At 38.4% G+C, this 72089-nt stretch overlaps 1 protein-coding gene across 2 annotated transcripts; it reads right to left on the bottom strand.

The window, feature by feature from the left end:
* Positions 1-23811: 23811 nt before the first annotated feature.
* FAM199X (family with sequence similarity 199, X-linked) lies at positions 23812-52015 on the bottom strand. 2 transcript variants are annotated; one of them, XM_032330823.1, is made up of 6 exons: positions 51516-52015; positions 41842-42061; positions 31449-31598; positions 31038-31199; positions 27959-28096; positions 23812-26524 (listed from the first exon to the last, which is right to left on the bottom strand). In XM_032330823.1, the coding sequence occupies exons 1-6, from the start codon at positions 51710-51712 to the stop codon at positions 26354-26356; spliced, it is 1038 nt and encodes a 345-aa protein (XP_032186714.1). In that variant the 5' UTR covers positions 51713-52015; the 3' UTR covers positions 23812-26353. The 2 variants fall into 2 exon arrangements, with proteins under 2 accessions (XP_032186714.1, XP_032186713.1); XM_032330822.1 differs by having other exon boundaries at positions 27830-28096; positions 51516-52014.
* Positions 52016-72089: the final 20074 nt, after the last annotated feature.

Below are 72089 nucleotides of genomic sequence, written 5' to 3'. Positions count from 1 at the left end.
GGGTGTGATGCATAAACAATGAATCTTAGAACACTGAAAAAATAAAATAAAGCTTAAAAAAATTAAAAGAATCTAAAATAAATAAATAAATGAATAAAAAAGAAAATCAATAAACTAAAAAAAAAAATTTTTCCCTGCTCAGTGGGGGAGTCTGCTTCTCTCTCTGCCCCTCACCCTGCTTATGCTCTCTCTCTCTCTCTCTCTCTCTCTCTCTCTCTTTCTCTCTTTCTATGTGTCAAATAAATAAATATTTTTTTAAAAAATAAAAAATAAGGGCGCCTGGGTGGCTCAGTGGGTTAAAGCCTCTGCCTTCGGCTCAGGTCGTGATCTCAGTGTCCTGGGATCGAGCCCCGCGTCGGGCTCTCTGCTCAGTGGGGAGCCTGCTTCCCCCTCTCTCTCTGCCTGCCTCTCTGCCTACTTGTGATCTCTCTGTCAAATAAAATAAATAAAAAAAATCTTTAAAAAAAAATAAAAAAAAATAAAAATAAAAAATAAAAATAAAATGGTTGCATGAAAATACCCTTTCACAAGCAGTGCATGGGAGTTCCTATTTCTCCACCTCCTTCACCAACACTTGGTTTTGTCAGTTATTTAATTTTACCTATTGGGAAGAGTACATAGTAGTCTCATCATTTTAATTTACATTTTCCTAATTACAGATGAGGTAGAGTACCTTTTCTTTTTTTTTTTTAATTTTTTTTTAAAGATTTTGTTTATTTATTTGACAGATTACATGTAGGCAGAGAGGCAGGCAGAGAGAGAGGAGGAAGCAGGCTCTCTGCTGAGCTGAAAGCCCGATGCGGGGCTCGATGCCAGGACCCTGAGATCATGACCTGAGCCGAAGGCAGAGGCTTAACCCACTCAGCCACCCAGGCGCCCCTAGAGTACCTTTTCATATGCTCATTGGCTATGTGAAGATTTTGTGAAGTACCTGTTCAAGTCTCTTGCTCGATTTCTAGTCTTTTTCCTAAATTCTGAATTTTGTCACTTATCTCCTGTAACATTAAGGATAGTTATTGTTTTTAAAGATTTTAAGTAATCTCTACACCCCAAGTGGGGTTTGAACTTACAACCCTGAGATCAAGAGCCACATGCTTCATCAACTGAGCCAGCCAGGTGCCCCAAGGATAGTTATTTTAAAGTCTGTGCCTGGTAATTCTATTATATGAAGTGTCTATGAGCCTGTTTCTATTATCTGTTGCTTTTCTTGTTTTTTTTTCCACAGTATTTTGTTTTCTCTTATACAAGGTTACTTTTGAATGAATGGTAAACATCATATGAACAATTACAAAAGATAATTTGAAACCTAGAATGAAGTTGCCCTGCAAGAAGAGAGCCTTCTTGGAAGTGGCTAGTCTCTAGCCATCTAGTATAATCCTAATCTAGTTTCAGGGACTGAGATTATTGAAAGTTAGGCTTCAAATCTTGCAAAGTTTGGTCTGTATCTAGTTTTCTGTTAGTCCTAGGATGTAGCCTTTTGAAGTGCCAACTAAGAGCTTTGGGTGGAGTTGCCAGGCCCTCTTCTCCTGGTGAGCCCTGGAATGCAGCTTTTGTACCCTCTTGTCCCTTGAAACTGTTAAAGCACTGCCTGGCTTCTCAGTCATTCAGCGGTATTTTCTGGAATGAACAGAAGCCTTATAGGAAAAATTGCCTCCAAATGCCAGACTTACCTCTCTGACTTATTGCATTTTCTGGGACCTTTAGATCTTGATTTCTGAAACTCTTCATTGCTTTGAAGCAAGAATATTTTATACACACACACACACACACACACACACACTTTTCATGATTTTCCTCAACAGGAGGATTGTTTTAGTTCATCATTGCCAGAATGGAAATCCTGCTTAAAAGTTTAAAAACAAAATATTACCTCAAATAGTCCCCACAATAATCCTGATGATTTTCTTGGGATCACATAGCTAAAAGTAGGAGGGACAACAATAGTAACCCAGTCTCTCTGATTCCAGGGTATAAATAACAAAACAAAGGGCAATGTAGCAGCCTGCATGGTGCATGATTAGAACTGACTAGTTTTATTAGTTTCATTCCATCTCTAAACATTTAGTGCTAATTCAAGTATCATAGGAAAAGACAAAAATCTAAGTGACTTATATATTTGAGAAAGAAATGCATCAAGATAAGTGTGGCTAATATATATAAATCTCTGAAGAAATAAGTCAAGATAAAAATTCTACACAATTGCACTACTGGGTATTTACCCTAAAGATACAAACGTAGTGATCCGAAGGGGCACGTGCACCCAAATGTTTATAGCAGCAATGTCCACAATAGCCAAACTATGGAAAGAACCTAGATGTCCATCAACAGATGAATGGATAAAGAAGATGTAGTATATATACACAATGGAATACTATGCAGCCATCAAAAGAAATGAAATCTTGCCATTTGCGACAACGTGGATGGAACTAGAGCGTATCATGCTCAGCAAAATAAGTCAAGCGGAGAAAGACAACTATCATATGATCTCCCTGAGATGAGGAAGTGGTGATGCAACATGGGGGCTTAAGTGGGTAAGAGAAGAATAAGTGAAACAAGATGGGATTGGGAGGGAGACAAACCATAAGTGACTCTTAATCTCACAAAACAAACTGAGGGTTGCTGGGGGGAGGGGGGTTGGGAGAAGGGGGGTGGGGTTATGGACATTGGGGAGGGTATGTGCTTTGGTGAGTGCTGTGAAGTATGTAAACCTGGCGATTCACAGACCTGTACCCCTGGGGATAAAAATATATGTTTATAAAAAATAAAAAATTTAAAAAAAAATTCTACACAATAGAGACTTTTCCTTTCTCATTACCATTACCCATTTCTCACACCCCTTTCCTTTCTCATTACCATTACCTTAGTTGAGACTGTAATTGTTGCCTATCTAGATCTCTCCCTGTGAGATCTACTCTGCAGCAGAAGATAAGGATGATTAGTCTTCCTAAACCACAAAGGGGTCACCACCCTGCTTAAAAACCTTCAAGCAGGCCCTAGTTATTTCCTTGGACCCCAAATCTCCTCCAACTAACTCCCATTTCTTCACTCCCTTTCATAGTAAAGGAACAAAACAGTTGTTTACATTGGCTATCTTTATTTCCTTACTTCCTATTCTCTCTTATACCCATTTCGTTCTAGCTTCATCTCCTGAGCATTAAAAAAAAAAACCTACCTACTTTTTAGGTCACCAGTGATCTCTATGTTTCCAAAGTCCATTGTCCATTTTCCTACCTCATCTTGGTCTCAGCAGCATTCCACATGGTCATCCACTGCCTGTTGGTAGAAACACTATACTAGACTACTCTCCTGACTTATCTTCCTCTCTTCAACATCTAAATGTTGGTGTCTCAAGCTTGGTTGTAAGAAACAGCTCTCTACATATACCCTGTCCCTATATGATTCCATCCAGTCCTAGCTTGGAATACTACCTAAATACCATTTCCCAAATTCTCATCATCAACCAGACCGTCTCTGAACTTTAGCTTCATTTATCCAACATTTTATTTGATATTTCCATTTAGATACCTCAAATTCAACATGTCAGAAGTAAAACTCTTTTTAAAAAAAATAGACACGATCATTTTTTAAAGGTTTTATTTATTTGACACACAGAAAGAGAGAGGACAAGCAGGGAGAACAGCAGAGGGAGAAAGAGAAACAGGCTCCCTGTTGAGCAGGGTGACTTGGGGCTCTATCCCAGGACCCTGGGATCACGACTTAAGTCAAAGACAGAACCCTAACCAACTGAGCCACACAGGTGCCCCAAAAGCAAAACTTTTGATTGTAAACACTACTCGATCCCTCCCCAGTTTTCATCTCAGGAAATGTCATCCTTCTCTTTCTATCACTATCATCCTAGCCCAAGCTACCATAATTTCTTGCCTAGACTACAACAGTTGATTCCTGGCAGGTATCCCTGCTTTTATCTTTATGTTTCAATAATACAGTCTGCAGGGGCGCCTGGGTGGCTCAGTGAGTTAAAGCCTCTGCCTTCAGCTCACATCATGATCTCAGGGTCCTGGGATCGAGTCCCGCATCTGGCTCTCTGCTCAGCGGGGAGCCTGCTTCCTTCTCTCTCTCTCTCTCTCTGCCTGCCTCTCTGCCTATATGTGATCTCTCTCTGTCAAATAAATTAAAAAAAAATACAGTCTGCATAGAGCAGCCAGAATAAACATTTAAAAGCTTAAATAACAACACAGAACTGCCCTTCTTAAATCCCTCCTTATTCTACACACCCAAAGAGTATACATGTAGTATGAAGAACAGAAATTGTAAGACATACCTAGCAAAAGTATTTGTGCATATGTCTTACTCTTCCTGAAAGATGGCCAACTTATAAAATTTCGAAGACTCCATTGTGCCTTGCATATTGCTAATTATATACCAAGTTAGGGGTCTGCAAATACTTTCTGTAAAGGGCAATTTGTTAGGATTTATAGGCAATATAGTCTTATCATAATTACCCATCTCTGCCATTGTAGTGCAAAAGCAGCCATGAACAAGAAATAAATGTGTGTGGTTAAGTTCTAATAAAACTTTATTTGCAAAAGCAGGTGGCAGACTCAATTTGGCCTATAGGTCCTGGCTTGCTGAGCCCTGTACTGCGTCCTAAGTCTCATCCTGATACCATCTAAGAAAATAGTACTGTGATAGACATGAAAGCACACTACTCAGTTCTCCTTTTCAGAGAGAATCCGTCCCAAGGAGTGTCATTATCTGAAAGGTCCCATTTACAGGCTCCTGTAGAGCCTGCTGTTTTTGAATTGAGGCCATGTGCTTCCCAGGCAGGATTCAGCCTATGACGGAGCATGATATGACCAGCACAAGATAATCTTTGCAGAACTCCATATTCAGCTGGCCAAGATTATTTCAAAGCTGCACTGCAATCTGAGACCCTTCTTCCCCAATCCTCCTTCCTTCATTCTTTGCTTTCACAGGTATAAGATCTGCCTCCTAGTTTAGACAAGTGATGTGACAGCAGCATGGACCTCAATAGTAGCAATGGTGGTGGTGAGACGTGGTCAGATTTGTCTGGACAAATTTTGCAGGTAGAGGCAACAAGGTTCACAGATAGATTGAGTTTAAGTTGTGAGTTAAAGAAAGGTTTCAGGGATGATGTCATAGATGATTCTATCTAGTATAGCTTTGTTTTCTAGTTCATCCATTTCTACTATTTTTATTATTCTTTGCAGTCTGTGGTCTTTTGTTTTATTCTGTTGTTGTGGCTCTGAATTTTTTTTTGTCTTTTTCTCCTTTTTATTGAAGTAAAATAATTGTACATTAGTTTCAGGTATACAATATAATGATTCAACAATTCTATACATTACTCACTGTTCATCAAGATTAAGTGTACTCTTGAACCCCTTTATCTATTTCGCCCATCCATCCCCTGCCCACCTCCCCAAAATCTTTTGCACATTGAAGGAAACCATCAACAAAACAAAAAGGCAACTACTGAATGGCAGAAGATATTTGCAAATGATATCTCCAATAAGGGGTTAGTACCCAAAATATATAAAGAATTTATACAATTTGACACCAAAATTAATCTAATTAGAAATGAGTAGAAAACCTGAATAAATGTTTCTCGAAAGAAGACATAACAGATGGCCTAAAGACACATGAAAGATGCTCAACATCAGTAACCATCAAGGAAATGCAAATCAAAACCACAATGAAATAATCACCTTAACACCTCTCAAAATGGCTAAAATCAAAAACAAGAAATAATAGGTGCTGGCAAGGGTGTTGAGAAAAAGGAACTCTTTTATTTAAAGATTTTATTTATTTATTTAACAGAGATCACAAGTAGGTAGAGAGGCAGGCAGAGAGTGAGAGGGAAGTAGGCTCCCTGCCGAGCAGAGAGCCTGATGCGGAACTCGATCCCAGGACCCTGAGATCACGACCCCAGCTGAAGGCAGCAGCTTAACACTCTGAGCCACCCCAGCTGAAGGCAGCAGCTTAACACTCTGAGCCACCCAGGCGCCGGAGAAAAAGGAACTCTTATACACTGTTGGTAGGAATGCAAATGGTGTAGCCACTGTGGAAAATAGTATGGCAGTTCCTCAAAAAATTAAAAATAGAATTACCATATGACCCAGTAATTCTGCTACTGGGTATTTACCCAAAGAAAACAAATGCACTAATTTCAAAAGATATATGCAGCCCTATGTTTACTGTAGCATTATTTACAATAACCAAGATATTGAAGTGACCCAAGCATCCACTGATAGATGAATGGATAAAGAAGAATTGGCATATATTTTATATATATATATATATACACACACACACACACACACACACACACATACATACATACACATACACACACACACACACACACACATATATATATATATATATATATATATATATATACCTATGTATACACACACAAACATACAGTGGAATGGAATATTATTCCATCATAAAAAGAATGAGATCTTGCCATTTACAACAACGTGGATGGACCTAGAGAGTATAATACTTAAGTCAGAGAAAGATAAATAACATATGATTTCACTCATATGTAGAATTTAAAAAACAAAGCAAACAATAAAAAAAGAGACAAAAAGATTCTGTCTCTGAATTCTTTTTTTTAAAGATTTTATTTATCTATTTGACTGAGAGAGAGAGAGAAAGCACAAGCAGGGGAAGCTGAGAAGGAGAGGGAGAAGCAGGTTCCCTGCCGAGCAGATAGCCCAATGCCATCCCCAAGAATTTGAAATTTTTTTTTTATTTTTTATAAACATATGTTTTTATCCCCAGGGGTACAGGTCTGTGAATCACCAGGTTTACACACTTCACAGCACTCACCAAAGCACATACCCTCCCCAGTGTCCATAATCCCACCCCCTTCTCCCAAACCCCCTCCCCCCAGCAACCCTCAGTTTGTTTTGTGAGATTAAGAGTCACTTATGGTTTGTCTCCCTCCCAATCCCATCTTGTTTCATTTATTCTTCTCCTACCCACTTAAGCCCCCATGTTGCATCACCACTTCCTCATATCAGGGAGATCATATGATAGTTGTCTTTCTCTGCTTGACTTATTTCGCTAAGCATGATACGCTCTAGTTCCATCCATGTTGTCTCAAATGGCAAGATTTCATTTCTTTTGATGGCTGCATAGTATTCCATTGTGGAAAACAGCATGGAGGTGCCTCAAAATGTTGAAAATAGAACTGCCCTATGACCCAGCAATTGCACTATTGGGTATTTACCCTAAAGATACAAACGTAGTGATCCAAAGGGGCACGTGCACCCGAATGTTTATAGCAGCAATGTCCACAATAGCCAAACTATGGAAAGAACCTAAATGTCCATCAACAGATGAATGGATCAAGAATTTGAAATTTTGGGGCGCCTGGGTGGCTCAGTGGGTTAAGCCGCTGCCTTCGGCTCAGGTCATGATCTCAGGGTCCTGGGATCGAGTCCCGCATCGGGCTCTCTGCTCAGCAGGGAGCCTGCTTCCTCCTCTCTCTCTCTCTGCCTGCCTCTCTGCCTACTTGTGATCTCTCTCTGTCAAATAAATAAATAAAATCTTTAAAAAAAAAAAAAAAAAAAAAAAAAAAGAATTTGAAATTTTTAACTGAAAAACATATTTCTTCCAAAAATTTGGGAAAAGTTAGGTGTCAAACTCCTTTGCTACAAACAATGATGTTTTAAATTTTATAATAATGTATTTGCTCAATTTGAATTATTTTGATAGGTTTTTAACTGGTCATACTCCCTGTAGAGATAAATCTTTTTAATAACAGTCTTACTTAGATATACTCATATTGCACTGATGATAAGGCAATATTCTGAATGTACATGAGATAAATGGAGTTAATACTACTAAGTAAACGACATTTTTCTTGTACTGTGATCATAGATGAGTCATCAAGTAAAATGATTAATGACAAATCAATGTTACTAGGTTCTCTGAGTGACTATTTTGCCCTTGCAAGGCAGTTAGAAGCTCTAAATTTATAAGTTAATGATTTTATTCTGGCTATAAGCAGACACAAGCATCTGAGTATTCAGAAAGTTGTGTGAAATCATCTAAAGCAACGACTACCTTATATTTTGGCTTTTTTTTTTTTTTTTACCACTCAGGGTATTGTACAAATATATAAAATGAAATAAACTACAGGTAAATTTTGGTTAATATAATACCAAGAGAACTAGTCATGAATCATCTTCATTTCATCAGCCTGCAAATGGCCTTGCTTTATTTTACAATGACTAGAAGTTGTAACTTTAATAAGTAGCACTATCACAATCTAAATCATTTTGAAAGGAACAGGGATTTACAAAGAAACAAACAGTATTTGATTTTTCAATAAATACTATTTTAAAACAAGAGAAAATAAAGAATAATGGGGCTTATTAGATTTTTAAAATAACTCAGTTTGAATGAAATCTCCATTAATCTCAGATTAACACAGCTATTACTAATATTAAATTAACAAAGTTCTTCGTACATGTGCAAAAAACCTTGGCGTTGTAAAATGAAAATGAGAACCAGTGGGGAAAACAAATAAACCTCCCTAGTTGTAAGGCAGAATAGCATACAAGCAAAATAAAGGTACAATAAGCATTTTAGTAGTGCTTAGAAAGAGTAATACAACCTATTTGAGAGGAATTCGGGTTGATGTAAAACGCACTAGAACTTGGACTTCAGAAATGCCTGAACGTGACCTATACTAGTTTATAATGAAGTTTTAATTGGTCTATAGCAAAATGACAATGTAGAAACGGTTCTTTAGATTATTTCGTTCCTATATTCTTGGCATTAAAAATAGCTTTCCTGGGGCGCCTGGGTGGCTCAGTGGGTTGGGGCCTCTGCCTTCGGCTCAGGTTGTGGTCCCAGGGTCCTGAGATCGAGTCCCACATCAGGCTCTCTGCTCAGTGGGGAGCCTGCTTCCTCCTCTCTCTCTGCCTGCCTCTCTGCCTACTTGTGATCTGTCTGTCAAATAAATAAATAAAAATCTTTAAAAAAAAAAAAAAAGAAAAGAAAATGGCTTTTCTTTAGGGTACCTGGGTGACTTAGTCAGTTAGGTGGCTGGCTCTTGATCTCAGCTCACATCTTTTATTTTTTATTTATTTTCAGCATAACAGTATTCATTATTTTTGCACCACACCCAGTGCTCCATGCAATCTGTGCCCTCTATAATACCCACCACCTGGTACCCTGACCTCCCACCCTCCGCCCCTTCAAAACCCTCAGATTGTTTTTCAGAGTCCATAGTCTCTCATGGTTCACCTTCCCTTCCAATTTCCCCCAACTCCCTTCTCCTATCTCCCCATGTCCTCCATGCTATTTGTTATGCTCCACAAATAAGTGAAACCATATGATAATTGACTCTCTCTGCTTGACTTAGTTCACTCAGCCTAATCTCTTCCAGTCCCATCCATGTTGCTACAAAAGTTGGGTATTCGTCCTTTCTGATGGAGGCATAATACTCCATAGTGTATATGGTCCACATCTTGATCTCAGGGTCATGGTCCAAGCCCTGTGTTAAGCTCCTGGCTGGGCCTGGCACCTACATTAAAAAAAAATAGCTTTTCTTTAATGAAATGCATCTTGGTCCCATAAAAAAGATTTTATGTATTTATTTGAGGCAGGGGAGAGAAAGAGAAAGCATGAGTTGCAGAGGGGCAGAGGGAGAAGAGCAGCAGTATCCCTGTTGAGCAAGGAACTTAGATGGGACTGGATCCCAGGACCCTGAGATCATGACCTGAGCCAAAGGCAGATTTTTACTGACTGAGCCACCCAGGCATCCCTTGGTTTCCTCTTCTATGAGAATTTGAAAATCAATGCAGAATGCACATGATGTAAGGTCAGATACTGTGCCTACTTATTTATCAATTATCCCCTAGTGTTTAACACAGTATCTAGCATATAGTAGGCATCCAGCAAATATTTTTGAATAAATAAATGAGGAACATCTGAGGCTGAGAAGGATGCAACAGGAAGTCATTTCACTGCACATTAAGTAATGTATTAGTTATCTATTGCTGCTTAACAAATTACCCCAAAATTTATTAGCTAAAAACAGCACATTTATTATCCCCCAATTACTGTGGGCAGGAATCTGGACATGGCTTAGCTGGATGCTTGAGCTCAGCCTTGGATCTAGCCTAAGACTGCAGTCATCTCAAGGCTCTACTGGGAAGGAACCACTTCCCAGCTCATTTACAATTGTTGGCAGAATTCAGTTCCTCGTGTACTGGCGTGGAGCCCGAGAATTTGCACCTCTTACAAGTTCTCAGGTGATGCGGATTTTGCTGGTGTGGGGTCCACACTTTATCCTATTGCTCTATACCAAAATCTCAAGGTGTTTTTCATGAAACACTGTGAAAAGTAGGAGCGTAGGAGCTTTGATAAAGCAGTGTGATATAGTGGAAAAATCACTAGTCTATACAGCTCAAGAGACTTGGATTCTAGTCCTTAATGTGTCATCATTCAGCTATAGGACCTGAATGAATCACTTCACTTCTCTTGGCCTCAAGCTTCTCACTTGGAAAATAAAGAGACTGGTTTAATGACCACTATATCAAAAAGTCTATACCTCTTTCAAGTTTTAAGATTACCATCTAGTTCTGTTATCTCAGATTTAATGAACAAGTCTGTGAAATCTAACCTGATATTCCTAAAACATTAGTGGAAGATATTTCTCTAGAATGCAAGTTATGATTATGAGAAAATGACTCCTTTAATCAATAAGCCAGAGCTAATACATCCAAATTAATACCACCCCCATTCCATGTCATCAACATACACCTAATCCAACCATTGCCCAAAATATTTCTAGGACTCTTTAATATACATCAAAGCCCTAGTTTTTAAGCCACATGAGAAAAACCAGTCCTTACTTTTTTTTTTTTTAAGATTTTTTTTTTCATTTGACACAGAGAGAGAGGGATGACAAGTAGGCAGAGAGGAAGGCAGAGAGACAGAGGGGAAAGCAGGCTCCCTGCTTCCGAGCAGAGAGCCCGATGCGGGACTCGATCCCAGGACCCCGAGATCATGACCTGATCCGAAGGCAGAGGCTCAACCCACTGAGCCACTCAGGCGTCCCCAGTCCTTACTTTTAAAGTCATACCTCATTGACCAATGTTGCAGTTTCCAGGTTTCTCACACACATAAACCTCCCAAATGATCCTTGGTTATTTCCAAAAACTAAAATTGCCTTAAAAGGACAGAATCTTAGCCATTAAGGGGAAGAAAACTCATTTGAGAACTTGATAAAAGATATGGAGCCCTCCTCAAAAAATACAATGACACGTAAAAAAGAATTGCCAGCAATTTTAATCCTGACACCAACTGAGAAACTCTTCATATAGGGAGATAAAGATTTACCAGTATCAAGAGAACCCAAATGTTCAGAAAAGACTTGGAAGGAAGCATTTGGAGGCAACTACTATGAAGCAAACAAAGCACAATGGAAAAGCACTGGACTTTTCCAGTGTGAATAAGGCATCTCAAGATTTGGATTCTGATTTGGCTATATCATTAACCAGTTTTGGGCAAAGAAGTCACTTTCCATTTAGTGTAAATTTCCTCATTTGCAAAAATAGAGGCAAGAGGAAAAGGGATTGAACTACATCAATGCTTCTCCGTGTGTTCACTGTACCAGCAGTACCAGCATCACCTAGGAACTCAATAAAAATGCAAATTCTCCGGCCCTACTTGAGACTTACTGAATCAGAAACTTGGGAATGGGGCCTGGCAATCTGTGTTTTAACAAGCCCTCCAGGGGATTTGGATGCACACTCAAGTTTAAGAGCCACCAAGCTAAATGATCTCCAAAGTCACTTCAAGCTCTGAAATTCTACAACTTGTAAAGCCTAAATTTTATTAAATTAAAATGGAAAACCAGAACCAATAGCCTGAATCATAGCTATTAAAAAAGATTTCCTGAAATTAATTTCTAAGGGGTAAAATAAGAATCTCTATTTTTCCTTATGCTCCCCAGAACATCATTGCAAAACTCTTTATAAATAGTGGGGGGGTGGGGCGCCTGGGTGGCTCAGTGGGTTAAGCCGCTGCCTCCGGCTCGGGTCATGGTCGCGGGGTCCTGGGATCGAGTCCCACATCGGGCTCTCTGCTCAGCGGGGAGCCTGCTTCCTCCTCTCTCTCTGCCTGCCTCTCTGCCTACTTGTGATCTCTCTCTGTCAAATAAATAAATGGAATCTTAAAAAAAAATTAAAAAAAAATAAATAAATGGGGGGGGTAGTGGAAGAGTAGGGGACTTAGTTTCATCTGGTCCTTTGAATTTAGCTAGGTATTTATCAAATCATTCTCAATAGCTGTGATTCCAACAGGAGATGTAAGAAAAGAATTACCAGAATTCTACAAATAGAAAAGTGGCCACTTTTTGCAAAGTAGGAGGTGTGGAGAAGTGAATCTAAGGGTATATACTGGAAGATAATGCAGGGGGGAGGGGGGAGCCTGCCTAAGTTGGCTAGCAGAAAGTGATATAGCCCCAGAGGGAAAAATTGGAACTTTTAGAAATATGGTCCAGTACGAGACGTCCATGCCTGAAAGGTGCTCAGGTGGCAAAGCAGGCAGAATCTTGGAACAGTGTGGTCTCAGGATCCCCAGGGTCACGGAAAGAATGGGGGTGCCTGAGCTGGCAGATTTCCCAAGCATTGGAAAGGGGGAACCAACTACAGTCAGCAAGCCAGGAGTGGGGTCTCAGCTCTGTTTGCCATAAACCATGAATCCTGGCACAATAGGTAACTGCTTTCTGTGTGGGGGCCCTTCAAAGGGCAGAAAGACTACAACCCTCCACCTTCCCCCAGGAGGGGCAGCGCAGGTGCACCCATGTTCAGGCAAGCCCACAACTGGGTGACCACTCTCCGTGTGGGGGTCCTGCAAGCAAAGACCCCTGATGACCTTCCTCCCTCCCCCGGGAGGGGTCTCTCAGGTGCACACCTCAGGAGTCTGCAGAGTTTGGCTCACATACTAGTGAAGACTGCTTTTCCCGGAGGGATGACTGAAGAGAGGGGGCCATGTTCTTTCAGCTCTGGGGCTGGAGATGGGGCTGGCACCATTTTTATTTTCATCCTCTAATGTGGTGCAGAAAGTCTTCAGGGAATGAAAAATCAACAAAAATAGATCAACACCCTGACATATAATAGTGAAGCTTGCAAATTCTGAGATAAATAGAAAATCCTGAAAGCAGCTCAAGAAGTCCTTAACCTAAAAGGGTAGAAACATTAGACTGGCAGAAGACCTATCCACAGAATCCTGGCAGGCCAGAAAGGGCTGACATGATATATTCAGGGTGCTAACAAGAAAAACATGCAGCCAAGAATATTTTATCCAGCAAGGCTGTCTTTCAGAATGGAAGGAGAGATAAAGAGATAGAAGGACAAACAGAAACTTGAGCAATTCGTGATCACTAAACCAGTCCTGCAAAAAATATTCAAGGGGACCCTGTAAGCTAAGAGAGAGCCCAAAAGTAACATAGACCAGAAAGGAACAGAGACAATATACAGAAACAGGGACATTACAGGTAATACAATGGCACTAAATTCATATCTTTCAATAGTTACTCTGAATGTAAATGGGCTAAATGCTCCAATTAAAAGACACAGGATATCAGACTGGATAAATCAGACTGGATAAAAAAGCAAGACCCATTCATATGCTTATACAAGAGACTCATTTTAGACCCAAAGACACCTCCAGCTTTAAAGTGAGGGGTGGAGAACCATGTATCATGCTAATGGACATCAAAAGAAAGCTGGGGTAGCAATCCTCATATCAGACAAATTAGATTTTAAACCAAGGACTCTAGTAAGAGATGAAGAGGAACATTATATCATACTTAAAGGGTTTATCCAACAAGAAGATCTAACAATTGTAAATATTTATGCTCCTAACTTGGAAGCATAAATAACAATAACAAATTAACAAAATAACAAACTTAAAGAGACACATTGATAATAATACAATAATAGCAGGGGACTTTAATACCCCACTCACATCAATGGACAGATCGTCTAAGCAGAGGATCAACAAGGAAACAAGGGCTTTCAATGACGCACTGGACCAGACAGACTTCACAGATATATACAGAGTATGCCATCAAAAACAACAGACTACACATACTTCTTGAGTGCACATGGAACATATTCATAACAGATCACTTACTGGGTCACAAATCAGGTCTCAACCAGTACCAAAAGACTTTTCAGACCACAATGCTTCGCAACTGGAACTCAATCACAAGAGGAAATTTGAAAGGAATTCAAATACTTGGAGGCTAAAGAGCATCCTACTAAAGAATGAATGGGTCAACCATGAAATTAAAGAATAAAAAACAAATTAATGGAAACAAATGAAAATGAAAACACAACTGTTCAAAACACTTGGGATGCAGCAGAGGTGGTCCTAAAAGGGAAGAACATAGAAATACAAGCTTTTCTCAAGAAACTAGAAGTCTCAAATACACAAGCTAACCTTACACCTAAAGGAGCTGGAAAAGGAGAGCAAATAGAGCCTAAACCAAACAGATGAGAAATAATAAAGATTAGGGCAGAAATCAATGAAATGGAAACCAAAAGAACAATAGAACAGATCAATGAAACTAGAAGCCGGTTCTTTGGAAGAATAAGATCGATAAACCCCTAGACAGGCTTATCAAAAAGAGAAAGGACCCAAATTAATAAAATCATGAATGAAAGAGATTATGACTGACACCAAAGAAATACAATTTTATGAACATATTATGAGCAACTATATGTCAACAAATTAAGCAACCTGGAAGAAATGAATGCATTCCTAGAACCTACCAAAACTTAAATAGGGAGAAATAGAAAATCTGAACAGACCAATAACCAGCAAGGAAATTGAAGCAGCAGTGAAAAATCTATCTCCCAACAAACAAGAGTCCAGGGCTGGATGGCTTCCCAGGAGCCTTCTACCAAACATTTAAAGAAGAGATAATACCTATTCTTCTGAAGCTGTTTCAAAAAATAGAAAGGGAAGGAAAACTTCCAAACTCGTTCTATGAGGCCACTATTACCTTGATCCCAAAACCAAAGACCCCACCAAAAAGGAGAACTATAGACCAATACTCCTGATGAACATGAATGCCAAAATTCTCACCAAGATACTAGCCAATATGACCCAACAGTACATTGAAAGGTTATTCACCACGACCAGGAGGGATTTATTCCTGGGCTGCATAGATGGTTCAACATCCACAAATCAATGTGATACATCACATTAACAAAAGAAAGAACAAGAACCATACGATCCTCTCAACTGAGGAAGAGAAAGCATTGACCAAGTACAGCATCCTTTCTTGATTTAAACTCTCTGCACTGTAGGGATAGAGGGAACATACCTCAATATCATAAAAGCCACATATGAAAAGCCCACAGCAAATATCATTCTCACTGGTGAAAAACTGAGAATTTTCCCCCTAAGGTCAGAAATACAACAGAATGTCCACTCTCACCACTGTTGTTCAACATAGTAATAGAAGGCCTAGCCTCAGCAATCAGACAACAAAAATAAATAAAAGGCATTCAAATTGGCAAAGAAGAAGTCAAACTCTCACTCTTCACAGATGACATGATACTCTATATGAAAAACCCAAAAGACTCCACCCTAAAATTGCTAGAACTCATATAAGAATTCAGCCACGTGGCAGGTTATAAAATCAATGCACAGAAATCAGTTGCATTTCTGTACACTAACAATGAGAAAGAAGAAAGAGAAATTAAGGAATTGATCCCTTTTACAACTGCACCAAAAAAAAAAAAAAAAAAAAACCAAGAAGATACCTAGGAATAAACCTAAACAAAGAGGTAAAGGATCTATACTCTAAAAACTACAGAACACTTACAAAAGAAATTGAGGAAGACACAAAGAAATGGAAAAACAGGGGCGCCTGGGTGGCTCAGTGGGTTAAAGCCTCTGACTTCAGCTCAGGTCATGATCCCAGAGTCCTGGGATCGAGCCCCACATCGGGCTCTCTGCTCTGCAGGGAAGACTGCTTCCTCCTCTCTCTCTCTCTCTCTGCCTGCCTCTCTGCCTACTTGGAGTCTCTGTCTGTCAAATAAATAAATAAAATCTTAAAAAAAAAGAAATGGAAAAACATTGCATGCTCATGGACTGGAAGAATAAATATTGTTAAAATGTCTATGCTACCCAGAGCAATCTACACATTCAATGCAATTTCTATCAAAATACCATCGACATTTTTCATGGAGCTGGAACAAATAATCCTAAACTTTGTTATGGAACCAGAAAAGACCCCGAATAGCCAAAGGAATGTTGAAAAACAAAACCAAAGCTTGGACATCACAATTCCAGACTTCAAGCTGTATTACAAAGCTGTCACCATCAAGACAATATGGTACTGGCACAAAAACAGATACATAGACCAATGGGACAGAATAGAGAACCCAGATATGGATCCTCAACTCTATGGTCAACTGATATTCCACATAGCAGGAAAGAAGATCCAATGGAAAAAAGTCTCTTCAACAAATTGTGTTGGGAAAATTGGACAGCTACATATAGAAGAATGAAACTGGACCATTTGTTTACACCATACACAAAAATAAATTCAAAATAGAGGAAATACCAAAATGTGAGATAGGAATCCATCAAAATCCTAAAGAACACAGGCAGCAACCTCTTTAACCTTGGCTGCAGCAACTTCTTGCTAAACATGTCTCTAAAGGCAAGGGAAACGAAAGCAAAAATGGACTATTGGGGTTTCATCAAGATAAAAAGCTTCTGCAGAGCAAACGGGAAACAGTCAACAAAACTAAAAGGCAACCTGTGGAATGTGAGAAGATATTTGCAAATGACATATCACATAAAGGGCTAGTATCCAAGATATATAAAGAACTTATCAAACTCAACACCCAAAAAACAAATAATCCAGTCAAGAAATGGGCAGGAGACATGAACAGACATTTCTCCAAAGAAGACATACAAATAGCCAACAGATCCATTAAAAATGCTTAATACCACTTTTCATCATGAAAATACAAATCAAAACCACAGTAAGATATCACATCACAGCAGTCAGAATGGCTAAAATTAACAAGTCGGGAAATAACAAATACTGGCAGGGATGTGGAAAAAAGGGAACCCTCTTATTACTATTGGTGGGAAGGCAAGCTAGTGCAGCTACTCTGGAGAACAGTATGGAGGATCCTCAAGAAGTTTAAAATAGAGCTACCCTGCAACCCAGCAATTGCACTACTAGGTATTTACCCCAGATACAAATGTAGTATGATACAAAGGGGCACAGGCACCCCAATGTTTGTAGCAAAAATGTCCACGATAGCCAAACTATCAAAGAGCCAAGATGTCTATCGACAGATGAATAGATAAAGTTGTGGTATGGGTGCTTGGGTGGCTCAGTTGGTTAAGTGTCTGCCTTCGGCTCAGGTCATGATCCTAGCAGAGAGTCTGCTTCTCCCTCTGACCCTCCCCCTTCTCATGCCCTCTTTCCCTCTTCAATAAATAAAATTTTTAAAAAATAAAATTAAAATAATGTGATGTGATGTGTGTGTGTGTGTGTGTGTGTGTGTAATGGAATTATTACTCAGCCATCAGAAAGAATGAATACTTAGCATTTACATAGACATGGATGTTACTGCAGGGTATTACACTGAGCAGAGATAAGTCAATCAGAGAAAGGCAATTATATGCTTAACTCATATGCAGAATACAGGGATCAGTGGAGAGGATCATGGGGGGGGGGGAAGGGAAGGAAAACCATTCAGGGAGAAATCAGACAGGAAGACAAACCACGTGACTCTTAACTATGGGAAAGAAACGGAGGGTTGCAGGAGGGGAGGCGGGTGAGGGGTATGGAGTAACAGGGTGATGTCATTAAGGAGGGCATGTGATGTGATGAACACTGGGTGTTATATTGCAATTGATGAATTTCTGTTCTCTACATCTGAAACTAATAATGTACTATATGTTGGTTAACTGAATTTAAATAAAAATAAAATCTATTAAATTTAAAAAAATAAAAATTTTTAAATTAAATTATTAAAAAAAATAAAAATTAAGAGTAGGTATTCAGGATAAGGAAGATGTGGTCCATATACACTATGGAGTATTATGCCTCCATCTGAAAGGATGAATACCCAACTTTTGTAGCAACATGGATGGGACTAGAAGAGATTATGCTGAGTGAAATAAGTCAAGCAGAGAGAGTCAATTATCATATGGTTTCACTTATTTGTGGAGCATAACAAATAACACAGAGGACATGGGGAGATGGAGAGAAGGGAGTTGGGGGAAACTGAAAGGGGAGGTAAACCATGAGAGACTCTGAAAAACAATCTGAGGGTTTTGAAGGGGTGGGAGTTGGGAGGCTGGGGGAGCCAGGTGGTGGGTATTATGGAAGGCACGTGTTCCATGGAGCAGTGGGTGTGATGCATAAACAATGAATTCTGTTACACTGAAAATAAATTTAAAAAAAAAGAGTAGGTATTCAGATCCTTACCATGTATGCCAATTTTGGCTAACAAAGAGTATACTTTTTAAAAAGATTTTATTTATTTATTTGACAGGGAGAGACACAGCAAGAGAGGGGACACAAGCAGGGCAAGTGGGAAAGGGAGAAGCAGGCCTCCCTTCGAGCAGGGAGCCCAATGTGGGGCTTGATCCCAGGACCCTGGGATCATGACCTGAGCAGAAGGCAAACGCTTAATGACTGAGCCACCCAGGTACCCCACAAAGAGCATTCTTGAACCCAAAGGTAGGTGAGACAAAATAATAGTTCAACTCATCTTTAACAGTTATTTCCCTCCCTTCCTGCTACCCAAATTATTTCATGGCTTAACAAAATAGTAAGGAAAACAGCTGGGTTTTGTTTTAATCTAAAAGCAATAGATATCTCACATTCAATAAAAATGTACTTAAGACATACTATTGGGACTTACCCAAGCAATAATAAAACTTCTTATACCTTAGTATAATGCAGAATGATTTTGAAATTAAAAAGACTAATGGTTATGGTTTTTATTTCAAGCAAGTAAACCCGATATTTGATATTAAGGAATTATTTTTATTTGTGACAGTATATGGTCACATTTATATATAAAATAGGAGTGTCCTTTTAAAAATCTGATACTGAAACATTTAAAACTGAAATATTACCTGGGGTTAGCCTGAGTATCACTGGTAGTTCAGGTAAGGTGTCTGGGGGTGGAGGTTAAACGAAAGAAGTCTGGCCACAAGAGAAGAGTGGAAGTAGATATGGGTATGTGGGGATTCATTTTACTGTGTTACTTGACAATCTTTATAAGACAAATCTGAAAATATATAAATTCAGTTATCTGCTATTTTTAAAACAAAAAAGCATATAATGAGATTCTGGCAACCAAATGAATAAACTGGAATGTTAAAAATATTATTTACCCATCACAAAGGGAAATATTATTGTTCCTAAATCTAGTATCTATCATCCTATTACTAAGAAACAGAGATAATGTAATATAAATATACCACTTAACCATGAGATTCAAATTGATTGGGAGAAGGCAGGGGGTTGTCAGTCCCAAGTAACAGTGACCCTATTAAGGCTGTCACATCACAAGAATAAAGAAACACTCTAAGTTCTGAAAAATGGAGTGTTTAAGAAACCTTATTCATAGTCAAGTGAAATAATCAGTATTTGAGAAATTTCTGCATTAAACCACCAAAGTCCCAACTTTGGTAGTGGCTTTAATTAAGTTAAAAAATGAAACTCACCTTGCTTACCCCCTCACACCAATCACCTACAACAGTTAACTGTGGGCAGAAGTTTTGAATCACTGATTACTGTTCACTGGTAAGATGATGATGGTGGTCTCTACATAAACCATTAAATCTCTGGATCATACTGTCCAGTAGAATTTCCTGTGATGGTGGAGGTTTTCTGTATCCTGAGGTTTCCAATATAGAAACCTCTTGCTATATGTGGCTACTGGGCACTTGAAGTATTGTTAACGGGACCAAGGAACTAAATTTTAAATTTTATTCATTTAAATAGCCACATGTGACTAGCGGCTACCACAGGGGACAGTACAGCTCTAAAGTACCAAAGAGTAGAAAAACATACACGTTTCACTTAATAGCTAACTCACATTTATTAAAAATTGAAGATTACAGAAAAGCATGAATAATATTTGCTTTATTAAACAAGCTCAATTAACTTACCTTCCACTAATCAATGAAAGTATTTAATATCACAAAAGGAATTTTGAAAATGAGGTTCATTTCAACCTCTGAAATTAAAAACAAAAGCAGCAGACATTTTCAGAAGGAGAGCAACCACAGACCTCCCTCTAGTGGCAAGAGATAAAGTTGTTGAAAGTTGAGTTGCTTCTGAAACTATAAAACTGCTCACAGACATTTCTTTTATATAATTATAACCTAAAAAGACTCTAGATTAATATATAAGGAAAATAGGTATGATTTTTTGTAAACAAAAGTTACACCTAATTTTCACTTGCTATGAATGTTAATCTCTCTAGAAATCTGATCTCTACAGAAAAAATGATTTGCCAATGACATTTGGGAAATGGTAGCTTTCAACAAAACAAAAGTTTATGAAGCCTTTTCCAAACTGTGAGCAAAAGAGAGGATACCTAATTCCTCTCTGTTGATAAATGTTCTGGGATAGAACGCGTAAAGGAGTGAATTCTTAAGTATAAAGTAGTAAGCAGCAGTGTGGTTTGTAAAAACTCACCACACATCAAAAGAAACAATTAAAATATTACAAGAGATTTTAATACCCAAAACAACACTGTCCAGTCTGATATTCAGCTTCAAAAGACAGCTCTGCCACATTGCCAGTTTTAATTACAACCATACATACACATTTAGATTTAACTACAGAACTACTACTTTCAAGTACAAGAAGGAACTCAAAATAGAAATGACTTGTGTTACAGCTATTGTCTTTCCCTTACAGCTTTCAGGAAAAACAGCTTTTATATACACTACAGTAAGTACAGAATGTACAGAAGACAGTTATATATACAAAAGTGCATTAATATAGTAATACATTTAGCAGAAACACAGGAAAAAAATCCTGGTTAGCAATCTGATACATTACAGTATTTAAGACTACTTGAAGATTCTCCAAACCAGTCAACTTCCTACTTGCTTTGGTTATGATACTGATGCTACATAACTAACCTCTGAAACAAAAAGAAGTGAAATTTTTAACCAGCCATGAAATGAAATGTTTTACATCTACTTGTGTGTATCTTTAATAGCTTTTGACAGTATTCCTAGTCCTTTTAAACTCCCAACACAAAGATTTAGAATGGATAATAACTATACCTAAATTAGAGTACTCAAAGAGGAAATTAAGTTGATCCACTACAGGAACAGACATAGTCTGACCCATTCCTAAAAGCCTCAGCTAGACAACCTAACTCCAAAGTCCAAACTTAAATCCAACTGGTCAGCTACTATTGAAGAGCAAGTAGCTCCAGAAAACAAGCCATGGCATCAGGCCACTGTTCCTTAGAACAAGTCAGAGTAAGTGTTAACTTGTCATTTATACATATTAATTCTACAACTACCTTTATATAGTCAAAATGCATATGTATAATTAGAGCAATTCTCCTCTTTTCTACCCATAGCCCTCACCACAAAAAAAGAACACAGATTACCACAGGCTCCACTGACCACACAGATGTAACAAACTTGACAATAAAGAAAAAATACTATATACTGAAATCAGAGAAGACTAAACCAGTTTTTCCGAGTTCAGTATGAATGTCAAATTAAAAATTAACTTACCATTATGTGGTCTATGTTAAAACACGAGTAATTTCAATTTAAAATAAAATTGTGAAGGGGCTTAAAATAATTTTAGTATTAGAAAAAATATGAAAATAAGATTTTAGTGAGTCAACTCAGATCTGTAGCTATAGCATGCAGTAAATTAGAGTAATTTTCAGAGTTCCTTCTAAGCCTTTGGAATAAGTAAATTATTTTCCAAAGAAAAGAGAATTAATCTAGAATTCTAAGGAGCTATGTTCCAAGATACTATGCTGACAGCGATGCCTAGGTCTAAATGTCTCTCAGATGTTTCTTACCCATTTAGCATAATTTCATTGTAAAGATAGAATATATCTTACTTTGTCAGACTTAAAATGAATCCAAAGTTACCACAATACATGTGTATACAAATACTTATTTTCTAATAGTCCTTTTAAGGATTAGATTTACCTTTAAGTTTAGACATGTTGAATGTCAGTGTGCTCAATATCAATACCATATTTGAATACAAATGGGAATTTTCCTATCAACTGTATCAAACTATAAACTGACTTTAAATAATTCCCTCCCAAATCAAGGCAAACATTTCTTGAAGATAAAAGAGCTAAAAGGTAATTTGTTAAAGGGGAGGGGAGTGATCCAGCTATTACACAAAAGAATGCAAAGAATCCCTAAAGTTATAACAAGAAAATCAAGCTGCTATATAATCTCTGTTCTTGAAGTACTTTTGTCTTGAAAATTATCTTTCCAGATACTAAGAATTACCTAGCTTTAAAAAAGTATTCTGGCTTATGACCATTTTCAGGGGGAGAAAATGAGAAAATACCTTAAGCTCTGCTTTAGATAACTTTCAGTATTCTTCAATGACCTAGCTGGGCCAAAAATAAAGTTATGTAATGAAACTTAAGATCAGAAAGGTCATTGTTTTGTTAAACACTATTACTACTGATTGGTTCAATTTACTGTTTTTGCTTACTGATATCCAACAGCATGGGGATTTTATAAAACAAATTATAATATTAAGATCATTTTTGAGTTTGAAAAGCCTGATATTGAGAAAAAGTACAGAGTTCACCTTTAAGGCACAAGAGGCTAAAGAATCTGGAACTAAGACTTCTATACTTGTCATGTACTAACATTTTTGGCTTAAATATGAAGCTATCTGATAAATTTCACAATTTTTAAAGCTCATCAGAATCTGGATACCTTTATACAGTAGTTTCTAGGAATTTCTCCTTTAAGAGGGAATTAGGACTTTTAAGAGCTAATTAAAAGGAGATGTCCATCCAATTCATAAAATCATTAAATTACAAGTCAGTTTCTGGGATTAATTCAGCACTATTTATCTATAGTTAACCCAAAGGGCTAAGGAACTGGACAAAACTGCCCCAGCCTAAGAAAAAATGAAACAAATCTCTCTCGTGGAAAAAAAAAAAGTGTTATTCTTTTCTACATTCTTGTTAGGGCAGAATGATTTAGCCCTTTATAGCCTACTAAATATTATACTACACTGCCTTACTTTAATTCAGTTGCAAAACTGTAGAAAAAGACATGTCATTTTGTTTAACTCAAAGTTCATACTTGTGATAGGCACTGACTTCTAAAAACTCCTTTTTTCTAGTTTTACTGAGATATAATTAAATTTACATATAAGATCTCTAATAGGGACACCTGGGTGGCTCAGTAGTTAAGCGGCTGCCTTTGGCTCAGGTCATCATCCCAGGGTCCTGGGATTGAGCCTCGCATTAGGCTCCCTGCTTGGCAGGAAGCCTGCTTCTTCCTCTCCCACTCCCCCTGCTTGTGTTCCCTCTCTCCCTGTGTCTTTCTCTGTTAAGCAAATAAACAAAATCTTAAAAAAAACTAATAAAATGTTGTTTGAAAAATTTGAGGGAACTTTATCATGCCCTAAGTTAATAAAGGCTATGTTTAAAGGGGTGGGGAAACTTATTTGCTCCAGTGTCAATTCTCTACAGATGACAACTGACACTGGAGCAAATAAGGCTCACATTTTTATTAATTGATTAGTTTAGATTTGTATTTTAAAAGAAAAAAATACTGAGTTGGATTGGTCTTAAACTCAGAGATATACCAGACTGAATAAATTACTACTTATTCCAAGAAAGAAAGAATTCCAACTTGAATTATCTACATGAAATATTAAAACAGAAAAAACACAGCAATAGCACATTAACAAAAACAAGAGAACTTTGTCTTTTACTGCTGTTTTTTTTTTTAATAGGGAAAGAGATGGCAAAAGACTTTGTAATCTTCCTCTTCCACATCATAAGCAAACCCGAGTTGTTTTTTATTTTTTTTTCTTTTAATCAGAGGAATTACTTTCAATCTCCTCTAAACCAACTTTATGGGCAATCTCTAATTTATAGTACTGTAAAGACAGTGTATCCAGATTTACATAAAATTTCATGGCATACTTTACTATAAACACTCTAATCTTTGTAAACTTTTAAAATTGGCTTTGTGGTGCTTTGGTAAACTTGTTTAATAGTGACAAGTTAAATCTAAGGTAATAAGACTATGTGATTGCTGGGAGTGGAAAAATTGGTCTTATTATATCATGACCCTGTTAGGATTTTCTTTTACTGGTTACTGCCAATTGTTTCCAAGTATTTAACAGATAAATGCTGCTCTATGGTCTCCGGAAGTGTCCCGTTTTCCTGGAAGAGTAGGTAAAGAGAACAGACAAGTCATTCTCTGAGATTTTGCTTTTGCTAAGAGCAGACAGAAAATTCAGCTGTATTTGCTCTTCTCTTTTACTCCTCCTATACTTGGAAGGGAAAAACACAAGGTTGACCCTTTTCCACCCTCCTCAAAGTATTCTGGGGTCTGACCTCAAGCTCCCTTTGGGCCCTCTAAGGCTGGTCAGGAGCATCAAAGAAGGGGTAAGTCGAAATTCAGAGGGAGTACTCCAACTGATAACCATATACACATAATTTCATTTTAGTAAAATTTTTAAGTATGAGTTTAGTACTCTTCAAAATCTACCATACCACAGACCTCAGCAAAGCTGCAATTCATCAGTTTTCATCCTCAGTTTCAATTCTTTAACCTTCAAGAACTAAAGTAAAATCAAGTTTTCAAAACACATGATTGTAAGCAAAGCTTAAGTCTTTATATCAACTGAGAATTAAGAATTTAAATCCATCTCTTTCTTAATGAGTCACTTGATGTGACAAAGTTAAAAAAAGTAAAAATCCCATCAACCTTTAACTCTAGAGTTTAAAAAAATATTGATTACAACTCCTGCTACAGACTCATGATTACCTCCCAAGTTATCCACAATAAAAAGAAAATCATGGAAGTCAGAAAGGAGCTTGATTGTCAGTAGTATCAGTTTCCATCTTCTTTAACCCATGTGAATGTTTAAAGACACTTAACATGTGGCAGAAGAAAAGGAATCACACTACTTCTAATATTCATGATAACAAACTCTCCATGAAAACATTTAAAGAAACTCCATGATTTCACATCTAAAATTAGACTTCTATTAATAACCAACAAGCTACAGTTTCTTTTCTATATCTCACTGCCCTGTGTATTTCTAAATGATTTATAGAGAAGTTCAGGAGAACTGTAAGGTTTTTCTTTAGTTAACTTTGAACATTAACCTGTTCACATGCCAGAAGCTGTTATACCAAATATTTAAAAATTAGAGCTGTGCTGGGAAAAAAATGACCTACAAAAAGAAAAGACATAGCTTCTGCCTTTGAGACAGCTTCACAGCCTAAAATTTCAAAAAGCAGCAGAAAAGCAGAATAGGTTTTGTTTATTTGCTTTCTCCATTTGAATATTAATCAATATAGCATCAAGTCTAAAGTTCAACTACTAGTAACATTATTTCCTCAGTAGTCATCACTTACAATAGGATTCTAAATTTACATAAAGTGAAAAACAAACAAACCTAACAGAAAAGACATTAGGGCCTGTTATTAAACGTTTAAGTTAATAACAAATGAAAACACAACTAAACCTAATGAAGGCACTATTGTAAACAGCAATCCACACCCGATCCCCACAACCTCAAAAAAAGATTTTCACTAGGAATTGAGAATTATACTATGGCCCTTTAGAAAAAGCAAACAAAGGAACTGTAACATTAAAAAAGAAACTGAATTATGATCACTAGGTATGTGCCTATACTGACATAATAAACTACTTGCCAGCAGTACCTTGAAATTTCCTAAACTGTAAAAGTACTAGTTCTTGAAAAAGCCCACTTAAACCACCCTAAAGTCTAAATAGTCAAGACATTTACTAAATTAGTGGTTCTTTAAATGAGAGCTGGGTGCAGCAGAATAACCTGGTGCTTGTTAAAACACAATGCTGGGCGCCCCTTCCCCATGGTTTCTGATTCACTGCATCTGAAATGGGGCCTGGTAGTATGCATTTCTAACAACTTCTCAGGTGATGCTGAAGCTGCTGGTCCGGGGACCACCTGCTGAGAACCACTGGCCTAAATTATTAATAATACATCAGCACAGCCCTAACCAAAAGTTTGGTCAAGATGCATGTAAACAAATAAAAGGGTAGAATACTTAAATACTTATAAAGACCGTTGATAAATTCACCCTTATTACATCAAAACATCTACATCTGCTTCGTGGTCTTCCTCAGTCACTTTCAAGGACAGCACTTCTTCATTAAGGAAGAGCCCACTGAGCCTCTCCTTCCGAGCCTGCCTCTGCTCTTTCAGCTGCCTCTTGCGTAAAGCCTTCTGCTGTAACTTCCGCTGCTTGGATCGCTTCTGTCAAAATAAAAATTTCTAAATCAGTTAAGATTCAGTTCTGGCATATCCACCCCAGAATAGTTTATGGATCAAATTCTGTATTTTCAGAATCTCTGGAGCTGTCCAAATTCCTCTGCAGGATGATCCTGGTTCCAGTAAGTGAGCCATTGGCTTAGGCTGGAAAAGGATTCTTCAAGATTCTATTTTTATACTATTTGACCCGTGAATCTTAGGAAGAACTGAAACCTGATCATTTTGGCTCGTTATGGATAATCAGTGATTTCAAAGCTTCTTTTTTTTTTTTTTCAAAATTAAGGTACATTGGTGTAACTGCAGAGTGAACACATAATAAACAATACTGAATACCAATGTAGAGAACATTGCCAATATCTCTAATGCTTACACTTTTAAGGTGTTTTTCATCCAAAAGCACTAGCAATTTTACAATGGCTGGGAAAGAATCATGTCTTTTCCACATTAGGCAAATACCATCTTAAAAGCCCATTAGAAACCCAGTGGGTACTCCATTCCTTGTCAGTGGTAAACTGATGGAAAAAAGGAATGACCACATATCCAGAGGAATCCCCTGGCAACCAACAAAGCTGGCTATGTTTCTGCTACTTTGGTAAGAGCCAGGGGAGGAAGGAATGTGTATCTCCTAGTCACCCACTGGGTTCCATTAAGAGTTATAGAGATACCTTTTTTATCCTTAAGTTGGCTCCAAACTGTCACCACTGCAAGGAACCGAACTTACCTAAGCATCACAAAACCATTCTAAAAACACTTATTAAACTTCCCTATTTTTTTATGTGCCCAAAAGTATTACAAAGAATTCTTCAACTGTAAATAGACAGAAATTAGAGGTGTTATTATATTTTTAAAAGATCTAAGAACAAACATTCGAGATTAAAACACTAAAAAGACGTTTAATACACACACACACACACGCGCGCGCCATGCAGAACATTCTTAGGAGCTAATAGACAGCAACATCAGCAACATAGTGAGATCCGCTCAGTAGTGAGTTGCAGCCAATACTGCAATCTTGAGACTCACTCACTACTTCCATCAATTTATCTTACTTAAAACAGACACAAAAATCAGGTAAAATTGTATGTGATACAGCTGTGGGTCAAAACAGTATTTCAAAGCACTCAGCCGGAAGGGCCTTACCCAGTAGCAGACTATCCTGCTTGTTCAATTAAAGCCAAAACCCACAGGCATTCAGAGAGCAAGATAATTTTAACTCTTCAAGAAATTTATACGAAGGAGTACTAATGTTAATATTGAAAAGTAAAGTTTTGTATTGATTAGACATTTTACTTTTGAATCCCGAATCCGCTCTGCTGCACTTGCAGACAAGTTGCTGTCACTGTGTGCTCGACTCATGTTGGCACTGGAGTTTGAAGCAGAGTTTCCAACACTGGACCCACTGCTGCTTGCAGAACTGACCATGCTGGCACTGCTGCTGCTGGCACTGGCACTGGCCCCGCTCACTCCACTGGTGCTTGCACAACTAAAGTTGCTTCTCTTCCAGGCCTCTCTTGCAGGCCGTTGGCGAGGGCTATGCTCCTTGATATAGTTTCTGACCTTGGAACACACAAAAACTGGTCAGTGTCATTCCTCAACATTCTCCCTCAAAATACTGGCAAAAAGAATATTGTACATAATGTAAGACATCAGAAGTGCTACAGATGTACTCATCAGGGAAATGCAAATCAAAACTACACTGAACAGCGTCTGGGTGGCTCAGTCAGTTAATGGTGTGCCTTCGGCTCAGGTCATTATCCTGGAGTCTTGGGATCGAGCACCGATCTGGGCTCCCTGCTCAGTGGGGAGTCTACTTCTCCCTCTGCTCCTCCCCCTTGCTGTGTTTTTTCTCTCTCTCTCTCCTTTGCTCACTCTCTCCCTCAAATGAATAAAAAAACTCTTACAAAAAACCTACAAAGAGGTAGCACCTCACACCTGTTAGAATGGCTAAAATCAACAACACAAGAAACATCCAGTGTTGGTGAGGATGTGGAGAAAGGGGAACCCTCCTGCACTGTTGGTGGGAATGCAGACTGATGCAGCCATTCTGGAAAACAGTATGGAGGTGCCACCAAAAGCTAAAAATAGGGCTACCCCACGATCTAGCAATTGAGCTGCCAAGTATTTACCCAAAGAATACAAAAATACTAATTTGAAGGGATACATGCTCCCCCACCATGTTTAAACCAGCATTATCGACAGCAGCCAAATTATGGAAAGAGCCTAAATGTCCATCAACTGATGAATGGATAAAGAAGATGGAGTATGTATATATATAATAGAGTATTGCTCAGCCATCAAAAAGAATGAAATCTTGCCATTTGCAATGACATGGAATGGAGCTAGAGAGTATTATGCTAAGTGAAATAAGTCAGAGGAAGACAAATACCATATGATTTCACTCATACATGGAATTTAAGAAACAAGATAAGTGAGCATAGGGAATAAGAGTGAGAGAGGAAAACCAAGAAAAAGATTCTTAACTATAGAGAATACACTGATGGTTACCAGAGGGAAGGAGGGTGAGGGGATGAGTTAAATAGGTGATGGGAATTAAGGAGGGCACTTATGAGGAGCACAGGGTACTGTATGTACGTGTTGAATCACTCAACTATACACCTGAAACTAATATTACACTGTATGTTAACTAACTGGGATTTCAATAAAAACTGTAAAAAAAAATGTTGGATTGGATCCTGGGATAAAACAAGACATTAGCTTAGGGGCGCCTGGGTGGCTCAGTGGATTAAAGCTTCTGCCTCCACTTCCGGTCATGATCCCAGGGTCCTGGGATGGAGCCCCGCATCGGGCTCTCTGCTCAGCAGGAGCCTGATTTCCTTCCTCTCTCTCTGCCTGCCTCTCTGCCTGCTTGTGAGCTGTCTGTCAAATAAAATCTTAAAAAAAAGACATTAGCTGAAAAACTGGTGTAACCTAAATATAATCTGTAGATTATTTAATAGTACTGTATCTATGTTCATTTCTTGCTTTTGATGAATGTACCAAAAAAAGAACTTGGTTTGTAATAGATGCTTAAATAATAGTGACAATAAAAGACTAATTATAAAGAAATAAAAATAACATTTATTGAATGCAGACTTGTGAACCTGGACTATAAACAAGGTTGATCTGTTTGGCTTTTTCTTGAGTTGTAGGCTCTGTGAAGACAAGGATCATTTTTAAACTGTTCTGTATCCTAATATTTAATAGATACTTAATATTGTTAAATAAATAAATCAAATAAAAAAGTGCTAGAGAGATAAATAAGTAGACTATAAAGGATGAGAGAAATCTCGAAGTGTAGAAACAAGTACCAGAAAAATTGACAGTGTTCAGAATTCTAGAATATATATTATGGAGCTTTATTTTAAAACATATAAAATATAATCAGCAAATGGAAAGCTGTAGGCCTCCAGAATTTAGGATTATAAGAAAGTAACACTTGGGGGCACCTGGGTGGCAGTCGGTTAAGTGTCCAACTCTTGGTTTTAGCTCAGGTCGTGATCTCAGGGTCATGATATCAAGTCTTGAGTTGGGCTCTGCACGGAGCATGCCCTCTGCTGGTTTCTTTCTCCTCCCACTGCCCCACCCGCTGCTTGCTCTCTCTCTCAAATAAATAAATAAATCTTTAAAAAAAAAAAGATTAAAAAGATTTTTAAAAAATCTTTAAAAAAATAAATAAATCTTTAAAAAAAAACGCTCAGAGAAATTAACCTTAAAACAAATCAGATTCGGCATTTTTTTTAAAGGTCTCAATATGATTTAAGTAAGTTGCTGATTATATCTAAGATTAGGGTGTTTCCTAAATCTTAGCTAAGGGCCCATGGTAACTTGTCTTCAAATGGAAGGTCCAATTTCAAAACTATTGAAAAATGAGCTGGAATGTAGAAAATTATAGTATATCTGTTGAGAGAAATACTGAAATAAAATTTTTATAAATGATGATAAATGCAAAAAAACTTTTTAAAGATGAGAACATAAGTATTCATTCAACTATGTACCAAAAAAAGAGCAGTACAGACTATTTAGAAGACACCAGAAATGTATATTTCAGCATAGCAAAAGGAAAATTACATTTTACCCTAGCCAGCCTCAATTACTCCATAAGACAACTCAAATCCCCCAATACAGATGTTTACTCAAGTATAGATAGCCCTCAATAATCAGTATTCTGATTCTGTCAATCACTCTTTTTTTTAAGGTGAATTAGAATAAATAAATAGCATAACCCCCCCTTAAGTGGTAAAATTAAGTTGCAAAACCTACACAACTAAAAAGAAGGTTCTAGATCCACATGATCCCAGAAAGGCACTGCAAGGTGAGATGCACCTAAAACCTTACAACCATGTGCTCTCAATTACTGCCACCATTTTTTCCCATATTACATTTCATAGCAGTGATTTGGACCTTAATTATTTGTGTACTTTAAAATATTATTCACGTCTACATACTATAAAATAATGATTTTCTTAACAGCTGTAAAATTTGTATTTTCTTTACATACCTGCTTAAGTTTTTCATCTGTGAGACAGTTAAGTTCAATAATAAACTCACTGTCTGTAGGGGAAATTTGAGCAGAAGGATCAATTATTTTTATAATATCAAGTTGCTCTCGAAGACCCATCTCTGTACTGACTTTACGACTCAGATACTCAATATATTCCACCTATGTGATGAAAAATTATAATAAACAAGATCAGTGCCAAAACCTCTAATATTTTAGTGTGTCATTTATAATATGTTTCAAATATCAAAAGCACTTAACGTGATATTTGTTCCCTACAAAACAGTTAAAGCCCCCACTCAGATTGTACAAAGCAATCCACATTTACCCAGTAGCTTTATATAGGCAATACATTGAGCTTTCCAGAGTCTCCACATATATGCTTTCAATTAAGAACATCAAGATCCCTACCTGCTCATCGTTTGTCATTGCACTCCAAGGAAGTTCATCTAAATTCCGGTGCTTATTTTTCTTTTTAGGAAGCAGGCAAGGTGAACTCGGAATACTGGGTATGACATCAGAAAGTACATCACTCCCACTGGCAATGTCACTGCCTGGTAACTTTATAAAAATAAGAAGGGGTAGGAAAAACAAAATTTTTCAAAAATACATTTTAAATCCCACAACATATTTCATATTGATTAAAATGACTTTTTAATGACAAATACAGAAAGAGAAGACATCAATTCTGATTCGCTCCTATTTTAGACAAAGCAGCAATATCAACATAGTCTTTGTATACAGTCATTTATTCAATGAGATATTTTCCAAAAGCTGAAAATCATAATCAAGACTTGTTAATAAAATGCTAACTTAAGAGCCAATCACCCTTAGGGTTTTTAATTCATGGTGTGAATGTAGGCTAGGGCTCACACAGCATGATGAATGAGGAACACTGGTCTCCATCTCAGGAGATGAGAGTGATCTGCCATGACCTGGCTCTTTGCCCAACACTATGCTGGAGACATTGTCAATATAAAGACAAATAAACCATGGCCCTTGTGCTTAACTCAGTATCAACAACAAGGCAATTAAAATAATTTAAAATATGCTGTTAATACAGAGAAAACCTCTTTAAAGATCAGAATTATTAGAAAAATTACAAAAACTTTTAAGAAAAATTAGAAAAATGCTGAGAAAACATGTAGACCAAGGAGAAAAGCAAGCAAGTCTGATACACAGAAAATCTATTTAAAGTGAGATGAACACCAAATAAATGTGCTAAAATTTTACACTGCCTAATAAAAACCAGTTAGAATGGGACGCCTGGGTGGCTCAGTGGTTTGAGACCTCTGCCTTTGGTTCAGGTCGTGGTCCCAGGGTCCCGGGGTCCTGGGATGGAGCCCTGCATCGGTTTCTGCTCAGTGGGGAGCCTGCTTCCTCCTCTCTCTCTGCCTGCCTCTCTGCCTACTTGCGATCTCTGTTAAATTTAAAAAAAATTCCCTTAAAAAAACGTTAGAATGGATTTCATTTTTTAACAGCTATCTTGAGTTGTGATACAAAGAAGAGTACATATCTAATATATATAATTTGAGAACTTTGGACATATGCATACAACCATAAAACCATCACCACAATCAGGGTAAAAAACACATCTATCACCTCCAAAAGTCAGAATGGGTTTAATTTTAAATAAATGTGTTTAGGGACACCTGGCTGGCTCGGTTGGAGGAACATGCAACACTTGATCTCAGGGTGGTGAGTTTCAGCCCACACTGGGTGTAGAGAGATACTTAAATAAACTTTTAAAAATAAATAAGTTTAAGTCATTCATCAGAAACATAATTTCTTCTACAAGGAGTACATAATTTTCAAAGATAATTCTTTCATTTTTATAAGGTACAAAATACTACCTTTTTGTTGTTGTTGTCCTGTGCAATTGCATCTGAACTCCAGATGATTACTAGGCTTTTGAAGTTACCAAAAGAGAAAAGCTACTTTAGCCATGAAGATTATTGCAATCACACACATCTGGTCTCCTACTCTCCCTGGAGCACTCATTAATAGGTACAGGGGAGTCAAAGGATTTTAAGTCATGGTCCTTATACAAAAACTTTATACTCCACTGGGGAAGATAATATTATAACACAAACATACAATTATACAAAATAGAAAACGACAGGGGGCGCCTGGGTGGCTCAGTGGGTTAAAGCCTCTGCCTTCAGCTCAGGTCATGATCCCAGGGTCCTGGGATGGAGCTCCAATCAGGCTCTCTGCTCAGCGGGGAGCCTGCTTCCTCCTCTCTCTGACTGCCTCTCTGCCTACTTGTGATCTCTGTCAAATAAATAAATAAAATCTTTTTTTAAAAAAAAAGCAAACAACAAATGCCAGGTTTGAAATGACAGGTCATCAAGAGAAATATCTAGCTGTGAGTTAAAGCTACAGGATTAAAGCTTAGAAGAGCTACAAGGGGACCAGGCAATGGGGAGTCAATTATACAGAAGGGACTAACAAAGATACAAAAATGGGGCTGATCACCATGCAAGGTGACCAATACGCTTAGAATGAAACTGTCTAAGCTACTACTGTTAAAAACCACATTTTCATTTTAACAGTCACTGATGATTCCAAGTATATAAATGACTACCAACAATTTGTATGACTTCCATTAAAAATCTCATTAACTAACACCGCTTTAATTGTTCATTCACTCTTAGCCTTGATGTAATCTATTATATATAGTCAGTGTCGTGAAAGCATGATTGCTGAATGCACAGATGAAGGCCATCTTTCTGTCTTTAATGTCAAAAAAGAAAATATTTTGCTATTTTCCTTTTCAAAGACTTCAAATCACAACACTACTACATTAAAGAGCTCCCTGGGGTTCCTAAAACAAAATGGAACAGTCTGTATCAGATGAAAGTCCTCCCCTACTTCAAGTTCCTTTGATATATTAGGTAATGGCACTATCAAAATATATATACTCTCAAAATTTAAGAACAATTTCCACCTAAATCTTTAGTGAACATCTGCTAGTTAACAGAGTATATGTTAAGCACTTATATTTGTGCCTTTGGTTCTGTTTATGTGTATGTTGGGGGTGGGGGTGGGGTAAAGAGGGCAACTAGTGGTTCTTTGGCTATTTCTTTTTCAGGGAGAAGTGAAAAGATGCCAGAGTTCAAATCCCGGTTCTGCTGCTCACTAACTATGTGATCCTGTGGAGGCTAGTTTGCTTCTTTGAGCCCCAGAGTTATAGCTAATGTCACCCATCTCAAAGGATTGCTGAGAAATTTAAATGAGGTGATAGGCGTGGCACAAGGCAACACTCAATAAACAGATGTCTTCCTTTTCCCATCTCTTTCCATTGTTTTGTACCCTGATAAAAGGTAGCATAAGCCATTAGAGAATGCCACATATTGCTAAAGTGGCTGAAATTTCACAAGGTACTTTCAGAATCACAGAATGTGCAAAAGGAGAAAGCATTCAAGTAAGGAGAATAACTTGGTAAAACCACAATTTTTTTTAAAAAGTAGGTTAAGGATAAGGAGACTAATATAATTAAAATGGAAAATCAGTGCTAGGGGACTGAAAGCTCAATGGATGAACAAGCTGTTACATGATATGCAGAAGTAGGCCAGTAACATTTTCTAAGTAGAAATAACTTGATGAAATTAGTCTTGAGGAAGATGAGTTAAAAAGCAGTATAGGGACAAAATAGAATAAGGAAAGACTGTAAATCAGACAGGAAGTTCTTATTTGATCTAGACTTAGACTAAAATAAACAAAAAATGTGAAGAAAAATGAGAATAAATAGGGAGAATTTCAAATGAAAAATGATTTACAAGGCTTTTTATAAGATTTTATTTTTAAGTTATCTCAACACACAACATGGTGCTCAAACTCACAACCTTGGGATCAAGAGTCGCATGCTCTTCTGACTGAGACAGCCAGATGCCCTGACAAGACTGTTTGATAACTGAATGGATGATAGTCAGATGACCATTTGTTGAAACCAGAAGAAAACTGGCCACATTTCAGTTATACAACTCATACAGGGTAATGCACTTAAAAGACCTCAATTTTTTATACCAAGAGACCTGAGGCAATATTATAGATCTTCTAGTCCAACACCCTCATTATACGAATAAGGAAAAATGATGTCTATGGAGGGTTATATGACTAGTGCCAGTATCCAAAGTGGAACACAAGCCTGGTGCTTTCAACTATGCTGGGATGTCTTGCCTTGCAGGTAGTTTGGAATGAACGAAGAACACAATTGAATATGGAAAGTTTGTAGTGATAATGAAAGAATCAAGTGCAAATGTCCTTCAAAATGACAACACTCATTTTTCACTACACTGTAAGACATGTCACAAAGCGGAGTCTATTTTTTTCCCTGGAAACACTGTAATTGGAAGTTACATTACTGATCAAGGATTCGGCACCAGATAATAGGTACATTAAAGAATAAGGTCATCCAAGTGAAAATGTGAAGTAGTCAACTGGAGATATGGGATCAGAGCTGCGGATGTACACCAGAATTAACTGTATGAGCTCCTGTATATTTATTAGACAAGCAATTTTCCATTTTATATCTCAAGCTAAAAATGCTTAATAATTCTTATTCCATATTTTTCATGGACAATAATATTTAGTATATATTATAAACAGTAATTGTGACAAGTAGGGAAAATTAAATCAAACCTGTGCCATATCTTCTGCAGTATGCAGCAAAATTTTATGAGTAAGCTAATTTCTATAACAACTGATGTGTAGTTTCAAATTGCACCTTTAGGTTTCAAGTGTGACAGCTGAATTACTCACTCTTTAAATTTTCCATGGTTCCCTGCTCAACAGTAAAATAATTTCTCAAGCTCTAACACTAGTCAAATAGAGCTTTAATAATAAAAAGACCGCAAGCAAAGAAGACTATTAAAAAAGCTAAATGCTTTTTTTTTTTTAAAGATTTTATTTATTTATTTGATAGACAGAGATCACAAGCAGGCAGAGAGGCAGGCAGAGAGAGAGGAGGAAGCAGGCTCCCTGCTGAGCAGAGAGCCCGATGTGGGGCTCAATCCCAGGACTCTGAGATCATGACCTGAGCCGAAGGCAGCGGCCTAACCCACTGAGCCACCCAGGCGCCCAAAAAAGCTAAATGCTTTGATTCTACTTCACTGTAAGGTTAAAATGCTGCTTTATCAAGTAGTTAGTATTTCTCTTCCCAGAGAATCCATGAATCCTTTATATTTACTTTAGTAGTAACTGGAACATTTGTTAAAAAGATTTAAATGTAGTTTTTAATCACAACAGAGGTACTAGGAATTTTTAAGTTATAGTTAACGATTTTAATCTATATTAATCCTAACACATAATTTGTAACTATCTTCTTGGATAATTTACTGCACATCATTACAAGGTCCCACAAAGATCATTTTAAACCTTTCAGAATATTTAAATAGCAAATATCCATGGTAACAGAGTACCCACACTCCACTTTCAGAAGTGGGGAAATACATTACTAAGGCAGGCCTCGTTTTTATTCCAATGTTCTAGTCAGTCAAGTGCATCAATAGTGAGTGGTTGGGGATAGTTTTCCACTCTAACTATTCATGAAATGAGTAAAGAAATCAGCAATTAAAATTTAAAAAAAATCTGCCACTTTGTAACATTATAGATAACTCTAAATCAAAGAAAATAATCAAAAAATAATTCTCAAAATTATCAGAACTCCATCCAATTATCTTTATTAAGAATCTTTGTGAATAAATGAAACAAGATGGGATTGGGAGGGAGTCAAACCGTAAGTGACTCTTTTTTTTTTTTTACTATTTTATTTTATTTTTAATTTTTTTAAATTTATTTTCAGCTTAACAGTATTCATTATTTTTGCACCACACCCAGTGCTCCATGCAATCCGTGCCCTCTATAATACCCACCACCTGGTACCCTGACCTCCCACCCCCCGCCCCTTCAAAACCCTCAGATTGTTTTTCAGAGTCCATAGTCTCTCATGGTTCATCTCCCCTTCCAATTTCCCCCAACTCCCTTAAGTGACTCTTAATCTCACAAAACAAACTGAGGGTTGCTGGGGGGAGGGAGGGAGGGAAAGGGAGGTGGGGTTATGGACATTGGGGAGGGTATGTGCTATGGTGAGTGCTGTGAAGTGTGTAAACCTGGTGATTCACAGACCTGTACCCCTGGGGATAAAAATGCATTATATGTTTATTTAAAAAAATTGCAACCATCAGGGTCAATTATCTGATTCCTAATTATAACTTCCAAGTGTGGATAATCTTGGACTAAAAAAAAAAAAATCTTTGTAGTAGTCTGTTTTATTTATTTTTAATTTTTATTTATTTTTTTAGTTTCTTTTCAGTGTTCCAGAATTGTTTATGCACCACACCCAGTGCGCCATGCAATATGCGCCCTCCATAATACCCACCACCAGGCTCACCCAACCTCCCACTCCCCGCCCCTCCAAAACCCTCAGATTGTTTTTCAGAGTTCACAGTCTCTCATGGATCGTCTCCCCCTCCAATTTCCCCCAACTCCCTTCTCCTCTCCATCTCCCAATGTCCTCCATGTTATTCCTTATGCTTCACAAGTAAGTGAAACCATATGATAATTGACTCTCTCTGCTTGACTTATTTCACTCAGCACAATCTGATTTTAAATACAAAGTGTGCTTTAAAAAATGAGGCACAGAATAAAAAGGTAACCACACAAAGATGTTTATTGCTGTGTTACCAATAGTAGAAAAAATTTTGAAACAGATGTAAAAGGGGAATGGTCTCACAATTTCTGGCACCAGGAATAGTATAGTGCCAGGAATAGTACCAAGAATATTATACAGTCACTAAAAGAGTTATTATGAAGGTCATGAAAAAGTTTATATGTTAAATGAGAAAACTGTATTACAGTACGTTATCCAGAAGAGAAAGGAATACTTCCTAACCCATTCTATGAGGCCAAAGCAATACAAAAACATCACAAGAAAGCTACAGACCAATATCCCTTATGAATGCAGATGCAAAAATTCTCAACAAAATACTAACAAATGAAATGCAGCAGCATATTAAAAAGAACATAGAACAAAACCAATTCAGATTTATTCCAGGAACATAGGGTGGGTCAACATACAAAAGTCAATGTAGTACATCATAATCATCTCAATAAATGCAGAAAAAAGCATTGTGACAAAATGTAAATAGTTCTTTCAGGTAAAAATAACGAACAAACTAGGAGTAGAAGGGAAATTCCTTAATATGATGAAAGGCATTTATGAAAAATCTACAGCAACCATTGTGCTCAATGGTGAAAAACTAAATGCTTCTCTCTTAAGATCAGAAAAGACAAGGATGCCCATTTCTGCAACTTTTATTCAACACTTCACTGGCCATCTAGCCAGGGGAACTAAGCAAGGAAAAAAAGAGCTACCCAGACTAGAAAGGAAGAAGAAAGCCTATCTCTCTATTCACAGATGACAAGATTTAAAACACAGAAACTCTGAAGAATCCACACAGAGAAAAATAATCATTTAAGCTAACAAATGAGTTCAGCAAAGTGGTAGGATTAAAAAAAATCAATATACAAAAATCAGTTTTATTTCTACACACTAGCAATGAACAATGCAAAAATGAAATTAAGAAAACAATTCTGTTTTCTACAGCATCAAAGGAATAAAATATGTAGGAATAAATTGAACCAAGGAAGTACAAGGCTTGGACACTAAAAATAACAGATTTGATGCAATCCCTACCAAAATTCTAACGGCCCTTTTTGCAGAAATGGACAGCCTGATTCTAATACTCATGTGGAATTGCAGAAGGGATCCCCAATAGCCAAAACAATCTTAATAAAGAAGAACAAGAACCTCATGCTTCCTGATTTCAAACTTTACTACAAAGCTTGAGCAATTAAAACAGTATGGTACTGGCATAAGGAGAGACATACATATTAATGGGACAGAACCGACACTCCAGAAATAAACCTACTCATCTATGACCAATTCATTTCCACAAGGATACCAAGACCATTCAATAAGCAATGAATATAGTCTTTTCAACAAATCATGTTTGGACAACTGAATATCTACATGCAAAAGAATGACTTTGTACCCCCATCTTCTCCCATATACAAAAAATAACTCAAAATGGTTCAAAGACTAGGTGTAAAAACTAAAACTATAAAACTGTAAGAAGGAAACCGGTGAAAATCTGTATGACCTTGGATTAAGCAATGGTTTTTTAAAATACGACGTCATAAGCACAGAACTGAAAGAAAAAATAAACTGAACATTATTAAAATTAAAACCTTTTGTGTGTCAAAGGACAGTATCAAGTAAAAAGACAACCCACAGGAAAGGAAAGATCTTTTGTGAATCATGTATAAGGGTCTAGTAGCCATAACATATAAAGAACTCTTCCAAATCAACAATAAAAGACAGCACAAATTAAAAATGGGCTAAGGATTTGAATAGACATTTTTCCAAAAAAGAACACCAATCACCAGCAAGCATATAAAAAATAAGTACATGAAAAGATGGTCAACATCATTACTCATTAGGGAAATGCAAATTAAAACCAAAATGAAATACCCCTTTATATACAGTAGCATGGTTGTCATAAAAAAGACACGATACTAAGTTTTGGCAAGGACATGGAGAAATTAGAAGTTTCATACATTGCTGGTAGAAATGTAAAATGGTACAGCCACTTTGGAAGACACTCTGGAAGTTCCTCAAAAAGTTAAACATAAAGTTATCACATGACTCAGCAATTCCACTCCTAAGTGTATGTACAAGAGAATTACAAATATACATCCATAGTATGTCAACTATACTTCAATAATAAAAAAGATACATCCATATAAAAACTTATATCTGAATGTTCACAGCAGTATATTCATAATAGCTGCAAACTGGAAACCAACCACCAGCAGATGAATGGATAAACAAAATGTGATGTGTCCATCTCTATTAAGCAATGAAAAGGAATTAGTGTGGACTGAATGTGTGCACCCTCCCTACACCACCACCACCAAATCCCTATCTTGAAGCCCTAATCCTCAGTTTGGAGGAACTGGGGGTAGGGATTTGGGTGATAATTACATTTACACGAGGGTAGACCCCCCATGATGGGATTGGTGACCATAATTATAAGGGGATGAAGAGAGCACAGCTTGCTCTCTCTCCCCTCTCCATGTGAAGATAAAACAAAAAGCAGCCATATGCAAACCAGGAAAAGGATCCTCACCAGAATCTGACCATTATGGTATTCTGACCTTGGACTTTTAGCCTCTAGAGCTGTGAGAAATAAATGTTTGTTGTTTAAGCCACCAAGTCTACAGTATTTGCTATAGAGGTTAAGCTAAGACAGAAATGAAGTACTGTGACACACTACAACATGGATGAACCTTGAAAACATGCCAAGTAAAAGAAGCCAGACACATATTATATGAGTACATTTATATGATATGTAAAAATGCACACCTATAGAGAAAGTAGATTAGTGGATGCCAGGTGATGGAGGTGATGAAGGCAGGGGGGAATTGGTAGTATCTGCTAACAGGTATGGATTTCTTTTTAGAGTGATGGAAAGGTACCTGAATTAGATAGTTGTGATGGCTGTACAACACTGTGAATATATTAAAAATCACTGAACTATACACTTTAAAATTATCAAAATGGCAAATTTTATCTCAATTTTTTAAAAGCTAAAAATATTTTAATTTTTTATGCAAATCATATTTACAACCGTACATAAAACAGAAACATCTGAAGTAGTATAAAATATAAAAAGAGGTGTTTTAGATTTGTTTTCCTCTTTAAAAACTCTTAATTTTCAGTGTTGCATTTTTATAACAAGAAAAAACTGAAACCAATCTAAATATTCATTATTAGAGAATAGATTAAATAAATTGTGATATAGCTATTGAAAAGAATGAGATGTTAGTTGTAAAAAAGCAAAGGGCCAAACTGGCTGAAATATGATTCCATTTGTGTGTTTTTAACACTGTGCAAACATACTTGTACCTGCACAAGCTCTTAACAGTGGTAACCAGAGCAGAGTGGGACTTGGAGAACTGTTTTTAACTTCATGCCAGTCTGTCTTCCTATTTTAATAAGAAAATGTTTGAAATAAAATAATATTTGGTTCCTTCTTTGGAATCTAACTTCCAAGATTTGGATGGCTTTCAAACATAGGAGGCATTCAAGTATCTGTGGAATATTAACATTAGCTATACGCAAGGAAAGCTTCCTCAAATGTTACTGTCTTTTACAATCAGAAAATGGATGTTGCAATAACATGATTTCCATTTTCTGATAGACTGCACTCATTATAAGGCAGAATTTCCAAACAATTTGCCACAAAGCCATTTTACATGGCATATATGCTACACACACAAAACCTTGTAGGGCAAAAAACAGCTCTACTATGAAGAGATTACAAAATGAGAAATTATATTTCTTACAACAGAACCACAGCTTATGCTTTTATGGTAACAGTGGTTTGTGATCTTAGATATATAGAACATAACCCTAATGCAAGGATATTGTGTCCATAAGGACACAAAGGCTATTTACTATAAATGCAGGAAGAACACAGTTGCTTGGATGCATGTGTAGAAAAGTACTGATGATATAAACTAATGGGAACATTATACAAGTATTAAATCACATGAAAATCCACAAAAGGGTATCTGTAGCATCAGAAGCCTAAATTGTACATTAGCAAAAAAAAAAAAAAGGATACATATTCCATCTAATTCTTAATGTTGCCAGGATGAAAATATCAAAATACAAATTCATTATTCTATTTATGGAGTAATAATGGTAATACAAGGGGGAAAAAAACAAACCTACCTGCCATTCAAATTCACTATCTGACCAATCCCAGTATGTGCTAATAGAAGAAGAGACATCACTGCAGACACTCCCCTCAGGGAATAAATCAAAAGAAGTGAAGTCTTGATCATCTAACAGAGAATAGCAATCATCTTGATCTCCAACAGAAACTGATGAAAATAGCTCCTCACTGCATTCTGAGCTGGCAACACTTGTTCCACAAGAAGTTAAATTCCACCTTAAAAACACAACACAAAAGAAATCACAACAGGAACTCCAGAATCCACACAATTTTAAGATATTAATAGGAGATACATTCAAGACATTTATGAAGAATGTAAATATATTTTTAGGTATGACAATGATATTGTGATTATTTTCAAAGACCCCTTATTTTTTAAAGATGTATACTAAAACATTTATGAATGAAATATATTTGGGATTTTTCACAAAATAATAAGGGGAATAAAGAATGAAGAGTGCTATAAAACATATTGCCATATGTGAATAACTGTTAAGCTGGGTGATGGATATATGAGGTTCATTACACTATTCCCTTTACTCTTGTATTTGTCTAAAAATTCGTGTAATAAAATATTTTAAAAGAAAATTGTATCTAGGGCTGCCTGGGTGGCTCAGTTGGTGCACTGTCCCTTCAGCTCAGGTCATGATCCCAGGGTCCTAGGATGGAGTCCCGCATCAGCCTTCTGGCTCAATGGGGAGTCTTCTTCTCCCTCTGCCTGCCTCTCCCCCTGCTTGTGCACTCTCTCTCTCTCTGTCTCTCTGACAAATACATAAAATCTTTTAAAAAAGAAAACTGTGTCTAAATTAAGAATAAAATAAAACATCTTTATCTATAAACAACACATATAGCATGATGATTATGAATACACTCTGAAGTCAGGCTGACTTCAAATTTTTGCTGTCGTTTGACTGCTGCTTGATCTTAAGCAAAACAAAGTGTCTTCAAGCCTGAGTTCTCATCTTCAAGACTTATTATGAAGATTACACAGGAATGCATACAGAAGTCTTAGAATAAAAAGTGCTCAAAACACCTTAGTTGTTGTTGTTGTTATATTATTATTATTACTAAAGGGAGAAGGTAGCCACAGCAGGGCAAGAGAAAAGCAAAAAGTATACAGAAGTTCAAAGCATGTTTAAATAACTTTTATGTATCAATGCTATACAAGATCCATTGCAAAGACATTAGAATAAGAAAGGAGTGATAAACCAGCAATTCCATTACCCAACAATAACTAATCCATAGTATTTTGGTACATGCATATATATCTTTTATAGAATCAGCATTCTGCACACATGCATGCACAAACACACACACATATACACGTATTTCAGTATCCTGCTTTCTTCACTTAATATTATATATTAAACATTTCCCTATGACTATTAACTTGAAAACATTTTGATGCCTATATAACATTCCACTAATTAAAAAGTCTCATGATTTACTTAATCTTATTCCTTCAATAATATTTAAGCTGTTTCCATTTTTTTTGGTATTACATATAATACCAAGATGAACTTTTTTGTTTCTAATTATTTATCAAAATACATATTATCTTTCAGGATAGATTACTTTAAAGTACTAAATCAAAGGAGATGACAACTTCTAAAGGTCTTCTCATACTTCGTTAAATGCCCTTCTGAAACACTGCACCAACTACACTCCCTGAAGCAGTATATAAAACATCCTCATTTCACCACAACATTAACAGCACTAGAATTTTAATTTTTAAAGTTTGAGCTATCTGACAGGGGGAGAAAACATTTTCTAAAAAGATCCTATTAATTTATTTGTTAGAGAGAGAGTGAGAACGGGCCGGGGGAGAAGCAGGCTTCCTACTGAGCAAGGAGCCCAACGCAGGACTCAATCCCAGGACCCTGGATCATGACCTGAGCGGAAGGCAGACGCCTAACTGACTGAGCCACCCATGTGTCCTGGAAAAAAAAATTTTTTTATATCAACTTTTATTTCTTCAATTACTGGCAAGATCAAATTTTTAAATGTTTATCAGCTATTTTGTCCTAGTGTTTTTCTATGTGTTAATGTTTTCTTTACTGATTTTATGAGTTCTTGATGCATTAAGAATATTAACACTTTACTTGTGGTATTTGTTGCAGGCTTACTTTTGTCTTGAAATCTACAAATCTGTTTTGTGAATTTCCACTAGCTTCATACTATTAACAAGATAATCTTCATTGCTTCATTGCTTAGGCAATTAATTAGGGAATTAATCCTTAAGATAATTATTTAGTATATCTGATACTGATAAGATACTGAAATAATGACTTCCTGAAGAAAATCCTGTTACTTACCTATTACTAGGTGTTTCTCATCCTCATTAAATCCATTTTTTTGAACCATGTTTTTCATTTTTTAACTCCCCCCCCTCTTATTTTGTACTATTAATCGTAACTTCAAAGTTCTTGATTTATAAAATTTAGGCAATTTGACATTTTTATGGCACTTTTTCCTTTGAGCTAAATGTAGAATATTTTAAAGGATCAAAACACACACAGACACACACTCTCTAAACTATTATGGTTTAGTAACTACCAGTACAGATGTCAATATGCTTTGTTAAATAGGCAAAATCTAAAATTCATCTAACATCTAACATCTTAGAATACCTAGTTTCATCACATGCTTCCTAGGCAGGCAGTATCCTCATATTTTAAAAAAAAATCAACAAACCTAGTGGAATTAACCAAATTTTTCAGGATGTACAATAAGAGAATATAAAAGCTAAAAATTGATAATCATTCTTCTAGACCTAGTAAACCATCATCTATGTTGTATTCCGTGCAATTTTTTTTCTTTTGTCTTCAAATTGCATGTGAGCTTTTTCAATCTTTATTCATCCACCCACACAACAAACATTTAGTGTCTCATGGGCCAAGTACTGTGTTATGTGGTAGGAAAAGCTGTTAGGTAATTTTTTTAATGAAAATTTTTTTCTGAGCTTGCAAAAATTCAGTAGAAATGTGCTTCCCTCCATGACTAGTAATGACTTTCCTTTTCAAAAGACTAGATCACTGACAAGACAGGAATTTGCTTGGTTTTGTGCTCTTAATATAGAGGAAAATCAGTATGTTTCTCAGTTTTCTAGGTCCATGACTTTATAATGATTTAACAGGATTCTGGATATTCTTAGACTTTTGCTTCTTTTTCTTTTTCCTTTTTTTAAATTAACAGTGGTAAGAACACTGGGTTCATACTATCATTCAAACCAATCATTTATAAAATAGAAAAATAATATTTTTGCTACTAGAGATTTTTAAAAATTCTATTATAAATTCCAAATATTGTTATTATGACTTTAAGGCAATGTGAACTAAAACAAAGCAGGTAGTACTTTTATCCACTGCCAGTGAGATTATTTGGTACTGTGCGTGTGTGTGTGTGTGTGTGTGTGTGTGTGTGTGTGTGTATCAAGAGCTTCAAAAAAAGTTATCCTTTGGACTCAGTAATTGCCATTTCAGGAATCTATCACTTCCCCAGATAGAAACTGGGGGAAAAAATGTATGCCCAAACATATCTAAACAGTATCATTTATGGCAGCATTTATATGCCCCCCCAAAAAATATGGGGAAATTAAATAACATATCTAAATAATGGTGTTTCTTTTATTTTTTTTTAAAGATTATTTATTTATTTATTTATTTGACACAGAGAGAGATCACAAGTAGGCAGAGAGGCAGGGAAAGAGTGAAGGGGAAACAGGCTCCCTGCTGAGCAGAGAGCCCGATTCGGGGCTCGATCCCAGGACCCTGAGATCATGACCTGAGCCAAAGGCAGAGGCTTAACCCACTGAGCCACCCAGGCGCCCCAATGGTGTTTCTTAATCATTAAAAATTCTATTTTCAGGGGGCACCTGGGTGGCTCAGTCAATTGGGTGCTCGACTTTTGATTTCGGCTCAGGCTATGATCTCAGGGTTCTGAGATGGACGATTCCCCCCCCACCCCGTGGGGTTCTGTGCACTCACTCACTGCGGAGATTGCTTGAGATTCTCTCTCTCCCTCTGCCTCTCCCCCCACTCACACGTTCTCTTGCACTCTCTACAATAAATAAAATCTTTTTTAAAAAATTATATTTTCAGGGGCACCTGGGTGGCTCAGTCAGTTAAGCATCTGCCTTTGGCTCTGGTCAGGATCCCAGGGTCCTGGGATTGAGCCCTCATGCCCCCAACCTATGTTCTCTTGCTCAAAATAAAAAAAAAAAATTTAAGGATTTTATTTATTTATTTGACAGAGGGAAAAGGCCAGAGAGGGAACACAAGCAAGGGGAGTGGGAGAGTAAGAAGCAGGCTTCCCACTGAGCACGGAGCCTGATATGGGGCTTGATGCCAGGACCCTGGGATCATGACCTGAGCCAAAGGCAGATGCTTAAATGACTGAGCCACCCAGGCACCCCAAAATCCTTAAAAAAATTTTTTTTAATTTTAAATTAAAAATTTTATTTTCAGACTATTTTTTGAAAAGAAAAACACTTAAAATATAAATGTAAAAACCTGGTCACAAATGATATATAACCTGATCCTGATTTTTAAAAATTATATATAAACATAAAAAGAACATTAAAAGTAACATCAAAATGTTGGTAGTTGTTATCTTTACTGAAAGGGGTCATGAGTGATCTTTGCAGTTTTGTATATGCCAATTTTCTTTTTATTCAAGATCTTATTTATTTATGTGACAGGGAGAAAGAGATAGTGAGAAAAGGAATATATGCAGGGGTAGTGGAAGAGGGAGAAGATGACTCCCTGCTGAGCAGGGAGCCCCATGTGGGGCTTGATCCCAGGACTTGGGATCATGACCTGAGCTGAAGGCAGACACTTAATGACTGAGCCACCCACATGCCCTTGCATATGCCAATTTTCTAAAGTGAGCTTCTGTAATAAAAATTTAAGAGTGATTCTTTTAGACTGTTTTGTTGGTTTCAAAATATGTTATAAATGACCACTGTGAGCATGTGCTCAGCACTGAACTATTCAAATCTGCAAAGCCCTTCTATCTTTTTCCAGTAGGAGAAAGCTACCTGATGCTAAGATCCTAGCTATAACTATAAAATTATTCACAAAGGAGACTTTCTACTTTAAAAAAGAAAAAAGTTGAAAAGAATCCTATTGAAATGGAGTTTAATGCAATAACTAGGCTTGCTGCCCAAATTTTAGTTTAAGATTTTTTTTTTTAAGATTTTTTTTTTTTTATTTATCTGACAGAGATCACAAGTAGGCAGAGAGGCAAGCAGAGGGAGAGGAGGAAGCAGGCTCCCTGCAGAGCAGAGAGCCCGATGTGGGGCTCGATCCCAGGACCCTGGGATCATGACCCGAGCCGAAGGCAGAGGCTCAACCCACTGAGCCACCCAGGTGCCAGCCAAGAACATTTATCTGCAAATTTTATCTGCCAAAATACCCATATAGCCACCCCTAACCTCTGCTACAACTTTGGAGCACAATAGGCCATCAAGGCCCCAAGTCAGAGTAGATGACACAATCCCTTCACTATACTCAAATTCTCACCTCTCCTCCTAGTGATCTCAATTGTCTTGGTATTATTATTCATCCCTCTTAGCCTCTCTATAGTCTTGGAAGTAAAAAACATTCCATGTAATTTCTAAGAATAAATATTCCATTCATGTTCTGAGTTCATCCCAGCCATCTCCTGTCATCTCACACTCTCTCATATTTTCAATTTCTCCCTTTCCTGTGCGCTGCTTCTAAGGAGCTAAAAATCTCTATTATTGGAAAAGATAAAACTAAACAAGGCAAACAACAACAACGAAACCTATCCTGCCAATAGGGTGTACAAAAGTGAGACACTAGATGCCTGGGTGGCTCAATCGGTTAAGCGACTGCCTTCGGCTCAGGTCATGATCCTGAAGTCCCAGGACTGAGTCCCCACATCAGACTCTCTGCTTGGCAGGGAGTCTGCTTCTCCCTCTGACCCTGCCCCTTCTCATGCTCTCTCTCTCTCATTCTCGCTCTCTCAAATAAATAAATAAAACCTTTAATAAAATAAGAAAAAGTGAGACACTGTCCTTTCACTTTTCACAATTATTCAATGTGAAAGTACTGATGTATTACTAAAAGATGAAGAGAATAACACATCTGGTAGTTCATATTAACCTCCTTCATCTCACAATTTAATTATAGCACTTACCAAGATCATAATTTTTTCAATTTAGTAAATGACTTCCTTTTTTGATAATGGTGGAGGTTTCCATCGACAAATGCTAAAAGAAAACCCTAATTACATCAGAAACATCCTGTTCCAAACCAGACAAAAATGTCTTACACACCACATATATTCCATATTAACATTTAAATTAAAAAATAATTGGGGCGTCTGGGTGGCTCAGTTGGCTAGGTGTCCAACTCTTGGTTTTGGCTCAGGTCATGATCTCAGGTTGAGATCAAGTCCTGCATCGGGTTCAGCACAGAGGCTGCTTGAGCTTCTCTCTTCTCTCCTCCTGCTCCTTCCCCCCTCTGGCATGTGTATACTCTTTCTCAAAATAAATACATCTTTAAAAAATAAGTTTCTTGGTTTATCAAAATTTATGTTGTTCTACCAAACTTCCAGACAAACCCAACTGGGTCATAAAATCCTAAAAGATACTCCTAGGAATGTGTGAATTCTTAGGAAGGTGACTGTGTTCATGTAATTTTCCACAGAGCCTAGAGTAATGATATGTCATCCTAAGTCACAGGTGACTCTGATATGAACATTATAAACATTCAAACTTAGGGCTCATAAATTAGGAGTGCCCTGAATTCCTTGGTTAACAAAGATTTTAAAATATAGCCCAGAGTCCAGTAAATGAGCAGGCACAAAACTGCCATCATCATAAGGCTCTTATCAATGGCATTAAATAAGCTCCACAGTTTTCTTATCAGGTAACAAGGAAGAAGCAAGATAAAGGTAAACCAAGTATCTAGCAACTCGTAAGGTTTTTATTTCCAAAAAATGTGTTTTATAATGACGAAACCCTAAGCAGAACATCAATACTTAACTATAGAGATCTGGTTTTTAAATTGCTGCTTGAACTGGTGATGTGAAGAAAAGATATGACACATGCAAATCCAAAATAAAAGAATTCTGTAAACTAAACTTTGCGTACATACATGACTTAGCTGTTTGCTTCTTCCTGAAAAGAACTGACTGGTAGTATACTGTCCTCTCAAATGCCATCTTGAGGAGGGACAGGAAAGAAGATTCCAGAATGAGAAAAGATTTAAAAAGCAAGGTAACCTAGGGCAAAAACATCATCTGATGTAAATATTGCTACTTCTGCTTCCCCTAATCTCTGCTGAAAAGGGTACAAAGCAAAATACATTAAACCTTCTAGTGCCATTCCAAGCCTTCAGAAAATTAGGGTAGGAGATGGAGGTTTTTAAAAAGCACACAAAATGTTTGACTTGGAAAAACTTGAGTTGAACAGGAACCTCCTCCATCTTAACTTTCCCATTCTGGAAAACAACCTTGGCCTTACCTTGGTCTTAGAAAAGGAATAGAAAAACACAAGAGAAAAAAATGGGAAGGAGAAAAAGGAACAGAACAAGCTGTAAGAAATATATTCTTCTCGGGGCGCCTGGGTGGCTCAGTGGGTTGAGCCGCTGCTTTCAGCTCAGGTCATGATCTCAGGGTCCTGGGATCAAGGCCCGCATCGGGCTCTCTGCTCAGCAGGGAGCCTGCTTCGCTCGCTCGCGCGCTCTCTCTCTCTCTCTCTCTCTGCCTGCCTCTCTGTCTACTTGTGATCTCTCTCTGTCAAATAAATAAATAAAATCTTAAAAAAAAAAGAAATATATTCTTCTCCTTGCTTCACTCTTCATCACCCCACCAATTTTGGCAGTGCTTACCCTTAGCCTCTTTCCCCACTCCCTTGCCCTCATCATAGGAGCAGGCTAATTCTGGAATCATTTCACTTCCCTGTGTATAGGACTTGCTCCAATGCTGCAAAACTTAAATAACAGTTGCAAAAGTATTATTTTATACTGTTTTCCAATGCAAACAATCCTAAGCACACTTGATTTCATAAATACATTACACTCATTACACATCATGGGTTAAGTAAGCTTCTGTGAGTCAGTCGAAGAAACTATAACAACCATTTATAACATCTGAGCCATTAGTTCTGTTCCAAGTTTCATCACTGGCTCCAAAGAAGTAATCTTGGCTGTGCCTAACTCAGTTTTATGACCCTGAACTTAGTCTTTCCTCTCTGGGCCTCAGTTTCCTCATTTTTGCAATGAAGATTTGGAAGAGTGGTAACAAATTTACTACCACTTCCTTTTCAATTGTGTTATACTGCTGTTCTGCCTATTTAACTATAACACCTGTTACAGACTCTAACTTTCTTTTAGGTAAGAATCGTGTCTTATACACTGCCTGTACCTGGTAGAATCTCAGTAAATCTGTAGGCTGATTTAAGAGGTGGGGGAGGGCATGCAAAAGACATTAAAATGTGGAAGGATTTGTTCAGGCTCATATTGTGGATCAGAAATCAGAACCAGACTCCTTAATTCAATGCCATTATTTTCCATAGCTGAACCCATCTCTTCCCTTGTTCTCCACACACCCTCCCAGACCTTGGTATGTATCTCTCCAATATCCACCTATATTCTAGGTTGGGGCTATGTGTACAACATCTTCACATCCCCCACATTTGGTGTAACACTCAAATGCTTACATGAGAGAATTCTCCAGAACACTCTAGTTTCCAATAAAATCAGTTAGGAGATGCACCCTCTGAGTAAATTTGTATAAGCAAGCCCATCCTAAGCTTGGCTCCATCCCTCCACTGGGGGAGCAAACCAAGGGATAAGCTACATGAAGGAACCTTCCAGATCTAAGCTTACAGATTTTGGCATGGCCTAAAGCGATAAAGCAAAGAGTTCATAAGGAGGAGGGAAAAAAAAAGGACTGTCTGGTTTCCTGGAGCTTCACAAAAAAAAAAAAAAAAAATGGGGTTGGGATGGAAATCGGGCTGTGAGGAAGATTAAAAATCAGGAAACTGGGGGCGCCTGGGTGGCTCAGTGGGTTAAAGCCTGTGTCTTCGGCTCAGGTCATGATCCCAGGGTCCTGGGATCGAGCCCCACTTCGGGCTCTCTGCTCGGCAGAGAGCCTGCTTCCCCCTCTCTCTCTTCCTGTCTCTCTGCCTACTTGTGATCTCTCTCTGTCAAATAAATAAATAAAATCTTTTTTAAAAAAATCAGGAAACTGAAGATTCTAGCTTTCAAAGTGCCATCTTTCAAAAGAACCATAGATGGTCATCCGAAATCTCTAGAGCATATGGAAAATGGAAGGCGTTAAACTTTCTCGGGTGGATGGAAACACGGATGCATCTTAAAACTGATGGTGCGGATTTGGGATTCTCCCGGCATAGATGAGGCAGGAGGGGAAAGGGAGGCGTTGCTATGGTCAAAAGATGAATGGGGAAAAGGGAGCAAGTAAAATGCTGGCCAAAAGGAAAATCGGAGGGCAGGAGTGAAAATAGGGAGGGGGACAGGGAAGGAGCCAGGGAAGGAGCACCGGTCGGAGGAAGGTGGGGGAGGGGACGAATGGAAGCGCAGACCCGAGGCGGAGCGCCAGGTTTGGGAGGGACCCAGCGTTCTCCCTTTTGAGGCAGGGGTGTGGGCACTTCGCCCCTGCCCTCAGCGACGGTTCATACCTGTTGGTGTGGAAGCGGTGGAGTGGATCCGTGCGATGACAAGAGGAAAGCTGGCAGCCGAAGTCGCTGATGTCCAGGCAGCCTGGCTCCTCGCTCGGGCAGGTGCCCACTCCGCGAGGGGGTCCCAGAAGCGGGAAGGGCTCCTCGGGGGTTAGAAACTTCTCGTATGAAGTGGTGGCCGACGTCTCGTCGGACATGGCTGGAGACGGCCTGGCTTTGGGCTCCCTCTGTGGCCCAGGGCTGCTCCCGCGCCTGCCCCTTCCCCCACTCTAACCTGTCCGCCGCCAAGCCGGGGTGTGCCCACCGTAGCTCGCTAACAGGCTGAGCGCCGCGGCCAGATGCCGCCCAGGGAATGCCGGCCGCGGTAAGAGGCTGCTAGAGGGCACAGCAACGGACTGGCCACCCCGTCAGCGGCTCAGTGGCCTCGGAAACCCTCTCCGTCGCGGCCGCTGCCCGGCCCAGCCCAGTCAGCGCAGCGCCGCGCCGCGCCGCGCCGCCGCCGCCGCCGCCGCCGCCGCCGCCGCCCGGCCCGCCCCGCCCACCGCGCTCGCCGCTCGCAACTGCTGCAATCCGCCGGCGCCCGCTTGGAGAAGAAAGGCGGTGGGAAGCCGCTCCCTGTGCCCCCTGCTGGAGCGGAGGAGGAATTGAACCGCCGCCCGCCTGCCCTCCAAGGGTGGAATCTGGGGTTCCTCGCGCTGGAAAGGCCCTGCGCTTTAGGCCAACCACCTCTGTTTTTTTACCCATGACTGATTAATAAGCAGCAAGCGGCAGCCCTAAGAAAAGGGACTTGGCCAAGGTCACACTGCGAGTGCGTGAGAAAGAATCCAGATGCCCTGGTTCCCAGCGTACTCGACCACCCTGTCCCAATTCAGTGAGTATTTATATTGAGCCCCTGCAGTGTGTGCCCAGCACTGTGCAATGAGCTGTAGGGGAAATCGGCCAAGTAAGAAAAAAGTCCCTGCTTCACCCTTGATCTTCTAACCCTGAGAATTCTACATAACAGCCACCAACCTATTCAGAGCTGCTGGACACGTAGTGCTCTTTTGTGCTCTGTGCTCTAGCTCCCATTATGCATTCTGCTTGGAATGCCCTGCGGGTCTCCCCTGCTAATCCTTAAAGCCCCAGCTCCAATGTTACCTCCTCTGTGAAGCCTTCCCTGACTCCCAAATGAGTCTTACATATTCCTGCCATTGCTTCAGCAGAAAGAATATTATGGCGCTTAGCTTGTTTAACTTAAGTCAGCTTACTAGGTCACATACCATTCTATCCTCCTGTCTCTTCTCTGCTTTCCAGACAAGTGGTTGCAGATCTTGGAATTGTAAAATATTTTTTAATATTTGGAGGAAAATACAAGATTCCCAGTTTCTTATTTTGCCAAATGAAGACCATTTTTTTAACCGCTACTACTTTATAAAAGGAAGCACATTTTCATATAAAATAATAAGGGCATAGTCTCTTAATAAAAACACTAAATATATATATTTAGCTTTATGGAAAAACTCATTACATTGAACTTTGAGGGAAACCTAAAACTAAACTAGGTGCAAAAAAGGAGAAAGGTGAAAAAACTCAGGAGGAGGGAAGGAGAAAGGAGGCTGGAGAAATGGGGAGGCGTCACACACAAGCCCCAAACAGTCTTAATCTCTGTGCCGTGTTCTACAATTTAACGTATAATGAAAACAACTCAACCACTTCTTTACATGTATATATGGTCTTGCTTCAGTTATTTGGTTACCTGACTGTTGAGTGTGCCTGTCTTCTTTCATTTAATTTAAAAATCATCGACGTGAGGGTGTAGATGGTTTGACTTTTGGTCCCCAATGCACCATTCCCAGGGAGCCTGAATGGGCAGTGGCTTAGTCCCCTTTAACAATACTCAAGTGCTGCCTAATAATGTAGTTACTCAGAGTCTGTGAGTTTTTTACAAGTATGTTTTACTTTTACACTTAATTTTAAGCATATCCTGGAGTATCTGGTTGACAATGCTAACTAACAGCTGCCACATAGTTAGGACATGTTTTTGACAAGCTGGCAACAATACTACTTTATCATGAGCTAGTAAGGAAATAAATTAGGTGTACCTCCCTACTTCATGGCTTACTACACAGATGAAGATTGGTAATTTGGAAAAAGGAAATTGATGGGGTAGCAGGGTCCTCAAAAGACTCACATACAGGCATGTGGAAAGCCAAGAACACATGCTGGCCAGTCAGTAGTTTGTTTAGGTTTCTAAGAGCAGTTTTCTCTCAGCAAACATCATGTACCACATTAAATTAACATTTTAAATTTGTGCACAATTTCTAAATTTACTTTGATGTTAAATTTGTATAAGAGCTTTATGAACAGAAGAGTTTCTATTTAGTTTTATGTTTGTTTACATTTAAGAAATATTATGAAAAGAATTTCCACAAATGCTTGAGTCTAAGAGAATGTTATTTCCTTGAAGAGGTCCGTCCAATATATTTCTCAATTGAGAAACACTAATTAGATACTGAGAACAATGAACAGGGTATGTGCACTGTGTGTATAACGTTTAGTTAAATATAAGGTGATAATGTACTAATACATCTTACCAAGCTTTTAGCCACTAGGAGTTGATGACTGTTGTGCATCCTTCCTCCTTGCCCCACTTTAATTTGTTTGTTTTGTCCCTTGGGTGTACCTAGTTTGAATGCATTTCCCCAACTCATCCCTCCCTTTCATTCTCCACCAAGATCTTTCCTAATTTCTATTTCTCTGAAAACATGGATATAGTAGTTCCCTACCTTCTCTGAGGGTCTGGGGCTGGAAAGAAACCTGGGGTGACCTGCCTTCTTCAGAAGCATAATTTACCTCCCAGAGAGCTGATGGGCTGTGAAAGGGTTTTGGAGACTGAACAAGATTGAGAACTGCTAACCAGTCTTTGTCATTTGGGTTACTATTGGATAAAAAAAAAGAATTATATTAGATTTGATCCAATGCTCTAACACCCCTGTAAATTGTTTCATGTGATTGATGTGTATGTATGTATATGTGTGTGTATTTATCCATATCTGTACCTATCTATATCTACATCTAGATATATGAAATTTTATATATAAAATGTATAAATATATATAAAATTAGCTCTCCAAAGATCACCAACACAACCAAATGAAAAAACAAAGCTTAAGTGTATTACTTACCACACTTTGTGATTCACTTCTCAGCCAGGAGCCAAGTGCCCATATTAAACCAAGGGAATAGATCTCAGTCCCAATCCAAAGAGTCTGTCAAGCCAGGTATGAGGTTGTTCTCCCAATTACCCAGTCTCTGATTTATAAGGACATTTGTCTTTGGATTTAGGGCCCACCCAGATAATCCAGGATAAGGTCCTTCTCTCAAAATCCTTAATTTATTCACATTTTTGTTTCCCATAGTAACATTCACTCTTTTGCTGTATTAAGTAATAGTCACGTGTTTCAGGGATGAGGAAGTGGAAATATCATTAGGGACTACCATTCAGCCATTGCAGTGGTATTGTCTAAACTGCTTGCTATGCTCTGAACCACAGCATGTAGGACTTGCTCCACTTTCTGGACCTCTTATAAAACATGAAATCAAGAGGGCTGAGGAGAGGAAAAAAGAAATCCAGAATTCCTCTAAAGTAGTTAGGGTTTCAGTTCTCAAATCAGAGACCCCTAACTTCTTTTTCTTTCTTGAATTAAATTATCTGCTGATCTTTTTTTCCTACAGGATAAACCAATGGGCCCAAATATATGATATCAGAGACAATCCCAATAATAAAGCCAATTCCCAAAATATCTATAAGGATAATTACTGAACCTATTTTCTTTCCTTTTTTTTTTTTTACTGAGCCTATTTTCAATAAAGATGGTGAATATTACGTCTTTATAAAAAATTAATGAAAATAACTTTAATAAAGGAAAAAACTTGAGGCTCTTGGGTGGCACAGTTGGTTAAGCATCTGATTCTTGATTTCAGCTCAGGTTGTAATCTCAGGGTTGTGGGGACTGAGCCCCTGAACTGGGGTCCACATGCAGCATGGAGTCTGCTTCAGATTCTCTCTCCCTCTCCCTCTGTCTCTCCTGGTCATGCTCTCTCTCATTAAAATAAATAATTTTAAAAAGAAAAAAACTTAAGATATAGCATATAATAATACAGAGATATAATGTACATTCTATACTATGAATATACCAAACATACAGGAGAATACATATTGATGGAATATGAACAACATCAAATAAAGAGATTTAGTAAGTCTGGAACAGGTACAAAAATCCATATTTTAATGGAACTCCATTAAGTCTGATGTGCATCCTCAATTAGAACCACTGGCCTTGAGGGGTGCCTAGGTGGCTCAGTTGGTGAAGCATCTGGCTTCAGCTCAGATCATAATCCCAGGCTGCCTACTTGAATCTCTGTCTGCCAAATAAATAAATAAATAAATAATCTTTTAAAAAATAGGATAGTTGGTGCTAAGAAACAATATTTGGCTATTCATATGAAGGGAACAATAAGACATTTAAAGATAAATGGAAGGTATTGTGATTGTCAAGAATTGTAGCCCTTAAATAAGGAAGATTTGTTTTCTTAAATAATTGAGGACATAATAAAGTCTACATAAAGCACAAAAAATTATTCTGGTAAAACATGGACTCTTCTCTATCCAGGCAGATTACACAGAATAAACCTTCATATTGTAGTGAAGGAAATAAACAGTAAACACTGAGTGTCTTGTACTGTGCTAGGCTCTAGAAATACAAAATGAATGTGACATACTCTAAACCTTCCAAGATTTTACAATCTAGGTAAAGATACAGATAAGGAAAAAAAAAGTGGGAAAAAGTGCCAGAGATTGCAAGTTGTCTATCACACAACCTATCTCCTCATTCTAAGTGACAAAACCTGGTTTTGTTGGGGGTAGCTATGTATTCAAATGGGGAAAAATGTAATTTCTCAGCCTCCCTTTCAGACAGGGGTGTCCATGTGACTATACATAGGCAAATGGTATGGAGGTTGAAGATGCTGGTTGGGGCTTTCTGGAAAGATTCATAATTTTGTCCTTGGGGGTGTGTGTGTGTGTGCATGCACTGGGGTGAGGAAGATAGAAACATGGTGCTTATGAGACTGCTAAGGCCTCATAAGAGGCCATTTTGTATTACTTTCTTATTCACCCTTCCCTAGGACACGGATGTGATGCCTGAAACTACATCAACCATTTTGTTACACTGAGGAAACCTCAAGCTATGAAGGGAAAGCTTGAGCTTGAAAAATAGAGCAGAAAGATGAAAGCAACCACCATAACAATAATGAACTGCCTACCTCTGTATTTCTCTTATGAAATAGAAAAATCATGGGTTTCTTCATGACAGCCGAACATAATTCCTAACTGATGCAATGTATAATACCTTGGGATACAAGGTCTGTATCTATAAAGACCTATGAGTGCACATTTAAGGAAAGAATGAATTCTGTCTGGTAGAAAGGAAATTGGGAAGGGCTTTCCAGAGGGAATAACTTTTGGCCTAGGCTTTTAGAATATGAGTAGCTATCTGTTAGGCTATGAAAGATGTGCATAAAAAAAGATTTAATTTGTTTATTTATTCATTCAGAGGGAGAGACTCTTCAAGGAGGGGGAGGGGTAGAGGGAGAGGGAAAGAGAGAGAATCTCAGGTAGAATCTGTGCTGAGCACAGAGCCCGACATAGGGCTTGATCCTACGAACCTGAGACCACGACCTGAGCTGAAATCAATAGTTGGACACTTAACCGACTAAGCCACCCAGGCATCCCAAGGTGGGCATTTTAGATAAAACAGTGTGACAATGAAATTCAGTATCATTTCTGTGGTGAAACTGCTTGATTTTGAAAGACAGATCATAGATTTTGAAAGACAGATCATAGATTTAGAAAACACTTTTGATTAAAAGTGGATGATGTGAGGGGCACCTGGGTGGCTCAGTTGGTTAAGTATCTGACTCTTGGTTTCAGCTCAGGTCATGATCTCAGGGTCGTGAGATTAAGCCCCAGATCAGGCTCTGTGCTCAGTGAGGAGTCTGCTTGAGATTCTCTCCTTCTTCCCACCTGCCAAGCACTTGCTTTCACTCAAATAAATTAATAAATCTTTTTAAAAAAGAAATGGATGATGTAATATTAATCATATAAAATCATGGAAACCCCTAAGGGCCGATGGTCAGAAATATTTTGAGAAATACCAACAAAGGGAACTATTATAATAAATTTACATAGTTGCCCTCATATAATTATCTTCTTACTTTTGAAAAGGAAATAAGATATAATCTTCTCCTGTATAATTCTTTCCATCTTAATGTTCAAGTACTTTAAAAGTTTAATGAGTGAATAATTCTCCATTCTTCAATGGCTCTTACCAAACCTTCACTTAACCACTGTTACAGATAAGTTAGGAAAGTCATATCTCCTCTTCAGTACATGTCTGTTTTAAGCAAGTAAGAATAGCACTCTTTCCTATGCTATATTGCAAATTTGCACACAACTAAAATATTATATAAGATCTATAAATATTGAGGTTTATTTGACTAATGCAGAAAATGCTTTTCATAAAAAAACAAACATAGACCAGCAGAAATTTTAAATTAATGATATTTTCTTCTTATGAAATAGAGAATGTTTATTTCAGTTAGCAAATCAAAAGAAACCACTTAAAAGACCTCCATAATTTAAAATTTTTAGAGGGAAGAGATGATCAATGTATTTTGTTAAATTACAAATGAAAAAGAATTAAAATAATTATATATAGATATACAAATAAATAAAAATAAATAAAAAGGGAACAATTATGAGAAGTCACACCAAAAGGAATGTATTCAAATGTACACAGAAATAGGTTTTCAGTTACATTTGAGTCCTAATTTAGGTGGAAGTTGATTAAGAAGATAATACCAGTGAAAATTATTGTCTTGAGACTTTTGTTGTAAGCCAGTAGAGTGGATTTAGTCAACTGAGATTGGTATTGGTGGCTATACAAGGGATGTATAATAGTATACACACATATATATGTATATGTATATAAATATATATGGAAAAAAACTGAACGAGATGCTACATGTTATAGAATTTGCATTTCTGCATATGTAAATTTAAAAAATCTGGTCATTTTCAATCTGAACATTACTCTTAACTAATAACTTTACACTTTTTCAATTTTGAGGTTTATAATGATAACCCTGGTATGTCTTCTGAATCATAGCAGAATTATTAAATTAAAACACATTTTTATTATTTGAAAATTGGTAATCTGGTCTGTTTTCTAACACTTCCAGATTAATCAGCACTTCTTGATCAGGTATCCAAACCTGGACTCATTCTTTGGCCATCTTCAATAACAGTTTATAGTTAACAAAAATAAAACAGTCAACAGCTGATAAATAAATTTAAGATTCATGCTATTACAGCAAGAATACCTATCACAAGAGAATTAAAATCTAACCAAATCTTTAAGAAATGCTATATAGCTCTAATAGTAATAAGAATCTTTCATATTCTGTAGTGAGAAAGAATTACAATGAAGCATGAATGAATGTATCTTTATTTCTGATTTAATAGAATGTAATCTGTTCACCTCAGCAAGACAAAAGATATTAGGGGGGTGCCTAGGTGACTCAGTTGGTTAAGCATACAACTCTTGATTTCAGCTCAGGTCATGATCTCCTGGTCCTTGGATCCAGCCCTGTGTGGTGCTCCCTGCTCAGCGGGGAGTCTGCTTATACCTCTCCCTCTGCCCCGCCCCACTCTCATTCTCTCTCTCAAATAAATAAAATATTTTTAAAAAATATATTAGAAATAGGCTGGGCCTCATTTTCATCTGAAGTAGGTCATGGGTCCAAGTTTGATTTGAGGGGCCCTGCGTCTTAACTCACCACTGGCTTCCCCAGAGATGGATGCCAACAATGGGGGAAGAAAGGCAGGACTACAGAGGGCCTTCTTTACTTAGTCCTCTGATAAACCTAAAATAAGAAGGACTCTTAGGTAGTGTTGTTTGAAGCACAGCCTGAGAGGAGATGGTTCTTATGCAAGTGCATTTATGGAGGAAGTGCTCTCAGGTAAAGAGAAATGAAGGAAGCAGGACAGGGCAAGGGGAAACAACTAAGCTAAATGGAGACTAGCTTTAGCCTGATCCGATAAGGAACACTGGAGTAGGATTTACCCCAAAGAATAGGTTTACTTTGAGGCAAAGTGGCTGGCATTATGTACCCTCATCATCATTCAGTCATTGACTGCAGGTTGCAGGTGTGTATACGGAGAGGAGGTGTTGCAGAGTACTGAAGCTCTTATTTTGCAGAGTGCAATTCTCTAGAGAAGGAAGCAGCTGGAGTCAGCAGCTAAAAGCCAGAGCTGCATGGGATGGATCCATCTGCCCTATAAAGGTGGCCTGAACTAGTCACCAGCAGTGTACAAAGACTACAGTACAGAAACACTGTCATTTGCGTGTTATGACCCCAGATCAGCCCTTAAGAAACATGTAACTGAAACATACTACAGAAAGCATTGCTGAACTTGCACACTTAAACTATGTACGATGGTGTTATGAGAAATGTTATGAGAACAACTAGGGATGCTGGGAACACATATCCTTTTCTAGCACTGGGTTTAAGAATATCTTCCCCTCCTCACCTACTCTCTTTGCTAAGCAGTCACAGCTGGTTGTGGCTTCAGTGATCAGAGCAAGATGCCCAGCAGTGAAAGCACCAGGTTAGTTAGGGTTTAACGCATCTGAAGTTTCTGGGATGGTGATATGGAATTTAAGGTAAAAGGAAATATAAAGGCAGGGTCTCTTGTCTGTGTCTGAGATATGCACCCCAACATGCCCCCCTTCCTTTATTTCTACCGGCCCTAGACACACCCTTGTCTGCTTGTCTGTCTTCTGTCAACATTTTGGCCAAGATTTCTATCTTTCCTAGCCTCTGGAACTGAACTTCTTGCAGTTTTACCCCTATGCTGACATTTTCTAATAGTTTGATAGCTAGAAATAATGAAGAAGATTAAGTAAAATGCCTTCCCCTGCTATCTCTCTTCTTTTTCTTTTAAAATTTAGCCTCTTTAATTGGAAGACCAAGCCCGGTCAGGTATGTTATTATGGGCATCATGGGTGGAAAAGACAAGAAGTTGATTCTTCTAAAATTCAAGCCCAGAGGTTTCCTGGGTGTCCAGAATAATGGGTTCTGAAGTGCCAAGAGGGAGTGAAGAAGGTCAGGGATCCACAGAAGTGGTAGAGGGTGGGGACGAGGCAGAAGTGGTAGAGGGTGGGGACGAGGCAGTACTTGGTTTACCGTCAACGAAATCTGGCATTTACCATCTCCTTCCCCAGTCTCTTTACCATCACCATTTCTTCTGCTGGAAAAACCATTATAAACTGCCTGAGAATAAGTTGGGAAGCAGTAGTAGGTGGGTGTGAGGCAAGAATAACAAGACCCTGGGTACTATAGGCTCTGAAAGAAAGGAGGGAATTCCTTTTTTGTTTTAATCTGGGGTGGAGGAAGGAGATTTCCCTGTGCTCTTGAGCTGAGGTAGAAATACCTGATTCTATGAACTGCAAATGTGGAAATCACTTGGGCTGGAGTCAGAATAGTATATTAGAGTCTCTTGGTGCTGTCCTAAAACAAGCATAATCTTTGAAAATATCCAAGCTTTACAGGATGGTCAGGTGAGGTGGGGATCCTGCATCTTTATCTCTGGTGGTCTTAAGCAGTAATGCGGTCTGTGTAGCACAGTGGGATACAATAAGTGAGCTGGTTATGACTATTGCTATTTTGCACATCTCCTTTGCTGCCAGCCTTCAAGAGAGAGACCTTTGCTTTATTGCCTGCTGCCCTTCTACTCTGAAGAGAACCTAAACTTCCTCACCTGCACAGATATTGAGGCAATTCTTAGGGGAAAAAAGAGCACTCAAAAATAATTCATTGCCATTTTCTCAATGATATTTGAGTGGGACCAAGATATATTTGAGTTTATCTGAGTTTAAATCCTGGCTCTCTTTGTTACTGACTCTACGACCATGGGAAAGTTAGAGCTACCCGCTGTCTTACTGATCGGAATTTTTCTTAGCTGCTTTAGAAAAACAGAGAAGGAAAGGGAAGGATAATATTTGTAACTACCACCAATAATTGTGAGGATTAAACAAACAAACAAAACCAACAAAATGGGTTTAAAGCAATTAATAGAGTACTTGGTCCATAGGTGTCCACATGTTAACCATTATTATCATTCAGTATTTAATTAGCTAGAAGGCCTTAGCTGAGAAGATCTCACCTTCCAAGTCCATAATTAACATTTCTATTTCAATATACTGCTTAACTCTGTGCCTGGCAATATTCTAGGTGCTGCTCACATGTGAACTTATAAAATTCTCACTACATCTCTAGAGGTAGGTACTACTGTTATATCAGTTCTACAGATGCGGAAGCCAAAGAATGCGTGCTTAAATCACTTGCCCAAGATTCCGCGATTGTATAGTGGTAGAATGCGGAGATTCAAACCCAGAAAGCCAGGTTTACAAAGTGCCTGCTCTTAATCATTGAGGTAAGCAGTTAAAGAGTCAAACCAGGGGCGCCTGGGTGGCTCAGTGGGTTAAGCCGCTGCCTTCCACTCAGGTCATGATCTCAGGGTCCTGGGATCGAGTCCCACGTCGGGCTCTCTGCTCAGCAGGGAGCCTGCTTCCCTTTCTCTGCCTCTCTGCCTGCTTGTGATCTCTGTCTGTCAAATAAATAAATAAAATCTTTAAAAAAAAAAAAAGAGTCAAACCAAAAGGAGATGGGGAACATAGGATAGAAAGGGCAATCAAGGTGAAAAATCATAAACTGCAAAGTTAGTTTGGGTTGGTCCGGAAGCTTAAAGGCATTATTATGAACTATTCAGGTTGTGAACAAGTAAATTAAGCTCATATTTAAAAATGATTGGCGCCTGGGTAGCTCAGTGAGTTAAGCCTCTGTCTTTGGCTCAGGTCATGATCTCAGGGTCCTGGAATCAAGCCCCCTCCCCCCACCCCCGCATCGAGTTTCTGCTCAGCAGGGAGCCTGCTTCCTCCTCTCTCTCTGTCTCTCTCTGTCTCCCTCTCTGCCTACTTGTGATCTCTCTTTCTGTGTGTGTGTCAAGTGGATAAATAAAATCTTTAAAAATTGGCAAACTTACAGGTCAACTTACAAGAAAATTGAGAAAACGTTCAACAGATGACTATGACTAAAAGGGCAGGCCTGGTCTTCTATTTCTTTTACCAGAGAAGTTGCCTGTCTCTCCCAACAAAGCAATCCGCGCACAAGAAGGCATCGATGGGACAATGAGCTCAGACACGAAAGGGTTAATGCCCCCCCCCGCCATTTTTGCGCGCCCGGGGGCGGGGGTGGTATGGATGGGGAAAACGAAGGCGAAGAGGATTGTGGGAACCCGTATTACGTCGCCCTGTGGGCGCCTGGGAAATATTCTGTGTACTTTTCTATTATGTCCGACTCTCAGTGACGACTGCGGCAAGCTGGGGTCTAGTCAATGCCGCCGCAGTTGCTCTCCGGAGCAAGGCAGGGCCCTTCGGCCGCTGCCTGGAGAGCGGATGAGGCGGAGGTTTGTGAGCACTTCTTTTGGGCTGAAGTCGTAGGCACATCCTGCCTCCAGCCGCGCAGGGAGAGGGGAACGGAAGTGAGAAGTAAAGGAGAATAGGGGAACTGACAGACTGACGGACCAGCGGCGAGATTTGATTGCGTCCTTGTTGGATAGAGGAGTGTAATGTGTTGTGTGTATGCTGTTGTTGGGACGGGTGAATATTCTGGTTACTTGGAGATGGGGGAGGCGGCGAATAAATGAATGGAGGTAAAAGCTGGGCACCAGCATCTATGAGTCGTACCTATACGGGATGATTTTATGTAATGATATTAATGGACCCCTGGCTTCAGATTTTACTTTTGATGGGTTGATTTCCTTAACAAATTACCAAGTACCTAGACTGTACTAAAGGCTGTGGATGAGGAAAGGAGTTAGCCATTATTTTCGACAATTTAAAGCCTCCTAGTTACGATATACATTTGGAGATAGTCAATTACAATATAAGAAGACATATATATATACATGAAGTGTTTTTGAAAACTTGGGGCCACCAAACTCACCTGAGGGTGCAATCTGGGACAGTCTTTGATGTGATTTGACATATACTTGGAAGATACTATAAGTAGGGCCAAGCTATAAAATTTTCAGGGCCTGTTTAATTCAGGAGCAGCAGCTACGTGGAGAACTGAGGAGCACGTAAGGCCCAAACTGGTTCATTCTTGGTGAGAGCAGTTGTCCTTCACAATGGCACTTCCAGGACCCCTGTTGGAGAGTCAGTCTTAACCTCAGAACAAGGTCTCCCTTTGCACATGTAGCCCTCAAGTTCTGGGTAGAACTACAGTGCAGGACACAAGGCCTGTCTGCCCTAAGCATTTGAAACATCTCTGTGCCAGTTCTTTATTTTTCCAGCAAATTCAGTTCACAGAATTATGCATCCATCTGGAATCCTAAGCTATGTTTTAAGACTTTCAAATCATTAAACCTGCTGCTTTGTTTACCAGAGAAATAAAAGTGTAGCAGACAATCGAAGTCAGTGGTTCTCAAACTTTCTTGGGCATCCGTATCAGCTGGAGGGCTTGTTAAAACAAAGATTGCTGGGTCCTACCCACAGAGTTGCTGATTCAGTGGGTCGTGGGTTGGGCCTTCCAATTTACATTTCTAACAAATTCCAGGAGATGCTGATGCTACTGGTTCTGAGACCACACTTGGAGAACTACTGGTCTAAACAGAACTGACATTAAACTGTGAAGGACATCTCTAGGAAAAACCAGACACACAACCAAAGGTTAGACATGTCTGAGTTAATTCTCAGTAGATACGAAATGGATTTATTTTTGTTGTTCATTTGTATGCTTTGAATGGAGGAACAAAGATGAATCCTCCAGAACTAAACAAAGCAAGGTTTATACCAGTTCTTTTCTTCCCAAATAAGTATCAGATTTCCTTGTATCATAAATTGTTTAAAAAACAAAGTAGCTATTTTCATTTCAGATGCCTTGCTCAGTTATATCCAGGTGACTAGGTATTTATAATGGAACTCACACCCCAACTTGTGTCATCACCAAAAAACCCTGAGGCTTTCTCAATTTCTTGTAGTAAATTATGTTTGAGTTTAAACGTTAAAAAAAAGAAAACTGTGACAATCTAATCAACAGAGATTAGTATAAGGAGCTAGAATTGAGGTGTGATGAATAGTTTTTTTTTTTTTCCTAGTGAAACCTCACCGTCCTCAGAAGAAACAATCAGTTTATTCACTGTAGAGCACAGATGGAACCAGAAATCTCAGTGTGCTAAGTGTGCTTAATTTGAAACCTTTATTTAGGGAATGGCTTAGACAGTCTCATGGAGAGAAACAGTCCACATTTCTACCTAATCTCCAAACCCCTCCCATAAGTCTAAAAAAAGGCCAAGACACATTTTTAGGAATGACAGTAATCATTCTAAACCCCTATCAATTTTGGATTCCAAATCTCTCTCCAAGCCAGTTATGAAACAAAACTGCAAAATCAAAGATGCACACATAAAACATTAAAAAAAAAAAGTCCAAACACACTGGCCCGAGTCTATTATGAGTCTTTGTAGGGACCAGCAAGATTCTAGGATGATCAGTACTCTGATTGTTTCAGAAATATAAGGATCTGTCATATCCACATCCCAAGGGAGTTAGCAGGACACTGTATGGGAGGAAAAAGTTTTTCTCAACCCTCTTAGGGTTCCTGATTGAGTGTTAAAAACCAACAGGAAAGAAGTATACAAAAGCATTAAGTTTTACATGATACAGGAGCCTTTGTAAGGAAATGAAGATCCTAAAAAACAGACCTAAGTATTTTATGCTAGGGTTGATGAAGAGTGGACAGTCATGGAGGAATATAATGAGTATGAAGCAAGTGTAGTAAACTGGGGGAAACTTAGCAAAGTCCTGTTTGTTAGGATTTCTCTCAACATCTTTTTGTCTTTGAAGATAAAGATAACTCTTTCATTCATGCTATAGGGAGGCCACCTCTCACATGGGGTTTTAATGACCTGTTTCACAGTACAGGAGGTTAAAATGAGCTTTCTGCTTCTACTATTTTTTTTTTCCAAATCCTTTAACTTAAAGTGTTCAATATGCCAAGGTGCCATATTTTGGAATAGCATGTCCTGAGCCCCCTCAACACTCAGACACATGACTCTTGGATATTAATCAAATTTTGCAGATGGTCAGTGAGACTCTCACTCAATATATTTGTGTACTGTTTTCTCCTCTCCACACCAGTTCTCCTCTCTACCTAATCACCTAATCTTACAGAGAGTATAATTTTCTATAAAGGAAGGGGCACCTGGGTGGCTCAGTCAGTTAAACATCCAATTCTTGATTTTGGCTCAGGTCATGATCTCAGCTTTGGGCATGGAGCCTGCTTAAGATTCTCTCTCTCCCTCTCCCTCTACCTCTCGCCCCTCACTAACACGTGTGCTCCTCTAGAAAAAGAAGGAAAGGAAGGAAGGAAGGAAGGAAAGAAGGAAACGAAAGAAAAGGAAGGAAGGAAACCTATGTTAGTTTGAACTATGCATCACTGTGTCCTAAGTGATTCCTAGGTAGAGATGATTTAATTTTGTTGCTTGAGCACTCAATATCTTACAAACTCTGAGGGTGGACAGATGGAAGGGAATTTTGGGTCATGTAATAAACAAATGATTACTCTGCAATTCAAATTCAGACAGCACTGCCTCCAACTAAAATTTACTGGTTGCTGCTGCTGATTCTCTAAACAACTTTAAATCAGTAAGTGTCTGTTATCTGAGTTAGAGTGGGGTTTCAGGTCAGGCACTTAATCACAAGGCTATGGAGGTCATTTGGAATTGCCTTTCTAAGGATAAGTCCCTACATAAAGTGAGTGAGAACTGTAAAATAAATTAAGGAAAAATGAATAACTCACTAGGAGGAGGAGAAGTAGGCAGAAATATATTCTAGAATCTGTATCTGAAACTGAAAAGCCAGTTAGCAGGTGCATACCTGCTTAGCTTTACCCATAGCAGAAGCCGAGGCTTAAGCACCTGTGTGCCTGCAGCCAGGTTGTCCTTAGGTCCTGTGACCATCATGGGGACAGAGCAGCTTCGCCTGCTTTTCTGCACTTGATAAGGTTATGAGGAAACCTGGAGGACTTAATCTCATATAATTTTTAACTATGGAGTCATTTTAATAGCCTTTGGAGGTCTGAAGGATGCATATCAATGTCTTCCAAAACTGCATTGTAAAACAGCCAAATCCAAAGTCTGACTGAAAGCTAGAGTTCAGCAGATCAGAAGTGACCTCGCCAGAAATATGTTCTCTATTTTCAAGCTCTTCAGAAGAGTTGTCAGTGTCCTCTAGCTAAAGACCACCAAGAACATACCTGTGGTTGAACAAGTCAGATTGATAACTCACTGCATCAAGGGAGAGTACCCATCGTTGGGAACTTGCGGGGTGTCTCAGGGGCTGTTAGGAAGGATTTATTGTTATAGGTTTTGGACTTGTGTTAGGTAATTTTGGGGGAGGCTTTAAAGGAGTGAGGCTTTGCTCTGGATTGGATTCTGTTAGGAAGTTGCAGAATATAGGGGTAACACTATAATTGGGCATCTTTTAATCTTACCTAGAGGGAGGATAGACTAGAAGGAGACTAATTGGTAGTAGTGGTGGCCATTAGCCAGGATAGAAAGATGTTTGGTCATTTTGTGGTTTGGTCAAAGTTCATGTTCTGCCTCTTTTCAGACCTGATTATGCAGTGGTCTTGCTTTTGTCTTGGTGACAGTGATGACATAGTAGCCTTCTCTGCTATTGATGACCCATGAAATTGTCTGGCACCAAGAACACCAAGGCCTGGCTGTGAGGGCTAGGCCAGCAGCTGTATGTCAATGGCTGCTTTTCTCCTCAGAGTGAGCAGTGCTTGGTCCAGCAGCCTGTAGGGAACCAAATTCCCTTTCTACCAGGAGCAAGATATAGCAGACAAATGGTTAGATGTGCTGAAGAGGAGAGATTAGGTAGTGGATGTAGGTGTGAATGAAAGGATCTGGTTACCTTCTAGTAGAATTTAAAGCCACAGTGATAGTAGTCTCCTGAGGTTGTTTTTCCTTAAACAAACAAAACAAGAGAAATAGATGGGAGAATGTAGAATTTTTCAAAGATGACCACAACAGTATTTCCCATCTCACATTCTTCTACAATGTGTTCTTGCCACCCTCCCATTGAGAATTATGGTTTATGTACCCTCTCCTTTGAATCTGACAGACTTGATCATACTGACCAATAGAATAGGGAGAAATGAGACCTATGACTTCTGAGGCGAGGCTGTAAGAGGCAGTGCAGCTTCTGCTTTATTTGAAAGGACAATGACCTGCAGAGTCCTGAGCTGCATTGTAAGAAGTCTGACTACCCTGAGGTTGCCATACTTTGAGAAAGTCCAGGTCCATGTTGCAGCTACCAGGTCCTCTAGTGAGCAGTCCCAGCTGAGGTTCCACCTAATAGCCAACGTTCACCAGGAGACCTATGAATAAAGATACCCCTAGATGATTAAAGCTCCCAGCCATTGAGTCTCCCTCTGAGGCCCTGAACATCATGGAACAGAATCAAGCTATCCCTGCCATACTCCGAGTTCCTGAACCACAGAATCAGAGAGCAGAATAAAACAATTGTTTTAATGCCACTGTTTTGGGTTGGTTGATCACAAAGCAATAGTAATCCAATCAGAGGTAGAAAATTTGGTTAAAACAAAAGGGATGGAGTAAAAGGAACAAAGAAGGTAGAGGGAACACAGGCTAGTGACAAAGCATTTAGCTTTGCTGCTGCTGCTGGTCTCCTTGGACCCAGAGACCCTGGAGTGGACAGAAGTGGACAGAAGGAAGCAGGGAATGAGAAGTTATCTAGTATGGTAAAAGAAACTTCTGCAGATAATTTGCATCTTCCTTTAAAATAAGATCTTTTTTTCAAAGTTCGTTTTATTTATTTATTTATTTATTTATTTATTTATTTGTCAGAGGGAGACAGACAGAGCACAAACAGTGGGAGGGGCAGCCAGAGGGAGAAGCAGGCTCCCCACTGAGCAGGGAACCCAATGTGGGACTTGATCCCAGAACCCTGGGATGATGACCTGAGTGGAAGGCAGACGCTTAACCAACTGAGCCACCTAGGCATCCCTTTAAATAAGATATTGAACTACTCGCACTACTGGGTATTTACCCAGAGTTACAAATGTAGTGATCTGAAGGGGCATGTGCACCCGAATATTTATAGCAGCAATGTCCACAAGAGCCAAACTATGGAAAGAACCTATATGTCCATCAACAGATGAATGGATAAAGAGGATGTGGTAATTATCTACAATGGAATACTATGCAGCCTTCAAAAGGAATGAAATCTAGCCATTTGCGACGATGTGGCTGGAACTATAGGGTATTACATTTAGCGAAATAAGTCAAGCAGAGAAAGACAACTATCATATGATCTCCCTGATATGAGGAAGTGGAGATGCAACATGGGGGGTTTGGGGGGGTAGGAAAAGAATAAACGAAACAAGATGGGCTTGGGAGGGAGACAAACTATAAGAGACTCTTAATCTCACAAAACAAACAGGTTGCCCGGGGGGAGGGGGGTAGGGAAAGGGTGGTGGGGTTATGGACACTGGGGTGGGTATGTGCTATGGTGAGTGCTGTGAAGTGTGTAAACCTGGCGATCCACAGACCTGTACCCCTGGGGCTAATAGTACATTATATGTTAATTAAAAAATAAATTAAAAAAAATTTTAAAGTATATTGAACTACTTATTTAGCTGTAAATTTTGACTAGAATTAACAAAGTGTGTATGGGTTTTTCCCCTAAGGAAAAAAAGGAATAATATTAACACTAGCAAACTACTCGATGAATAACAAAATTTAATATTATGGTTGCTTATGGTAACAATCCTTTGAGCAAATCCCACTAATCATTTTCAGTCAGTCACGTGTTATTTATAAAAATCATTTTGGGGGCGCCTGGGTGGCTCAGTTGGTTGGACGACTGCCTTCGGCTCAGGTCATGATCCCGGAGTCCCGGGATCGAGTCCCGCATCGGGCTCCCAGCTCCATGGGGAGTCTGCTTCTCCCTCTGACCTCCTCGTTCATGCTCTCTCTCACTGTCTCTCTCTCAAATAAATAAATAAAATCTTTAAAAAATAATCATTTTGGGGGCTCAGTTGATTAAGCATCTGCCTTTGGCTCAGGTCATGATCCCAGAGTCCCGGGATTGAGCCCTGCATCAGGATCCCTGCTCAGCAAGGAATCTGCCTCTCCCTCTCCCTCTGCCCCTCCCCTAGCTCATTCTCTCTCTACATACTCTTTCAAATAAATACATAAAATACAATAATAATAATAATAATAATAATAATAATAATTTCAATTTTACTGTAGTTATATGAAGGTTTGCCTCAGTAGACTTTGAGGTATTTATTAGGTAAGACAATTTGATGGCATTGATGTTGAAACTGTCTGTGAAGACTGTTAACTCTTCAGTCTTCCTTGGTAACAGTACTTAGTAAGGGACACTTGCTCTTCTCTATCTCATTGTATGATGTCAGATGAAAACACAATATTGTTTCCATTGACATGTACAGGAGTTTTATTCTTTTAATCTGGGATAACCTGATTCACTTTTAAAACCTCCATATGTCTCTATATGTCACACACACACACAAATAGCTCTTGCTGGGTAAATCAGTCTACATGTAAGTTATAATAGAAGTCCTAGTACTATACTGGAATTATGTAATCAGTGAACACTCAAAGATACCAGTTATAAATGTTGAATGCTCTTGTCAACTGACCTCATGGTTATGGACCAAATACAAAATGTCACAGACTCGTGTTTCATTGTAAAAATGCATGTGATTTTGGTGTTTGATACCAGATCTTCTTATGCCCTCTGTGCATTCTACCTTGAAAAGTACTCCTGTCCATTTACACATGCCTGAATCTTATCTAACACTCAAGACCCAAAGTCAGCAACGCTTCTTTGGAAACCTAAATCTCCTGTTCTCCTCTTCATCCTCTTTCCCTGTTTCTCTTTTCTGTCACCTTCAATCGTCAGTTTTGCTTAATAGCTTTCTGGGTGAATGTCTGGCCTTTCTGCTAGTCTGTGAATTCCTGGAAAATAGAGTCTATATTTGATTGATTTATGGGCTCACCATAGCTCCATGATGGGTGTTTTCATCTTTACACTCTATAGAGAGGGCACCTAATACTGGGGATGCTAGTGAAGATCATGTATCTTCACATTAGTGGCAGAAAGAAAGGAGAAACTCATTCCCAGAAAACCCAAGCTTTTTCTGCACTTGAATTTTTTCACTGCTCTCTTGTACCCCCCTTGTCTCCCTGGATGGCAATTGTGAGGACCGTGAGGCAGCTTCCACTGAACTCTTGCTTTCTGTATTGATATCTTGTTCTGATAACAAAAAATATTCTTTCCTTTGCATATTGGGTTGGGATGAAGATATTTTTTCCTTAATCTTTCCTCTTTCTAATCTTTCCTCTTTCTAACTCCCACTCCCAGGGCCAAAGTGATTTGAACAAATTTATATAGGAAAATTATCCCCTCTGTTGTCTGTGGTGCTTGAAGATACAGTTGCTAAGATTTAAAACCTGGGGCTGGGGTGCCCAGCTGGCTCAGGTGGTAGAGCATGTGACTCTTGATCTCAGGGTCATGAATTTGAGCCCCATGTTGAGCAGAGAGATTACTTAAAAACAAAATAAAATATAATACTGTTTTTAAAAATAAAACATGTGGCAGAGGGAGTGGGAGTGTAAGAATCCCACTTTGGCCTCAGTCTAGTCCTAAGCCACATGGTTTATAATAATCACTCGATATGAGTAGTTAAGGGGGCTTGCCCAGATTAAGAGCACAGACTCTGGAGCAAGACTTCCTGTGTTGGAATCTGAGCTCCATACTCTGTAGGCTTTGATGACCAAAGGCAAGTTGTTTAATCTATCTGTGCTTCAGTTTCCTCATCTCTAAAATTGACAAGAATGTTGTTAGGAGGATTTGCAGAATTAATATAGGTAAAGCACTTAGGATGATGCCTGGTTAACAGTAAGTGCTGTTTAAATGTTAAGTATTATTATATCTGTCGTTATTATCATTAAAATTATTAAATCAGATCCCTGTGTATATGCACCATCAGAAGGCTGGAGGGGAGATGTGAGTGGTACCCCACATATTTAACAAATAGGTGTTAGAAAAGCAAAACATGAACAATTAAGGAATTATCTAAGAGTGTTTTCAGTAGTTTTATTTTGGTTGTTTTAATCCTTTACTAAAAACAAATCTCAGTTACATGCTGTTGCTTGTGTTTCTGGAGTCATAGCTAAGACACCATCGCCTAATCTGGGATTACAAAGATTTACACCTGTGTTCTCTTCTAGTTTTATGTTACCTCTTACATTTAGGTCTTGTTACATTTTGAGTTAACTTTTGCTTATGGTGTGAAGTAGGAGTCCAACTTCATTCTTTTGCACATGGATATCTAGGTGTCCCAACACCATTT

This window comes from Mustela erminea, chromosome X, assembly GCF_009829155.1.
Source record: "Mustela erminea isolate mMusErm1 chromosome X, mMusErm1.Pri, whole genome shotgun sequence".
NCBI lineage: Eukaryota > Metazoa > Chordata > Mammalia > Carnivora > Mustelidae > Mustela > Mustela erminea.
This window is presented reverse-complemented; position numbering and strand designations above follow the sequence as displayed.

Excerpts from the sequence above, each read along its gene's own strand:
- FAM199X (XM_032330822.1), bottom strand. The coding sequence starts at position 51,712 with ATGTCCGACGAGACGTCGGCCACCACTTCATACGAGAAGTTTCTAACC. Across the intron at positions 31,599-41,841 it reads ATAGTGAATTTGAATGGCAG|TTACCAGGCAGTGACATTGC; the intron begins GTAGGTTTGTTT and ends ATTTTTATAAAG. Across the intron at positions 26,525-27,829 it reads AGCGGATTCGGGATTCAAAA|AAGCGATCCAAGCAGCGGAA; the intron begins GTAAAATGTCTA and ends TTATTTTGACAG.